The 63,896-nt window shown below is 35.3% G+C and overlaps 5 protein-coding genes, 1 long non-coding RNA gene and 1 pseudogene across 8 annotated transcripts; 4 read left to right on the forward strand and 3 right to left on the reverse strand.

Annotated features, from left to right (window-relative positions):
• The first annotated feature begins 12,117 nt into the window (after nt 1-12,117).
• On the forward strand, nt 12,118-18,209 carry LOC106417646 (annotated as a pseudogene).
• Nucleotides 18,210-24,153: 5,944 nt separating this feature from the next.
• Nucleotides 24,154-24,609, reverse strand: LOC106416890. The gene has a single exon (XM_013857774.1). It carries the CDS (start codon nt 24,607-24,609, stop codon nt 24,154-24,156), a length of 456 nt encoding a protein of 151 aa, XP_013713228.1.
• Nucleotides 24,610-28,585: 3,976 nt separating this feature from the next.
• Nucleotides 28,586-37,138, forward strand: LOC106416800 (glutathione S-transferase T3-like). Of its 2 annotated transcripts, XR_007328413.1 has the most exons (3): nt 29,114-33,071; nt 33,171-33,472; nt 34,085-37,138. XR_007328413.1 is itself a non-coding variant. In XM_048767560.1 (2 exons), the coding sequence occupies exon 1, from the start codon at nt 32,352-32,354 to the stop codon at nt 33,063-33,065; it is 714 nt and encodes a 237-aa protein (XP_048623517.1). In that variant the 5' UTR covers nt 28,586-32,351; the 3' UTR covers nt 33,066-33,472; nt 34,085-37,138. The 2 variants fall into 2 exon arrangements, 1 of the variants encoding a protein (XP_048623517.1); XM_048767560.1 differs by having other exon boundaries at nt 28,586-33,472.
• An 11,682-nt stretch (nt 37,139-48,820) lies between these two features.
• Nucleotides 48,821-51,518, forward strand: LOC111209935 (pentatricopeptide repeat-containing protein At5g44230). Its single transcript, XM_022710004.2, has 2 exons — nt 48,821-49,203; nt 49,447-51,518. Exon 2 carries the CDS (start codon nt 49,456-49,458, stop codon nt 51,448-51,450), a length of 1,995 nt encoding a protein of 664 aa, XP_022565725.2. The 5' UTR covers nt 48,821-49,203; nt 49,447-49,455; the 3' UTR covers nt 51,451-51,518.
• On the reverse strand, nt 51,491-53,468 carry LOC111209936. The gene is made up of 6 exons (XM_022710005.2): nt 53,104-53,468; nt 52,952-53,009; nt 52,754-52,834; nt 52,395-52,670; nt 52,175-52,316; nt 51,491-52,102 (listed from the first exon to the last, which is right to left on the reverse strand). The coding sequence occupies exons 1-6, from the start codon at nt 53,289-53,291 to the stop codon at nt 51,618-51,620; spliced, it is 1,230 nt and encodes a 409-aa protein (XP_022565726.1). The 5' UTR covers nt 53,292-53,468; the 3' UTR covers nt 51,491-51,617.
• Nucleotides 53,469-54,953: 1,485 nt separating this feature from the next.
• Nucleotides 54,954-57,335, forward strand: LOC106417815. 2 transcript variants are annotated; one of them, XR_007328416.1, is made up of 5 exons: nt 54,954-55,325; nt 55,451-55,671; nt 56,037-56,109; nt 56,179-56,375; nt 56,442-57,335. It is a non-coding gene; the product is annotated as an uncharacterized LOC106417815 (long non-coding RNA). The 2 variants fall into 2 exon arrangements; XR_007328415.1 differs by lacking the exon at nt 54,954-55,325 and having other exon boundaries at nt 55,342-55,671.
• Nucleotides 57,336-61,916: 4,581 nt separating this feature from the next.
• Nucleotides 61,917-63,478, reverse strand: LOC111209311 (zinc finger CCCH domain-containing protein 61-like). Its single transcript, XM_022709058.2, has one exon. It carries the CDS (start codon nt 63,374-63,376, stop codon nt 62,246-62,248), a length of 1,131 nt encoding a protein of 376 aa, XP_022564779.2. The 5' UTR covers nt 63,377-63,478; the 3' UTR covers nt 61,917-62,245.
• Nucleotides 63,479-63,896: the final 418 nt, after the last annotated feature.

Raw genomic sequence — 63,896 nt, forward strand, 5'->3', positions numbered from 1 at the left:
TTAGCCTTCAAGACCGTCCTGCACCCCTTCTTGATCTTTAGAACTCCTTCCTCGGATGAAAATGAACACCCTTCACTTTCCAATGCCCCAAGAGACATCAAATTTCTAGAAAACTGAGGAATGTACTTCACATTCTTTATCAGTACAAAGTTGCCTTCCGATGTCTTGATACAAACTGTACCAATTCCCTTTACCAACGATGTAGCATTCTTACAGATCCTACATCGCTTTCTTCAAGCTCAATGAACCAATATTTTCTTGGAGTCATATGAAAGGAGCATCCAGTTCCATTATCCAAATCTCTCTGTAGTCATGTGCTTCAGCAACATTCACTTCCGACACAGTAAGAGATTCAATGAACTGAATCCCAGTCACTGCAGATGATTCACCGTTTTCTTTCACCACTTCCTTCTCTTTACCATTGCTCCGTTTAGGACAGTTTCTCTTGAAGTGGCCTTCAGAACCACAAATCCAACAGGTAGGTTGGTTTCCTTTTCCTAGAGACTTTGATCTCCCCTTGCCTTTGAACTTGTTCTGGTTTGAGTCTCTAGCACCTGACCTTCCTCTGTTGTTAGAGTTTGAGAACAATACTTCACCATGAGGCTTATTACTCCCTTTTCCATTTCCATTCACACCAAGTTCCAGTTGCTTTGAATGAATAGAATTTATAACTTCATCAAGAGTCACAGTTGTTTTGCTATACCTCAGTGTATCCCTCAGTTGATCAAACTGTCTAGGAAGTAACATCAATAGCAAAATCGCTTGATCTTCATCAGAAATCTCCACCATGTCATTACTCAAATCTGTTATGATTCTCAGGAACTCATCAATGTTGCTCTCGATGGATAGAGACTCATTCATACGATAACCGTATAGGCACTGCTTCAAGTACATACTGTTCGGAAGCGATGTAGACATATACTGAGCATCCAGTATCTTCAGCATACCAACCGCAGTCTTTTCTTTAATGATCTTCCTCAAGATCTGATCGGTAACATACATGATGATGGTGCTTCGCACCTTCCTCTGCTTCTCAGCCAAAGATGCATCAACTTGCTTCTTCGAGTCTGATTCATCTTCGACTCCCTTCAGCTTTACATCTTCAGATCTTCCCTCTGACTTCTTCAGATCTTCTTCTTAACTTATTAGAGCATCCCTAAGTCCAAAAAGATCAAGGTTCGCCAGTAACCTTTCCTTCCACATGTTGTAATCAATCGATCTGTTGAACTTTTCCATCTCGACCTTTGCCTTCACCATCTTGACGATATCTCTTCGTCACAGCCAATCAACAAACTTTGATTCCTCCCTGAGCAGCTAGAACCTGGCTCTGATACCACATGTTGCGGAATTGAGTAAGTATGAGATGTAATTTGTTTCTAATCGAATCGCAACAATGGAAGAAGAATTTGTGTGATCGGTGTTGAGATCTACGAGAATCACGATCTAAGAACTCAAATGACACTTATCCAGTTCGAGCACATACCGCGACTCTACATCTGGCCGAGGATCTCCTCGGAATTCACTAAGCTCAGTGAATCTTAACGCCGCCTTATCACCTCACCGTAACTCTCACCGGAAAAGCCCCGAAAGAAAACGCTCACCGCCCGTAGAATCGTATTTCTCTCTCTATCGCTTTTTTCTCTCACCGTGTTTCCCAGAGACTCACACACACTACAACTTGTCACAAAAGCTAGATAATAACCGACGAACGGCCTCTAGCTGTGGACCCCACTCTGTAACAAACTTTCGAAACGAAAGTGATGACTCGATACGGCGACGTTTACAACTTAGATTGAACCGACTCCTAAACCGGAAATCAATTACAAATCTAATAACCAGATCAAAACCGATTCTGATTTCCATGGAGTCTTGCTAACCAACTCTTGACATGTTCATACAAAAATAAATTTTAATAGTCGTTTCTTGAAGTAATCACCATTTTAATGTAGAATTATGGATAAAAATGATCTAACAAACATTTATAAATCGATATAAATTAGCTTGGTAGAGTTGAATAACTCTTAAATTAGCTTAGTTATCTAGCTGATGTCAATGTGTTTGTGATAAATCTGTATTCCTAATACTTCTTGACTAGGTGATACCCGCGCCCTGCGCGGAGTGAATGGATTAAAAGAGATTATAACTTTTAATCTATAGATATTAGAATTGCAAAACTTATAGTCACAAGATTACATATTATATAATGAGTTGAGACCCACCATAAGTGTTTTGCTTGCAAGATCGAATTTGTAATGAAGGTTTGGAAAGAAGAATGTGATGAGTAGATGTGCTCAAAACAACCTATTTATATATACGATGAGGAAGGATTAGATTTCAAATGATGAAATCGAATGTGATTCGGATGAAAGCTAATCTATAAGAGTAATCAAAAACTTATATAAACTAAATTATGAAGGAAAAAAAAACACATACAATAGAATTATTGTTTTCATAAAATAAAATATACATATAAGATAAAACGACATATAAGCAATTAACTAATAAAATTCTTGAAAAACATGAGCAAGGACACCATAAGAAACACACTTAATAACGACGTTACTGTAATCATAAAACATGATATTGCAGCATATGTGATAGAAAAACATAATAAAGTGAAATCACGATGTTATCACCTAGGTAAAATGACAATGTTACCACCTAGGTAAAATCAGAAAAACCTAATGTTTTGGTAACAATGTTTTGAGATATAGACTGTGGTGAGGAGATGTTAACATCGGCTACATATTTATATACAAGAAGTTTTGGGTCTAGGGTTTGCTATCTTTATTCGAAATCGCTTTAAATATATGTAATATTCAATAATTAATACTGAATAACTTGCGCTACAATTCTATTTTGAAACTCGCCTTATTACTCCATTTGCGAATTGATCTTTCAAAATCAGAAAACATTTTATTCTTATTTTTAATATAAGGAAACAAAGATTGCAGCTTGATTGAAAAAATCAATCGATCTCAAATCAATAATCAATTCTGATTTTGAAATTTTTCATTTTTCGTCGCAATTTTTGTATAGAATTATTGATTTCAACTCCTATAACATACATTTATTCCAATAGCGTCATATTTATATTTATACATTCCTGATTTGAAATATCATGGAGATCATCGTATGTCCCATTAAGTGTTGTGTGATTGACAATCCCTTCGTTTAGGTGAAAACTTATATTATTAAGAAAGTAGAAAAATATTGTAATATGTAAGTTTTAATATATATTTCGTTTCACAAATGCCATTATTGCTGTAAGAAAATCTTTAAAATGCATAGCAAAGATATTTATAATGCATAGCAAGGATTTCATGTACACTATATCTTTAAAATGCATAGCAATGTTATTATATATGGCTTATTGAGAGTAAAAAAAAATACTCAGTAATTACATATCCCAAAAAGAAAGTCTTTTTTTGAAAACAAAATCTACATTTACATTTGAAATATTGTATCATAAATTTTATAGAAAACTCCTCTTTTCACGTCAATTGTGTTGCCATTTCCTACGCTAACATTGCCATTGACAATAATTTATTTGATCCCGTGATTGACAAATCAATTTTGATTCATATATTATCGGAACACTCGAAATGGTAATGTATTAAATTGTGTTGCCTTGAATCCAAACTATCATAAAATGATCGTCGATTACAATTGCATTGATAATTATGGAAACGATAAACGTGGTTAACATACAATGGAGGAGATTTGAAACTATTATTAGCTTTTAAAAATACTATATATTAGATTGTTTTATGTAATTTTTTTGAAAAAGTGTAGGTATATATCTATAAGATTTTGCGATTATGTAAGAATTGTTGAACATTGTGTTTGACAACACATATATAACGAATTCGTGATATAGCAACACATATATAAATAGATATGTAGATACATACGTACACAATGGATTTTATATAGTTTAACGATATAGAAAGGCATTAATATTTAAGTCAGGCTATACAAATTTCCATATTGAAATCGATAATTATGAAGAATCTCTGGTTATGGTAATAAAATCTCTGCGTATTTGAAAATGGAAACGTTTGTAATCAAAGAGTAGTAGGGCATGGGATAAATTATTTTGTTAGTCAATAAGCTTATAGTATATACGGAAGTTTTAATGTAATTAGCAATGACAAATTTTGTAATTAGTCTAGTTAAGAAAGGATGTTTGAATATAAGGTGTGAGAGAGCTTGTGGTGATGTCACATAGGAAATGACACACATGTAATAAACACATGAAGTAAAGGTTTGTTTTATATAATGCTCCTCAAATAATAAAAAAGGGATTTACTTACTATCAAAATTTCTGTAATATATGGTTTTTAATAGCATATACCTTACGTAATTTTTTTGACACAAGTTTATTTATTTAATAGTATTGATATTAATCCTTCCAAAAAGATAGGAGAGGTAGATCATGAGTTACCTTACATATATCATGTTGCCGCTTATAAATGATATTACATGAGTGGATATTATATCCCCTGCAATGAGTAATTAAGTATAATATCTTATGTGTATTAGGGAACTGCTAACGGGCAACTAAGTAGAATATCTTATGTGTATTAGGGGAAATGCTAATAGGCAAAAACAATTTCCATAGTAGTATTTGATTTTTATGGAAACTATTAATGACGGCTGTAATATATTATACGATTTGCACATTAGTTTCGGCATGGTCCATTTCTTATATAAGCCTGCTCCATTTCGTATTAATATATAAAGGAAAAATTTCATTAAAACATCTCAATTAAATTTTGTTAAGCTTTTTAATACTTAAAATTTTTTTACTTAAAATTTTTATACTCAATTTAATACTTTAACTAATTATTTTTCTCATTTTAATATATACTTTTAAATTTATACACATGTTAATAGACAAACTGTATTTATTTTAGTCAAAAATATTAATAAGTTAAAAATGAAATTAAAAAAATATCTTTAAAATTCACAAATAATCTTTTAAAATTCTAATTTTATTTATATTTTAGAAATAAAAGTAACTAAATTTTGAATAATTTTAAATGGTGTGATAAAAGTTTTAAAATTTAAATATCAAGTTAGTTTGTTGTCTGAAATAGAAAACTAATTTATTTATTTTTCCTTTATAGTTAATTGTTTTTAAAATTTAAAAATTTCTCCATAATTTTTTTACTTTATTTCCTAAAAATTCAAATAAAAGTAGATTTTAAAGTTTTTTCTTAAATTTTGTTTAAAGTTTATTAAGATTTTTGATTAAAATAATCATAGTTTAAGTATCAAAACAGACACATGTTTAAAATTTTATGTATTAAAATGGGCCAAATAATTAGTTAAGGTGTTAAACTGGATGATGAAAAAAAAATCGGTATTAAAAAATTTAACGAAATTTAGTTGGAATAATTTTATGGAATTTTCTCATATATAAACAAAAATATATAATGTTTATGTTTGTTTTTTATTAGTTTGTGGTTATATGGTCCATCAATGGCAAGCATTTTATTGGCCCAACGTTTTTTCCCATGAACATCTGTTCAAAATTAGTAAATACTCCCTCTGTTAATTGTTTAAGATTTTTGGCACGAATTAAAAAAAATTATAAAATTTTCTGTTTTATTCCTATTTACTATAACTTTTTGTTTGGTTTTATTACTTAATAAATTAAAATAAGAATTAAAAACTGGAAAACGCATTTAAATATGCATTAGAAATATAAAACAACACTTATAATGAAACAAAAATTTAAAACTAAAACAGCACAATATGAAACGAAGGAAATAAATCTATCTTATTAATACAAAATTAACCATAATTATTCAACCCGTGGCACGGATCTCAAAACCTAGTATACTATATACTCTCAAAATGTTTTCTACAAATAACAATATGATTTTGTTCACCAAAAGAAATATAGATTTCGTCTTTTAGGAACCATATTGTGGATGGCTCATAACCAAGAGATTATGATTTGTAATCTTTCCATTTATCTATGACGGTGTAATCTCCTATATTAGGAACCTCTATGTTATGAATAAAGATAGACTTTTCAATTACTTTTATAACACGTTATCAGCACGAAACTCTAAAACCCTAAGCTAAAACCAAATCGAAAAAACCCTAACCCTAGCCGCGACCCGACGAACCCTAAACCCCAATCGCGTCTCTTGTTCCCGCGTCTGTTCCAGCTCGCGTCTCCGATCAGCTTCAGCCCAAGGCGTTCCTGATCCTAGCTCAGACGTTCGCGACCCGAGAGCAGCTCCATCACGCGACCTCTTCCTCGTTCGCGACAGCATCAGACAGCTCGCGTCCGACGATCAAGGCGTTCCCGATCAAGCAACAAAGGACATCCGCGACCTGATAGAAGAGACTTGATCCATTCCAGCTCGCGTCCCGTTCGTGTCCAGCTCGCGGCTCAACTCCTTTGGTGGTCCGATTCAACAATCATCTAAGGTTAAAAGGTAATTCAAAACCTAAGAACCCATAATCGAACATGGATTGATTGATAAAGAATGAAACCGTAAAATCCTAATCTTTATGAATCAAAACCATAGGGTAATATATCAAAAATCCTAATTGAGTAAATCGAAGCTCTAAAAGTTCGATACCCCAAACCCTAAATCATGTTCCTACATGATTAAAACCCTAAATCGGTTTTTACAAGTTAAAATCCGATAAACCCTAACCCTACATCTATAAACCCTAAATAATATAAGTATCAGAATTATTTATACTATAATTATAAAATAACATATTAAAACCCTACTCGGATATTTTGAAATCAAAATTGTTTTCGGTTTTGATCATTGATGTTTTAAATCTGATTGAATCTGATGTTATGTTGCTAGAATTGTTTGACCGTTAAATTGATAGATTTATTTTCTCATCCTTCTTGGTTAATTGTTCATCTGATTTAAAATTGTTTAAACCGACCAGCATGTTAAAACATTGATTGAATCCGATAGGTTGCTAGCTTGCTTTGCTTATATAATCCGATAGGTTGATAGATTGATTGAGGTTTACTTGTTTAAAATCCGAATGATCTAATTGCATGATTCTTGAGGTTTAATATCATCTGCTAGGATTGATTGTTTTGTAATCTGATATGTTTTAAATAGAAATCTAAATAATCCGTATGATAGGTTATATTGATCTGATTTGGACGTCTTTGAGAATTGAGAATATGTATGTTAGGTTGATAGATTCATGATAAAATCTTAAGTCTTGAGGTTTAAGATTGTATGCTAAGTTCGATTAAATTGATTGATCTGATTATATGTTTTTGAGGTTTGATAAATTCGAATACTAGATAAATTATTTACACATGGTTTATGCTAAATATCAATCAGTCTTGAAACTGATTCATTGAAATTCATGCTTGAAATCTATATTCTAGTATTGCTAAAATCAGACTTGAAACTGATTGAGTGATTAATAGATCTTTTTACTAGTCTTGATAAAATCCATTGATTGTTAAACCCTAATTGCATGATTAATTGAATTCGTTTTTGCTAGTCTTGATAAACCATAATATTATGAGCACATAGAAATAGTATTGCTGAGACTTGCTAGAAATTGACTGATTGATTAAATGCCTTTAAGTTTGATAGTCTCATTCTCCTCACAAGATTGAAATCTGAATTGATTGTTTTTAAGAGTAAGGCCGCATGAAAATTATACCTAAATATTGAGTGATATATGATTTGAGATGTCGAAAATCAACATGGATTTTGCTGCCCTAAATCTCTCTGGAGATAATTATTTACGGTGGGCATTGGATACAAAGATTATTCTAAAGTCAAAAAGACTTGGTGAATGTATCATAGAAGGCAATAATGCCAATGAGAAAGATTGATACAATGCAATATTAATTATTAGCCATCATCTTATTAAGAGTCTCAAAGATCAGTATCCCGACTATAGAGATTCCTCTAGACCTTTGGACAGAGTTAAAAATCGAGATATGATCACCAAAGAACGGTGTTATTACCAAATGCCCTATTTGATTGGATGAATCCCAGAATCTAGGACTATAAGTCCGTGGATGAGTCTATTGCTAGCTGGGCAAAATAATGGATTACTGATGAGAAACAGTGAATTGAGACCTCCTGGATTAACCCCATTACCTGATACCAATAAGGGCGCAGAAGAAAAAAAAAAGGTAACCACGTCCAGAATGATAGACCACACGGTCATGGCCGTGGAGGGTGGAAAAGACGTGGCCATGGTCACTATAACACATTTGGCCATGGGAATAACTATGGCAGAGGCCGTGGGTATCAACCCAATTTGAGCCATGGTCAAGGCAGTGGCCGTGATATATCCTTTAAACCACAAAGCTCAACCAAATCAGTGTGTCATAGATGTGGAATGGGGAACCATTGGGCTAAGATATGAAGGACTCTCAAACATTTTTGTGACCTCTTTCAAAGAGAGTCTGAAAGAGAAGAATCATGAAACTCACTTGGTCTATAAAGATGGTGAAAATAATTTCGAACATGATCAAGATGATCTTATGGAATATGAGACTTATGATTGCCTAAAAAATCAAGTTGATAAACTGATTTTGACATCAAACTTGTGTGATTGCTTTGCTTGTATGATTTCTCTAATTTTTATCTCCTTGAATTTATTTCTATTACATTGTCTGCTTAGATTAAATGAATGAATGATTTTTCTATATGAGTACACTGAAAAACACCAATATAAGTACTAAAGCAGGTATCGCCAGTCTGAAAGAAGACTATGGCTAGGCTAATATATTATTGCCTAAGGGTATGCATCTAGAAATCAGTGATGCCTTATATTCACCCAGCTCTAAGAGCAAGAGCAGCCTATTGAGTTTTAAAGATATAAGAATGAATGGTTTCCATATTGAAATAATGGGCGAAGGAAACAAAGAGTCCTTCAGATATATGTATAAAATCGCCCAAGGCCATAATAAGTCCTAAAGACTATACATGCATTCTCTGCTGACCTAGACTATGCATAGATCAGTATGATAGAGGCTAAAAGCCTGCGAAAATATACATTTTATAGCACGACCGGATTGGCCATCCTGATCCAAACATGATGCGAAAATTGATATTCAAAAGGCACACATTAAAAAATAAGAAGAGTTATCCCAAAGAATCTCACGTGTGTAGCATGTACACAAGGGAAATTCATTAGGCAATCACCAATAAAACGGTTATGAGCCACTTTTTCATAAATAAAGACTATATGTCTAGATAATACAGGTGAATACATGTCCCAAGCGTTTAAATGATTATGGTATGTCCATGGGGTAAGTGTGGACAATTCTGTGATACATGTCCATACCAAGAACGGCTTAGCCGAAATCTTTTAAAACGCAAATAGCTGATTGATAGACCATAACTTATGAGGTCAAAACTCTCATTCACAGCTTGGGCCACACGAAATTTACATGCACCAAAGTTAATACGCATCAGGCCATTTAGTGAGCATAGATATCTCCTATCACAATTATTAACGGGTCAAGAGCCAGACATACCCCATCATAAGACATTTGGATGTGCTGTCTATGTACTAATTGCTCCACCACAGAGAACTAAGATGGGACCTCAAATGGAGGAAGGGGATATATGTTGGATATGATTCTCCCACAATAATAAAATACTTTGAGCCAACTATGGGTGATTATATTTGAGGCCAGGTACACGGATGATTTTAAGACCAGGAGGAGAAAAAAATAATAAAGCTGGTAAAAGAATGGTAAAAGAAATATAATGAAATCAACCATCAATGTCTTGGCAAGATCATCGGACTAAAGAATGTGAAATAGACGTCCAAAGATTATACATTTACAAAGCTAGCTAATCAAATGCCAGACACATTTGCTGACCCGAAAAAGAATGATTAAGTCATATATAAACCAGCTTGTAAAGCACCAACGAATTTGATGTCCAAGAAGAGACACAGTCAAGTTGCTACAGAGTCTAGACAACGTATAAAACGTGGTAGACCAAATAGGTTCCAAAAGATAAGAATCCTCGGAAACAAAAGAAAGGTGCAGAGAATGATAATCAAAATCCAAATCTGAGGTTACTAAGGAAACCATCCCAGACATGGAGATAAGGCCGGCCGGCTCTAAGGTACAAGTACCAAACAATGTAGCTTCGGACGCCAAGCTGCAAAGTATTAAAGGTCCTGATAATAATGAATCTCAATCGATTATATCATGTCTGGAACATAATGGAACCAATAAGGAATGTCGACATAAGATGATTTATTTGCATACAAGGTTGCACTTGAATTTATGAATATAAGCGAGGATCATGAACCCACGTCAATATAAGAGTGCACACTCGTAGAACAGATTGGATTGAATGGAAACGTGGAGTTAAATAGTTTAAAGAAGAAAGACGTATTTGGCCATATGATTAAGACGCCATATGATGTTAAAACCAGTGGATATAAATGGGTCTTGTGAGGAATAGAAATTGTGAGATATAAAGCTGATGTTGCACAAGGATTCTCACAAATACCAGTAATAGATTATGAGGAGACATACTCCCATGTGGTGGATGCAACTATTTTTAGATTTCTCATAAGTCTGGCTATATAAGAGAGAAAATTAGACTTGCAGCAAGTTGATGTAGTGACTGCATATTTATATGGTCCAGTGGTTAATGAAATTACTAGAGGGTATTGAGCTGAAAGTACAGCAAGTTCTCGAGAACAATATTGATAATCATCAAAGTATATGATCTGAATATCCTAGGAACCTCTGGATACAATTTCCCAAACAGTTGAATATCTCAAGAAAGAGTTTGAGATGAAAGATCTTGGAAAACAAAGTTTTGTTTGAGATTACAGCTTGAGTACACTAACAATGAAATCTTTGTGCATAAAATAGTATATACAGAAAAGGGTACTCAAGAGATTTAATATGGATCAGTCTCACTCATTATCTAGTACATGGGCGTGAGATCACTTGTTTTGGACACTGATCTATTCAATCCAAAGGTGAACGATAAAGAAGTCCATTTAGTCCTGAGATGGATGATGCAAAAGTCTTGTTTTAGACACTGGTCTGATTGGTCCATAAAAAGGACGATGAAGAAGCCTTTGATTTTGGTTTATTTTATACTAACCAGTCCAAAGAGGGTTTATTTGGTTTTGTTGATTTGTTTTCAGACAGGTTATGTTTTACACATGGTGGTACACGCATATCACAGCAACATGATCCAATATTTCGTGTGTGTGTATTTGAGGTCGATGACTCAATATGTTCGATCAGATTGTGGCATGGCCGATGGTAAAGAAGAACCAATTATCATGTTCGAAGACGAAGCATATTCTGTCCAAGATCTTCATCACCCACGGATTGCAGAAAATTGGAGAGGTCCAAGGGACCTTCAGTAATGTCCAAATCAAGGAGAGTAATGTGTGTTGTACTATTTTTCCTTCACCATGGTTTTGTCCCAATTGGGTTTTCCTGGTAAAGTTTTAATGAGGCAACATTAAAACACATTACAAGTTCTAAATGGTTATGGCATCCAAGGAGGATTGTTATGAACCAGATTGTGCATGGCTCATAACCAAGAAATTATAATTTGTAATCTTTCCATTTATCTATAACGGTGTAATCTCATATATAAGGAACCTTTATGTTATGAATAAAGATAAATTTTTGCTTTACTTTTATAACATTTCTGGCATTAAGTTGAGTTTTCTTTTGTTTTTAAATATCGTCAGAAATCACAAAAACTAGGTGGAGACACGAAAGCTTGTGATGTATTTTAGCAGACATCATTTATGCTGTTTTAAAAAATCATTCTTTTGATTCTACTACGAGTTATGAATAAAGATACAGAACAAAAAAAAATTGAAAACTTAAAAGATAAAATTAAAGTATATAAAATAATTAAAATAGGGAAGTGCTGATAACACATGATATAATAACTAAAAGTTCATATGGCAGTGTTTTAAAATACATAGGCGATGTTTGTTTGCAAGCCGCTGCAATATGTGATTTGCGACTATTCACAGGTTGAAGTTGAAGATCACAAGTTGTTAGTTTTGTTGTCGTGCAACTTCAACTAATGCGTAATTTGAAATAGCAAGTTGCAATTTGAAATCGCTAAAACCTAGCGATTAAAAATGAAACTTTTACGATATGCGACTAATCACTGACTAGTTGCAAAGATCTATAACAACGAAAGGAATAACAGTTGGTTACATGTTGTAGTTGCAGATCGCAGCAAAATATAGATAAACAAGATCATATATACTAGACGATCTTTAGATGATATACAAATTAATTTATATCGTCTAGCCGTATGAGTGCCACCAAACGCCCACCTATACCACTTTTTAGACTAGGCCCACAGTCTAGTGTTCTTTCATAACAAATGCTAATATAAACACGACCGAGAAGACATGAAACATTACACGAGAAACTCTACCAGTAACAGAAAGGCTGTGAGTCGTTTCCTTTGGATTAAGACGTCGTTTTGGTATTTTCTCTGAAACAGTTGACAACAGAGGGATAATGAAGAGTTGCCGAAGCATAAGATCGATTTTTATGCACGCTGACGGGGTAGATTGGATGTTGGTAGGACTGGGATTAATCGGAGCCGTCTGTGATGGCTTCATCACTCCTACCGTATTTTTCATCACCGGCTTGCTACTGAATGACCTCGGTGGTTCGTTCAGCGATCGAACCTTCATGACAGCTATCTCCAAGGTTCCTTTTGTTTCTTCTTTCTACTCTCTGTTTTTTTTTGTTTTTGGTCAGTAGACCAATATGGAGTGATATTTTAACTTTTTAGGATATTTCCAATGTATTATACTGATTTTCTTTCAAAATGAAGTGATAAAGTTGATGTTTAGTCTAATCCTACTCTATTTTGGTAGAATTATAAACACAAAAATAAATAAATTACTTTATTTTTGGAGAATTAGATTAATCAAGAAGGAAGTTGAAATTTTTATTTCAAACTCCATTTTATAGTGAGTAGTTGGAGATGCTCATAATCGTTTTCTTACTTATTATGACCATATATCTATATGTTAGGAACAACAATGTGCGTAAAACTAATATAATTTACATGAGATATGAACTATTCCACTTTGTAAATAAATGTGAATTGACGTGAAATAGGCGTTGAGATGTATATATATTAATTTCAAAAGAAAAGAATCTTAGGGGGTGTATTGAACTAATGATTTTAGAATCCTTGGGTAGATTTTACAATTATTGGGATTTAGAGTGAATTGAGGAGAACTCTGAAATTTTGTTTGGATTTTTAAAAGATATTGGTGTTTTGGCAAAGATTTTGTATTTAAGTTTCAGAGTGTTTTGGGTTATTTGGGAACACCATTATATTCTTCTGAAGGTGAAATTCTGAGAGAAGTGTTGGAGTTATGATTCAATGGAATCTCTCAATTCTACATGATGATCAAATTGTATCGTCAATTTAATACAACAGTTCGACCACTTACAGAAGGACTGAGGGAGAATTTGGGAATGATAACTATTGGCAATAGAAAGAAGAAGAAAACTGGAACCAGATTTAATGATAAGAAAAATCTGGAATATTTCTGCATTTTTTGTCAACTTTTTGCAGTTTTTCTATACGTACAAGTTTTTGTAAAATCTCTTCAGATAACATATGAGGATGTGAGATTTCACTATACCTATATTTAAGTTAAAAATGGTTCAAAGTCTTCTGAAATCTCTTTTTTTAACACTCTTGAAATATGATTTGTTTTAAATAACATAGATTTGATATAGGTTTTACAAACTACCGATTGAATAACAGAAGAATTCAAGTGACTTTTAATAATTTCTACATAAATTCTAGATTCAATAACAGATGATTTAAACTGATATTTAGAAATCATTAGTTAAATAACACGGGACTTTTAAAAAAAAAACAAAATCTCCTAAAATTCTTAGTTCAATACACCTCTCTTAATGTATTTTCCTTCTTTTTAAACATTGGCTATTTAACAGAATGCTGTAGCTCTGCTTTATGTGGCTAGTGCATCTTGGGTGATATGTTTTCTTGGTAAGTTTCTTAGACCATGTTTTTTTTATCAACAAAGAAAAACATCAAATTAAAGTATTGTTTTTATGCATTTCTATATAACTAATTGTTTATTTAACAATTTTGGATGGGTTAAAACAGATGGATATTGCTGGACAAGAACAGGGGAGAGACAAGCAGCAAGAATGAGACAGAGATACTTAAAAGCAGTGTTAAGACAGGATGTGGGTTACTTTGATCTTCATGTCACAAGCACTTCTGATGTTATCACAAGTGTTTCTAGTGACAGTCTTGTAATCCAAGACGTCCTCAGTGAAAAGGTCTCACCTTTTATATCTTTAACTTTCCATTCTAATATTCTAATAATATTTTAATTTTATGCAGTTACCCAACTTTTTGATGAATGCTTCTGCGTTTGTCGGAAGCTACGTGGTGGCATTCATCATGATGTGGAGGCTCACAATCGTAGGCTTCCCCTTCATCGTTCTCCTCGTGATCCCTGGACTGATGTACGGACGAGCCCTCATCAGCATCTCGAGGAAAATACGCGAAGAGTACAACGAAGCCGGTTCCATTGCCGAGCAAGCCATCTCGTTGGTGCGAACCGTCTACGCATTTGGGAGTGAGACGAAGCTGAAAGCTAAATTCTCAGTTGCGCTTCAAGGCTCGGTGAAACTAGGGCTTAGACAAGGGCTAGTTAAAGGAATCTCCATTGGGAGCAACGGTATCAGTTACGCCATCTGGGGGTTCATGACTTGGTACGGAACTCGGATGGTTATGTACCATGGCGCCAAAGGTGGTACTATCTTCGCAGTCATCATTTGCATTACCTTTGGCGGCACGTAAGTAACTATAACTTAAGGCTCTTTGGTTTTCTTGAGAAAGAAGAAACCACATTGTAGTTTTGATCTTTGGTATCTTCTTACACTTTTCAGATCACTTGGTCGAGGTTTGTCGAATCTCAAATACCTTTCAGAGGCTGTTGTAGCAGGCGAAAGAATTATCAAAGTGATAAAAAGAGTTCCCGATATAGACTCGGAAAACCCTGAAGGTCAAATTCTAGAGAAAATCAAAGGAGAAGTCCAGTTTAAGCACGTCAAGTTCATGTACCCGTCTAGACCCGAGACTCCAATCTTTGATGATTTCTGTCTGAGAGTTCCATCTGGAAAAACCGTGGCTCTGGTTGGTGGAAGCGGGTCGGGAAAATCAACCGTTATATCGCTTTTGCTGAGGTTTTATGATCCGGTCCATGGAGAGATTCTTCTTGATGGTGTGTCCATTAATATGCTGCAGGTTAATTGGTTGAGATTGCAGATGGGTTTAGTTAGCCAAGAGCCGGCACTCTTCGCCACATCAATAGAGGAGAACATATTATTTGGTAAAGAGGACGCATCCATGGAAGAGGTGGTGGAAGCTGCAAAGGCCTCAAATGCTCATAGTTTCATCTCTCAGTTCCCTAATCGATACAAAACTCAGGTTCTTGCATAGATTCAAATATCAATAATAGATTGATTATGTTTTTTAGTTTGATGTATATATATATATATATATTTTAAACACAAAAAGGTTGGGGAGAGAGGAGTGCAAATGTCAGGGGGACAGAAGCAGAGGATAGCAATTGCACGTGCGATAATCAAATCACCAGCAATTCTCCTTTTAGACGAGGCAACAAGCGCATTGGACTCAGAATCCGAAAAGGTTGTTCAAGAAGCCTTGGACAATGCCTCTGTTGGCCGGACAACTATCGTCATTGCCCACCACCTCTCTACTATTCGTGATGCTGATGTTATCTGTGTAGTCCATCACGGCCGCATTGTAGAATCTGGGTCACACGAAGAGCTCATGGAGAACTTGGATGGTCAATATGCTTCTCTAGTTCGTTTGCAACAAATGGATAATAGCAACAAATGGATAATAAAGACTCTGATGTTAACAATAACATCAGCGTAAGGGTGCAAGGGGGTCAATTATCGGTATTGAGCAAAGATTTGAAGTACAATCCAAAACTCTCTACTGAAAGTGGGTCAAACTTGTTAACGAATACAAGCGTGGGTCCGAATCTTCCTGCCTCAGTTCCTAAGAGTAAGCAACCGCCTCTGCCATCGTTCAAGAGATTGATGGCAATGAATAGACCAGAGTGGAAACATGCATTGTGTGGTTGTTTAAGCGCGGCTTTATATGGGGCCATACAACCGATAAGTGCATATGTTTCAGGGTCGATGGTGTCGGTGTATTTCCTAACGAGTCATGACGAGATCAAGGAGAAAACAAGGATCTACGTGTTGGTTTTTGTTGGACTAGCTATGTTTAATTTCTTGTTCAATATCGTTCAGCATTATAGTTTTGCTTACATGGGCGGATACCTAACAAAACGTATCCGAGAACAGATGCTCTCCAAGATACTGACCTTTGAAGTTAATTGGTTCGATGAAGAAGAGAACTCGACTGGTGCAATTTGCTAAGACTAGCCAAAGAAGCTAACTTGGTATATCTTCCCCTTATTAATTTTGAAAAAAATAGCTAGGAGGTGGTTAGGCATTTTATTGAAGATTATTGTCTAAGCCGACGCCTAGGCCTATTTTTTGAACGCTTAGACCGATTTTTTTGGTTTGAAAAAAATCGTTTCACTCATATCCGATTTACTGATTAGGCACTGCGTAGACCAATTTGTGTAACACTGATTTTGAACGGCTTTCCTTTTACCAATTTTTGATCTTGTTATGTTTTATTACTGTAGGTGAGATCGCTGGTTGGTGAACGGGTGTCATTGTTGGTACAAACTATATCAGCAGTGGCTATAGCTTGCACAATTGGTTTGGTCATCGCATGGCGATTAGCAGTCGTGATGATTGCAGTGCAGCCAGTTGTTGTCGTGTGCTTCTACACTCAACGCATTCTGCTCAAAAGCATGTCCAAAAAATCAATCAAAGCACAAGAAGAGAGCAGCAAGCTGGCCGCGGAAGCTGTCTCCAATATCCGAACCATCACAGCTTTCTCCTCACAGGAAAGGATCTTGAAATTACTTAAAACGGTTCAAGAAGGTCCGCGGAGAGAAAGTGTTCGCCAGTCATGGTTAGCAGGGAGTGTGCTCGCAACTTCCCGAAGCCTTGTAACGTGCACTACGGTTTTGAATTTCTGGTATGGTGGTAGACTAATAGCTGATGGAAAAATCGTGGCAAAGGCATTCTTCGAGATTTTTACGGTGTTTGTGTCTACCGGCCGGGTTATTGCAGACGCTGGGACCATGACGACTGATCTAGCCAAGGGCTCGGATGCGGTTGGGTCTGTGTTTGCAGTTTTGGATCGGTCCACAGCCATTGATCCGGAGAACCCCAATGGGTATGTCCCGGATAAAATAAAAGGCCAAATCAGATTTCACAATGTGGACTTTGCTTACCCGACACGGCCAAATGTAGTTATATTCAAGGACTTGGCCTTTGAGATAGACCAAGGAAAGTCCACAGCTATTGTCGGTCCAAGTGGTTCAGGTAAATCGACAATAATTGGCTTGATCGAGCGGTTCTATGACCCGTTAAAGGGTTCAGTAATAATCGATGGCCGCGATCTGAAGTCTTATCATTTGAGATCGCTTCGTCAGCACATAGCTTTGGTTAGCCAAGAGCCAGCTTTATTCGCCGGGACTATCCGAGAGAACATAATGTACGGAGGAGCATCTGAAAACATCGAGGAGTCGGAGATTATCGAGGCGGCAAAGGCGGCAAACGCTCACGAGTTCATCACATCACTATCCAACGGCTATGAGACGAACTGCGGAGACAGAGGTGCGCAGCTGTCGGGTGGGCAAAAACAGAGGATTGCGATAGCTCGTGCGGTTCTGAAGAACCCGTCCGTGCTGCTCCTCGACGAAGCGACGAGCGCTTTGGACAGCCAGTCAGAGCGCGTAGTACAGGAGGCGCTCGAGCGGGTGATGGTCGGGAGGACGAGCGTTGTGATCGCGCATAGGCTTAGCACGATCCAGAACTGCCACGTGATTGCGGTTTTGGACAAAGGGAAATTAGTAGAATGTGGGAACCACTCGTCCTTGTTGGCAAAGGGTCCAACCGGTGCTTATTTCTCATTTGTCAGTCTCCAAAGTAGTCTCGGTTGAAAGTCAATGTCGTTTTGGTTCTTCTCTGAAACTGGAAGGAGGAGCAGAAGAGGAGACTTAAAGCAAGAAGATAAAATGAAAGAGAAGGGAGAGCAAAAAAACCTATACTTAGCTTTTTGCCAATAAAATAACACAAAATATTGAAATACAAAAAAAAAACTATGGATGAGTTTCAGAAAAAATAAATAATATTCCCTCTGTTTCAAAAAAATATTTGTTCTTAAAAATAATTGTTTTTAAAAAATATATTTTATATTTTCACCGCATCTTTTGTCAATTAATAATAAAAATTATGAGTTTCAAAAATATTAATTGCATTTTTTGAAGTCTTGTTGATTTAGAAATGTAAGATATATACAATATTTGGTAGGATTCAAATCCGAACCGAACCTTTATTTTTGGTTTGGTTCGATTCGGTTCTTTGTTTCCGCCAAGACTTAGTATCAACAATGTGGTAAACTTAAAAGTCCCCTAATCTTCAATAAAACAAAGAAACGTGTTAACGAGCTAACCCCATGCAAACTCAAGCTTAAGAAGATATTCCTCTGAAACATGAAAATTAAGGGAAATCAGCTAGACATTCCAATAAATTGGTGGAATGTTGAAACAAGAACAAATCATATGGGGTTTACTCTATTTTTAAGAAAAAATAATACAAAGCTTTTCATTTCAACAAATATTATGTCAGAAATAAAGGGGGTTTTTGCCAAAACTAACCCACAACTTGATTTTAACCCCAAACCTATACCCAAACTTGAATCAAATGCAAAACTAACCTAAAAGCCTAGTGAAATTACAGCTCAGCCCCTTGTGACCAAACAATAAAACAGAAGCCATTTTTACGAATATAGCCCTAGTAAATCGTCTAAGTCGTCTGAGATGTTGGAAGTCGTCTGGACGACTGAAGTGTAAGTTGTCTGGTACCGGTTTATTTTAAAAATAATTTATAAATCTTGTAAAAAAATATTTTGATGTGTGAAAAATAAAAATCAATTAATTATAAACAGTTTTAAGTGATATAAATTAAGATATGATAAAATTGATTTGTTTTGAAGATAGATGAGTGGAAGTAGTGAATCATGAAATACTTTGGTTTAGGAGTTTGGCAAACATATGTTGTAGTATTGTATGTATTGTTAGGGTTAGATTTTGGAAAACTAAAATGTTTTTTTTTTAAATTAGTTTTCACCTATATGTGTTTATTTATGTGTATAGTAAACACTTTTCAAGTTTGATTTGATTTTATGAAGTCTTTAATTAGATAATTAAGTTTAGGGTTATGTTTAGGGTGTGGACGACTTATATTTCAGTCGTCTGTTGAATAATTTACTCGGACGACGTATATTTCAGTCGTCTGTTGAATAATTTACTCGGACGACTTACATTTCAGTCAACTGGTGAAGAAATTAAAACAGACGACTTACATGTAAGTCGTCCAAATATTCCCGCCTAAATTTTTTTTTAAAAATTATTTTCCCGCTTAAATAATTTAAACCAGACGACTTACTTGTAAGTCGTCTGGAAAGTCTTCTATTTTAGTTTTCCGCTAAAAATATTTAATTTCCCGCTAAAAATATTAAACTCTTCTGGACGACTTACATGTAAGTCGTCTGTTTTAATTTCTTCACCAGACGACTGAAATGTAAGTCGTCCAGGAAGTCGTCTGAGTCAAAAATATTTAACCTAATTGGATTTTTTGTCTCCCTATATAAAGAAAAATTTACACATTCTCTCTCCTCCTCTCAAATGGCTGCAACAAAAATGTAATGTTCATCATTCTAAAACTCTCCAACCTCTCTCTAATCTCTTTGACTTGAAAACACCAAACTTTATATGAATTTTTCAGTTTTGTCTCATGTATTTCTTACAAATCTATCTCTTTTGCAGGTTTTTAATCAAATGGTACTCATCTTCCACTAATTTAAAGGTAAATCTATTAATTTTAGATATGTATTTTTGTGTGTTCTATAAATGTAGATTTATCTAATCTTCCACTCATTTTCTCTATTTTTAAGTCATTTGAACGTTTCTGGATATGCAAGTATTTCAGATCTGGATTTGATATGCAGGTTTTTCAGATCTGGAAGACTTCTTGGACGACTTACCTGTTAGTCGTCTGGAAGTCGTCTGGAAGTCGTCTGGACTTCTTGGAAGTCTTCTGACAAAGTCGTCTGGACTTCCAGGAAGTCGTCTGGACTTCCAGGAAGTCGTCTGGACCTCCAGGAAGTCGTCTGGACCTCCAGGAAGTCGTCTGGACCTCCAGGAAGTCGTCTGGACTTCCAGGAAGTCGTCTGGACTTCATGAAAGTCTGGACTTCATGAAAGTCTTCTGACGAAGTCTCCCTTTCATAATAGATCTGAGCGTTTTGGTAAGTTCTTATGTCTGATTTTTCTTCATTTGGTAACTTTTTGTTGTATAAAGTTCTTACTTTTTTCCCAAACTAAAACTCTCCAAACCCACTTTAATCTCTTTGACTTGAAAACACCAAATTTTATATGAATTTTCCAGTTTTGTCTCATGTCTTTCTTACTAATCTATCTTTTTTGCAGGTTTTTAATTAGATGGTACTCATCTTCCACTAATTTAAAGGTAGATCTATTATTTTTAGATATGTATTTTTTGTGTGTTCTGTAAAGGTAGATTTATCTAATCTTTCACTCATTTTTTCTGTTTTTAAGCCATTTGAACGTTTTTGGATATGCAGGTTTTTCAGATCTGGATTTAATATGCAGGTTTTTCAGATCTGGAAGACTTCTGGGACGACTTACCTGTTAGTCGTCTGGAAGTCGTCTGGAAGTCGTTTGGAAGTCGTCTGGACTTCTTGGAAGTCTTCTGACAAAGTCGTCTGGACTTCCTGTAAAGTCGTCTGGACTTCCTGTAAAGTCGTCTGGAAGTCGTCTGAACTTCCTAAAAGTCTTCTGACAAAGTCGTCTGAACTTCCTGGAAGTCGTCTGGACTTCTTAGAAGTCGTCTGGACTTCTTAAAAGTCGTGTGGTCTTGTCTACTCAAGTGGAATCCAAGCTTGTCTTTGTAGAGGAATGATCTATAATAGTTTTGTTTGTGGTTTGTTTTGTGAATTGCATGTCTACTCTTTTAGTTGTGAATTTTTTGTAAAATCAGTAATAATGTTTTCCAAGATGTATTAAATGTGCCAACAATGTGTTTACACATTTACAAATCAATGAAATAATAGACTTCAGTAGCCTTTTTCTTATCTTTGGTTCTCTCATATGCAATAATAAACTCCAATGGCCTTTTTCTCATCTTAATAAACAAGAATGTTGGTAGGTTTATATTGATACAACATTTTAAGAAGCATTTTAACCCTTCTTCCAACTCATAACAATAGTCATCATTATTGTCTATAACAATAATACTTAAGAGATGGAAACAAACAATAGTAACTAGTCAAAGCATATCATATTTTATTATAAGTTTGCGTTGAAAACTTAGTCAAATTTAGTAAAACTAAGGGAGAGAACATATTTTGTAAATATGAGTTTTACATATCTTGAAGTTACTTATCACTTTTAAAAATACAAGTCATTCAAAGACTAACGTAGAAGACTTAAAAACTAGCGGAGAAGACGCGGACGACTTCAATCTAAGTTGTCCAGACGACTAAACTAAACGTCGTCTGGTCAACGCAGAGGTTATTTTTGCAATTGACTTTGAAATCTGTTATTTCGGACGACTGAAAAATAAGTCGTCTACTATTGTTTGGCTAAAAAAAAACTCCAAAAAAGCTAGACGACTTACATTTTAGTCGTCATAGGTTAGTTTTGCATTTGACTGGATTATTTCAGAAGTTTAACTTTTCTGGACGACTTACATTTCAGTCGTCTAGTGAAAATTAAAATAATAATATTTTTTTAAAAGTAGACGTCTTACAGTTAAGTCGTCATAGGTTAGTTTTGCAATTGAAAAAAAAACATCAAGATTTAATTATATACAGACGACTTATAATTCAGTCGTCCACGAGACGACTGAAATGTAAGTCGTCCAGGATTTACGAGGTTTGACCAGAATCTCGGAAAAAAATCCTGGACGACTTACAAGTAAGTCGTCTCGTGGACAACTGAATTATAAGTCGTCTGTGTATAATTAAATTTTGAAGTTTTTTTTTCAATTGCAAAACTAACCTATGACGACTTAACTGCAAGTCGTCTACTTTTAAAAAAATATTATTATTTTAATTTTCGCGAGACGACTGAAATGTAAGTCGTCTGGGGAAGTCAAACTTCTGAAATTATCCAGTCAAATGCAAAACTAACATATGACGACTGAAATATAAGTCGTCTAGGTTCTTTGGAATTTTTTTTGAAACCAAACAAAAACAGACGACTTAACTTTCAGTCGTCTCACGTTACAGATTTCAAAGTCAATTGCAAAAATAACCTCTGCGTTGACCAGACGACTTCCAGGTAAGTTGTCTACAGCCAGACGACTTCCCAAGTAAGTCGTCTGACGAACAGATCTGGAAAAAAATTCGATGTCATACCTTAAATTAGTGAGATAAGTTCCTTAGCATACATAAGGCTTCTCCAAGCACACAGAATCACAAACGAAAGTAACCCACCCAGAATCGTTAGCTTCTATGACTCTATGAACCATAAAAAATGTAGAATCAAAATCTTGGGTTTTTTTAGCTCATTGTGGAGAGAAAGTGAGAGATATGTTGTGTTTAGTTCACAAGAATGGAAAAGGAAGAAGGGTAAATCGATTTTGGGAGCATTAAGAGCTTCAAATTGGTTGTTCATGGTGGTTGTGGTATTGATGACAATGGCAATCTTGTAATTACTTGAAGATGATGAGGGTGAGAGAGTAAAAATGTCATTTTCGAAGAAAAAAAGAAAAAAAAAATTGATGGCATTTTCGTAAATTATATGAACTTGTGGGGTGAATAGGGCAAAACCAATTTTCAAAAAAAAAGAGGTTAGTTTTGTGTTTGACTTTAAGTTATAGGTCAATTCTGCAAAAAGCCCGAAATAAAGCAGAAAAGTTTTCTGTTGTTTTTAAGATTAAAACATGACCGCTTATTCATTGTGAATTCTACAAAACAACCATTCAATTTTTAATTAAATTAATACATAATGTTAAGAAAATTTTGAATAAAATAAATATCTATTTACAAAACAGGGTATGGTAATTTCATGAAAAACAAAAGTTAACAAACGTGAATTGCACGAAATTCATAATTTAATACATATTAATATTTAAATGTAACTTACAAAATAAACATAACTAAAGATCTTTTAGTATTTAATTAGAAAACTAGATTTTTTTGACCGCACATGCAGCCATAATAATTTTACAAATAAGTATAAGTAAATGCATTATCAATTTTAAAACTATCATAATTGTTCATTTATTTGAACTATTTAATAATAAATTAAACATCAAATTTTTATATTTGATCAATTCTTTCGTCACAACAGTGCATAAAAATATTTGTAAACACTCATACATTAAAAATATTTAGTATTAAATTAAATATCAAAAAATTATATAACAAAGTTTTTATCATAGTATAAATATTTTTATTGCGTAAAATATATTAGGAAATACACGTGTAGAATCCATATAGTATAAGATAAACTTGCATAAAATAAACTTGGAAATATTTTTTACTGCATAAAATAAACTTGCAAATGATAATATAAATAAATATAATAAATAATCAATAATCCATTAATTATAGAATAATAGACTTGAAAGTCAAAGAAATTTTTTGTTTGATAATCAAAGAGATTAAAAGGATGAATACATTATATTGATTTAACCTTGCAACTGTTCCTAGTCTTCATTTTTTTTTTGTCATTGATTATAAGAAATCAACATAAAGTTTTCCAAGACAAATGACTTGGAACCAAACAAAGAAGAACAGCAAAGACATCTTTTCAAAAAAAAAGAACAGCAAAGACACCAGTAGGTGTTAAAACAAAATCTCATGCAAGAGGCCGACGACAAGTGTTGAGGGACTTAGCCTGATGAAACACGAGAATGGGATGATAATGAGTGTCGTGTTGCCTATGATGGCACTGATGCTCCAGCTTCTTCCTGAATTATTCTTGACAGCCAACTAGGACCACCCCGTGCAACGTAAGACTGATATCTTCTGTCTCTAGTGACACTAACTGCAATCTCATTTGCCACTCCATTAGCACATTCCTTCACCACTAGAACATGACAATGGAGGTATTGATTCAACAGTTTCGATACATGAGCAATCGTATTGGAGAGATGGGGACAGGAAAGCGGATTCTGCAACGCTTCTAAAGCTTTAGCTGAAGATATTTCAATGATCACTCTGTTCCAGTGCAGAGACTGAAAATCTGCAGCAGCCCAACCAATTATTTCAAGCTCTGCTTCTAGCTTTGACTGAAAACCCGTGAAGGCCCGACGACTGTGTTCTAGCGCCTTTCCCCGGAAGTCACGTACAATCCACGCCGCTCCACTTCGCTCGTACTGTTCCCTAGTCTTCATTACGTAAGCAAAGTTACATATATAAGGTATACTACAGTTTGATCGGTGCGACTGTGAGGTTGCTATTTTTCATGTCACTATTATATATATACGTGTCATCATATAATTAATAATATTTTATATGTATCATCATATAAATAATCATATATATTATATTTTTAGAACTTAATGTGAAATATAAAAACTATAATTTAAGTTGGTGTTTGAAATTGAGCTTTGTATTGTATTTTTCTTATATATATTGAAAAAAAAATTTATAATGGTTATTAGAAAATATTTTAGTAAAAATTTATTCTTGAATATAAGTATATTTTTGAATCAGTTTTTGATATTACTCAATTTTAAATTATTATTTTGATTTAAAATATGTATATAAAGTTATAATTTTGTTATATAATTATTTTAGACAAAAGATGTTTTTAGGGAATTAGATTGAATCATATTTGTATATTTTAAAGTTGGTCCAGATAGATAGTTTTTCATAATATAATTGATTTTCAATTTTTCTTAATAATTTAAGTCTATTACTGTTTTTTTTTTAATATACTGATATATATATTTCCAAACAATACTATACTTCATGTTTTCAAATAATTTACTATTGTACTTCACTTTTAATAATATAGATATGAATAGCAATAGCTTATTATCTAATAAAATATATTTGCTAAACTATAGCTTATTATATAATCATTATCTAAAAACGTATGTTGAGACCCAAATAATTGATACTTTGATGTATTCTCGTGTATAATATCTAATACATGAATTTATGTTGTTAATATTATTTTTTAAAATTATATAGTAATAAACTATTATATAAAATAATTCATTAAGGGTAACAATGTCATTAATCAATCTAACTTTAACGTGAAAGCTCGAGTGCAAAAAGTCACTTCGTGAATAATAGCATATACAAAACTAAAGAATCTTTTAGTATTTAATTAGAAAATTTAGTCTCTCACAAGTTTCTCAAACATAACAATTTTTTACGATTTTATTTTTCAAAAATCTCTAGAATGCGCTGCCTTTACAACAAGAATTTTCTTAAAAGTTATTATCATTTATTCATACGTATATATTAAATATTTTAATAATTCTATGATATGACTAATTTTCTTCTTTTTTTGTTACTACAATTTCTTTTTTGTTACTACAGCTTCTTTTTTGTTTATCTATTGGGTTCTTTTTGGTTCGTATGGTCTACAGCTTTTCCTTGTTTACACTTTGATTTTCTTGTTTGAGCATTATTATTGTACTCGGTTAGGCTTTTAGTTTGCAATCAACATAATGTATACTTCCTAAGAAGCATCAGCTCGCTACATCTCTAATGTTTCACTGAGAAATTGCTACCTCAATAAATTTCTATTGCAGTTTAGTTTGAAAACAACAAGGATCCAGAGCCAAAAAACAATTCCTAAACTGATACTCCCCTCATGTTGTTGTAGTCACAAAAGTTGAGATTAATGAAAGTATTAATGTGATTGGCGAGAAACTAGCCAGCTCTGCCCGGGAATCATGTTTATTGTGTTATGGTGGCGAGTCTCATGTATGATTGCAAGATAATCAGATCAAAAGTCATTGGCCTTGGCCCTTGTGGTTGGTTGAGCTTCCTTGTTTGTGAGTGGTGCGTGTGTGTCTGTAGAACGTGATGTTTCTGCCTGTAAGGTTATTGCAGTGAATGTGTGAATCAATCTATACTGCTATTCAGCCTCAATATGTAATCCAAAAATAACCTATTGTTCTCTTGCAAGTGAGTTTTAGCCTTTTAGGAGCCAGTAGCTGACAGAAGTATCTGTCTCGGATTTTTGTGCTTTTTGTTGCTTTCTTTTCTTATTTTAAAATGTTTATGTAAGTTGTTTCTTTGAATTTCCTTTAATGTAATTGTATTGTAAAGCAATGGTATTGAATTAGGTAAGATCAAAACTGGTTTTGGAATGAGTTTATATAGGTTATGACTAATAATATGCCATCCTAAGTTTAGATTATGTGGTACCTTTGAGGAACGTTTCAGCTATGAAAATTGAGAGCGTAACATCTGGTCAGCGGTACCATTCGTACATCTCTAAAGGGGGTCCTTCTTGGCTTCAGCACCATCTGGCAACAGAAGCACAAGCCCTTCTACCTCCCTCGTCCTGAGATCCATGGTGTAGGTGGTCCACCGACGTGTCTCTCCTTTTAGCAAGCATTCAGGCTTGTTTTAATATCTTTATGTCCCTTTTGGGTGATACTTTATTTTATTTCTCTTGCTCCTTTTGTTTAGAGCTTTCGAGTTGTAGAAACTCCACAACCCCTTTGCCTTCATGGCCAATGATAATTCAGTGTTAAAAAAAAGTAAGATAGAGGCAGGTCTTACATCTTGCCTTAAGAGTAAGCAGTTTCAAAAAATGGGAACAATGATATCCAGTGGATAGGTCTGGGCACGGAGCGGATATCCGGAAAAATCTTATTATCCGTTATCCGCTCCGTCCTGTATAAATACTTAAGTTTTTGATTCGCTTCGATTCGTAAGATTTTAAGTATTCGTTCGTTCGAATATCCGTGACAATTTCAATTATTCGCGGACTATCCGATATCCGATCCGTTTCGTAAAAAAATTAAAAAATTAAAAAAACTAATAATTATTGCATAATAAAATATCCAAAATAATATAAAATAATATTATATAATTTAAATATTTACTTTAAAAAAATTAATAACTAAAATAATTAATTTAATAAATAAAATATTAAATAAATATATAATAATTCTATAGTTTGTATATATAATTATTTAAATATATGTATATATATGCATATAACAGATCGGATTGGATATTCGTTCCTAAATTTTTTAGTATTTGTGATTTGCTTCGTCTCTTACGGATATTGTATATTAGTATTTGCTTTGATTCGTAGAATTACGGATATTTAGATTTTTTGGTTTGAATCAAGACGAATAAAGAATCAAATCAAAATTTACTGATATTTTGCCATCCCTACCATTGGATATGAAAGGTAAAAACGGTTTTGTTACAACGTGGTACAGAAAAAAAAAAATTTCAAACTAAAAGAATAAATAATGGAATTTCTAGTACGTTATCAATCAAAGACAATTAGAAGACCTTTTTTCAAAACAATTTTTTAATAAGCAAACAAATCATATAATTATTCATTGTTTTATTTTTATCTTACAACGGAGTTTCATCTCCTAGCAAATTTGAAGCAGAATGCAGAAAAGGAAAAAGTGGTGTCCCAAAAGATAGAAACACAAATCGAGTGTGTGTTATTTGCAAAACAATAAAAGGGAAAAGGAGACTTAGTCAGGTGTGCATCTGTCACGGGACCATTTATCACATTTGGAGACATCGTAACAACGTCCTTCATAACAGTGTGCATCTTTCCCCGCAGCAGGTGTTCATGCTCATAGACCGAGATATCAAGAATGCCATCACTGCGAGACAGCAAAAGAGGAACTTCTTAGGACTAATGACCCTTTGGATTAGATGACCACCATCTCTAGTTCAAAATCAACTGACTTTCTTGTTTTTTATCTAATTTTTGCCAAGAAATAAGTGTGTAAAAGTCTTAACTTGTTTAGGACAAACATTTCATTAAGACTAATGATATTTACGGTTTAGCAAAAAAAAAAAAATATATATATATATATATATTTACCATTGCACGATAAATGCATTTCATCTGGGAATACTTGTATGCGAACATCTTGATCATAATACTTTGTATGGATAGCGTAATCTGCAACGTCATTACTCTTGCCAAGAGCATCATTAAGCATGATATTGTAATTATCGTACCTCAGTCGATATCCTTGTATATCTTCAGAATTAACTTTGTTAATCTTCGTGTACCCCTCACTAGTGATAGAAATATCAATAGGCTGAGACTCATCGTGGTCAATATCAAACGACCTACCATCAATGTTTACGTGTACATTCTTACCAGAAACATTGTAAACACTCTTTAGACATGGAGCCATCGATCTTTTTGTATAGAAATATTTCAAATATATATTTTTAAGATGTTTCAAATTGTTTGGTGTGAGAAATAATGAAGGAAACCTTGTTCTTAAATAGACTTCTCATTTTCATCTAACGGCTCAATATTTTGGAGGCTTATTAGTGTGTTAACCAAGATAAAATAATGTGTCGCTATTAGTCCTTACGTATATTAGACAATATTCTACTTCCTGTGGGCAAACTAATCTACATACCTAGGGCGGCTTTTTTTTTTTTTTTTGACGTTAAAAGACCATTCTACTATTCAAACTTGAGGTGGTCTGGATAACCAAACCGGAATAGAACAACCAATAAAATGCAACTCCCTATGGAAAGATCTATCAGTCTTAGCTAAAAAATCAGAAGTCTGATTGCGGGGCGGCTTATTTAGTTTAAAATATGTAATATTATAATAAATATATACATAATGTGTTATACACATTATGTGTATAATATTATGTTCCTTGTTCTTCAAATTTTTAAGATACAATACTTTTATGTTTAACGTTTTATCTCTATCTGAATTATAATATTTAGTAAAAAAAAAAAGAGTACTAATCTAGATTTTTGGAATATTCATTAAGGATGCCAATAATTTTTTTAATATAATTAACATAAAACATACAAATATAAGTTTTCTAAAAAAAATATACAACATTTTTGTGTATCCAAAACATGAAGTTGGGGCCGCCGGCTTCTGTGGGAATTGGCTGTTTTCCTACCCAATGCAACCATAATTTCTACACACCAATCACAGATCATAACGTTTGCCGCAGACGAATCTCTCTGTAATCTCAGTACCAGATACTCCCAAAGATACCGACCTCCAACGGGTAAAACCATATGCCGCCTTTGATCTCAGATGATACTGGTTCGCGGCGTTCGCCAAAGAAACTTATAATCTCCAAAATAAGTGCCGGCCCGGTAAGTATTAGGACCAGAAGCCCAAATAAAATTATGGTCCGATAATAAATATGTTAAAAAAATTAAAGTTGATTTGTAAGGGAGCAATTTCGAACTCATGACTTCACGGACAACATTACTAATACTCATACCACCAGAATATGAAGGACTTTTGGAAATTAAAGGCCGAATAATAACTGCTATTATTCTGGGCCGGAAGCTGAAGCTTCTAATGCTTGGTATCAGGGCCGCTACTGTCACTCCAATCCAACCTACTTTCTTCTTCTGAATCACCATGATTTGAACAAATAATCCATAGATCGCGTTGATAACAAAAAAAAAAGAAAATCTTGAAACATTGGCCTTTTGATCGCCTTAGATTTATCATAGAAGTTCCCCAAGTTCTATTTAAAAGAACCGATCCTCAAAACTCATCAGATCTTAATATCGAGGTCTCGAAATATTGGCAAGTACTAGAAAATATCAATTAGATCGAATATCGTTCTTTGAATCAGCACATTTGAACATATATATAACCCATAGGTCCCTCTAACTGCCGTAATTTTTTTTTTAAAAAACTTCATCATGTCTTCCTAATCGCCGGAGAGAGTTTACTCACCGATTTGATTTTCTCTTTTAAAACAATTTTTATTTAGCAGACCCTTTTTTGATAAAATAACAGACTCGTGCTTGAAACAAGATGATTTTCCAACTGAAAACGATACACTGGCGAACAACCTTACACTGGCTACCTATTTCGATGCGAAAGAATGGCTAGAAGCTTATCAATTCACATAACCAGACAAAGAAGAGTCAAAGAAACCAATGGGCAAGACCCCCACCTGGATATGTTACAACTTAAATGTAACTTAGAGACAATGTGTTTGACTTTTGTAGGAGGTATTGCCAACATAAGTCTTTGGATAGGAGTTATTGTTAAAAAAGACTTCATTAGAGCAACCGCAACGGCGGTTTATACTCAGTCCTTAGGTGTTAATCCTTAACTATTAACAATATAATAACATTATTTACCTTAGATAAGCTAAGGATGAGTCCTAAGCTAAGGATTAAAATTGGTTAGTCCTTGTTGACGTGGCAGGGGAATTGGTTCCGTCTCTTCACGGGTTTCGCGATTTCATCTCATTTGGAGTGAAGACGAGAAAAAAAAATCATAGAAGGCGATAAGGCGATATTGGTGTCGACGGTAAAGAAGATCAATCAAAGGGTTCTCGTCGGTGAAAGAGGATACTCGAAGGGTTCTCGACGGTATCGAAGGTAAATGGAAGGGTCCTCTTCTTGATTTATGGATTTACGGTAGGGTTCATGCTGTTTCGTCGGCAATTAGGGTTTTAGATTTTTGTTTTCAATCGATTTATAGAATTTTGGGAGAGAAGTTAGCGTTTGATAACGATTTTTGTTTGAATCGATTTAGGGATTCTTTTTTTTCTAATCAACGTTTAAAAATGATACATGTTAAAATCGATTGGAGGATATTTTTTTTCTAATAAGTGTTTGCAAAAGATTAGTCTTTCAATTAGGGAGTAATCTTCTTCTCCTATGTGCTCTGAGTCTGTTGAGCTTATACAAATGTTGGCGAAAAGTGCTTTGATTATGTGATATGTTTTAACGGCTCTGTTGCTCTTCTTTCAGGCTAAGGAAACATCGGACGATATAGCTACAGCCAGCCTTCATCATTAGAGGAGTATGATATAGATATAACATCGCTTCTTCAAGCCGAAGCCGACCTCTACGGGGAGGAAGTTGAGAGTAGCCACCATATAGTAGAGCCGGTTCAGTACCCTCCTCAACCTGAGTGTGATGATGGAATTCCGAAGACCTGCTACTGTGGTGGGGAGCCTGTTGTTGCAGCAGCTCACACAAGCAAAGATATAGGGAGAAGGTACTTCACTTGTGAGAATGCGGATGACGGAGAGAGCCATATTTGGAAATGGTGGGATGTGGCCGTCACAGAGGAGTTGCGTGACTATCAGAGACAACTGAGGGAGGTTAAGGATCAAGCTAATGACATTGATGAGAGGCTTGTTAAGTTAGAGAAGAGTGTGGGGGAGGACATTGATGAGAAGCTTGTTAAGTTAGAGAAGAGTGTGGGGGAGTTAGCTAAGAAGAAATTTGGGATTGCAAATGGCTATCCATTGGTTGTTAGTGTGTTGGTTAGTGTATTATTTATAATATGTATGGTGGTCATGATGAAGTGGGCTGAGGAGAAAGACAACGTCCTAACATCGAGCCTGGTAAGCTTCGTTCCTTCTGTTTCTGAATTATTATTCATATTTTTGTATAAACTTGTGACTCTGTTATCTCATGTGTCTTCAGGAGGAGCTTCAGGAGGAACTTCTGACCTTTAGAAGGTAATGCAGAAACAACTTCGAACTCGCTTTTCTTTGAGTAATTAAAATGTATAGTTGTTGTGATTGCATACTAGTAAATGTTTGTCTTTAGAAACAAAACGTAGAGTAGTTGTGTAAGTGTTTATCTTTATAATAAAAACGTAGACTAGTAAATGTTTTTCTTTAGAATATAAACGTAGACTAGTAAGTGTTTGTCTGTTAAATGCTACTTAAGTGGTTTCTACCTTCCTAACTCCTCTGAGTTGATAGGTTTAAATGTAAGTGCATTACTTTATACCTTCCTAACTCCTCTGAGTTGATAGGTTTTAAATGCAACTTAGATAAAAAAAGACCCTTACTTAAAGCTCTGTGATGCTAGTAGAGTGACACAGAGCAACGTAAAGGCATAGATACCCCTGGTTTTGTGAACCTTCTCAATAACCAAACTTCTTACAACCTAGATTCACCCGAACCTGTTTGGTTTAGTACCGAGCATGGATAACACCCCTGTTTCTGATCCGCCAGCTTCCAAGGAGAGGAGAAAATGGTCTCTCAAAGAGGATAGAATCCTCATAAGCGCTTGGCTTAACACGAGTATAGACGCTGTGGTCGGCAATGAGCAGAAGGCTCCTCATTTCTGGAAGAGAATTGTAGAGTACTACAACTCAAGCCCTCATCTGGTAGGGACAATACCTAGAGAGCTTGGTCAGTGCAAGCAAAGGTGGGCTCGGATTAACGAGCTAGTATGCAAGTTTGTTGGTAGCTATGAAGCAGTCCTGAGGGAGCAGAGGAGTGGGCAAAATGATGATGATGTGATGAAAGCTGCCCTCGATATCTTCTACAATGATTACTCCATCAAGTTCACACTGGAACATGCTTGGAGGGAGCTGAGGCATGACAAGAAATGGTGCTCCTCCTTTCTCGCTAAGGGCAATGCGAAGGAAAAGCGCAAGCAGGCGTTGGAGGCTGATGGAGAAGATGCGGTGGGAGCAGGAGAGAGTAGACCTATTGGTGTGAAGGCTGCTAAAGCTTCGCTAAAGAGGAAGAAAAATGGTAGAGATGAGGAGTTGGAAAAGATTCAAGGCATTATGGAGATGAAAGACAAGATATCTAAACGCAAAGTGCTTGAGCGTTTGCTTGCCAAAACTGATGATTTGTCGGAGATGGAAACATCTTTGACACTGAAACTGATGTCAGAGATGTTATGATGCAAAGTAATGTTGTTTTGTTTACTTAGTTTAAAGTTGGTTTAATGTTGTTTTAAGGTACTGAACTCCGACTTTGGCTAACACTTATATTATTTGTTGTTGCAGGTAGTACAAGGTCTCAGTCACGGGTAGAGTGAAGGAAGTCACGGAGTGTTATGTTGCAGGTGTTTGTTTTTTTTCCAGTCACGGGTGTGAAGGAAGTGTGAAGCTGTATTTTCCTGTTTGATGTTTTGTTGTTTTCCTAGTCACGGAGTGTAAAGTTTCACTTCTATAAGTGAAGCTCTTTTGCTATTTTGTAATCTCGGCCTTGATCAAAAAATTCTTATAACTAGTTGCTTCTGTTCTATGTTAATCAAAAAACAACTCTACTCTTTCCTACTTTGCATACGATCACAAGGAAGGCCAAGGTAACATTGTATCTCTTAACTAGTCTAGTATATACTCTTTTAGTTTGTATATCTTTCTGCTACGGTTTGATGGGTGCCAAGTAGTACTTACAGGTTTGTTACTTTTTTCTTGCAAGGAGCATTTCAATTCCAATACGTAATATGATTTTAATTACAAATCGGTGTTGCTAGTTTAAGTCATCCTCTCATGCTTTGTATTTTTCTTTTTATGCTTGGAACTTGGATGAGACAAAACACTTGATATGGTTTCATGTATGAATATATACCCATTTCATGAAGAACAAAGTTGCAAGAAACTAGATATTTAAAATGTTTAGCACGGTAAACCTCATGTGTGCTTGTGCGTGTATATCGGTTTTCGAAATTGGAAAGTTCAAGGAAGAAACTATATGAATGTGTAAGTTACCAAAAAATTATATGAATGTGTATTAAATTAAAAAAATTATTATATAGTTGGAAGTCACACCTTTAATTCTATTTATACAATTGACGGTTCAATTCTAATATTAGAATCTAATAATTGTAAAATTAAAATCTAATAATTGTAAAATAAAAATATAATACTTGTGCAATGAACAAATCAAAAAAGTCATAAAAAAAATTTCATTTCAGGAGGATTAGCAAAATAATTATTCAAACCGGAAGATGTCATCATCGTCATCCGATGGAGTGGAAGAAAGATTGGACGAAATTATCGACGATATCATTGACGAAACCTACATCAACATTGTGGAATCCCAACCCAAAAAGCAGAGGAAACGCGCTTACATAGAACGAGACCGGGAATTAGGACACAACCGATTATGGAATGATTACTTCAGCGAAGATGCGACATTCCCGACACATTTATTTAGACGTCGTTTCCGTATGAACAAAGACTTATTCTTGCGTATTGTCTATCGCCTCTCAGAAAACGTTCCATTCTTTCAACAAAGAAGAGATGCAACGGGGAGGTTTGGTCTTTCTCCACTACATAAATATACGGCAGCAATTCGTCTCCTTGCTTATGGTAATGCAGCAGACGCGGTTGATGAATATCTCAGAATTGGTGAAAGCACGGCAATTTCCTGTTTAGAGCATTTTAATGAAGGAATAATCCGGTTATTTGGTGATGAGTATCTACGAAGACCGACAGCAGAGGATTTTGAACGACTACTCCATATTGGAGGGATACGCGGGTTTCCTGGGATGGTAGGAAGCATCGACTGTATGCATTGGAGGTGAAAAAATTGCCCAACCGCTTGGAAAGAACAGTACACCCGGGGATCAACAAAACCGTCAATTGTCTTAGAGGCAGTAGCTTCACAAGATCTTTGGATATGGCACGCTTTCTTCGGTCTTCCAGGTACCTTAAACGATATTAATGTCCTAGATCGGTCTCCTGTCTTTGATGACATTATTCAAGGTCGAGCTCCGAGGGTAGAGTACATGGTCAACCGACACATCTATAATTTGGCGTACTACCTAACAGACGGTATTTATCCAAACTGGTCAACATTTATCCAATCTATCTCACTCCCTCAAGGTCTTAAAGCAGAGTTATTTGCTAAATATCAAGAATCAACCCGAAAAGATGTGGAGCGGGCTTTTGGAGTTTTGCAATCTCGATTTGCAATTGTGAAAAACCCGGCTCTTTCATGGGACCAGGATAAGATAGGGAAGACTATGAGGGCATGTATCATACTACATAATATGATAGTTGAAAATGAACGAGCTGGATACAACACTCGGTACGATACATCGGAATTTGAAGAAGGAGAGGTACACAGCAGTTCACGGATGCATAAGTCTCGTGCTACGGACCTCCCTCCAAGCATCACTGAAATTCGTGCCAATCGGGTTCAGGTTCGAGAGACGGATACACATTACCAATTGAAGAATGATTTAATCGAAAATATTTGGAACAAATTTGGTGATGAAAACTAATAATTGTTGTATTTCATATTTAATCATGTAATAAATAAATATTTCAATTTAATAAATAAATATTTCAATTTAACATGTTTTAATTTATTTTAAAAATGTTTATAATATTTTCAAATTTATTATTTTTTTATTCTTAAGGATTCCTAATGGATAACATCATTGGACATACTAATTTGATTAGAGTCCTTAACTATTTAAAAAAAAATACTATAATATACTTAAGGATTTCAATGGTGAGTACACCATTGGAGATGCTCTTAGGTTCTATCCGGTCTGGGGAGTCATGTTTTTTATTGAGAGAAATTTTTTATGTTTTGATAATTTGATTAGAAATTTATAATGATAGAATAATCAAATCATATTCAAAATATCCATCATTATGAGTGGAGTATTGGTGCTAACAACGTTCAAACCAACAATATTTCACAAAATTACTAGCAGGGTTAATTCAAGCGAAAAGGTTTCGTATCCTTATTTCTAGATGATAAACTTGTTTTATATGGTTACTAAGATCAGATGAAGAGGAATTTCCTAAGATAACTTTTTTTATTTTATTTTCACAAAAAGAAACCCAAAAAAAGAAAATAAAGAGAAAAGTTTTATTAAAAGGTAAATACACATATACCTCTAGTGTTAAATAATCATAAATTTTAGGTTTAGAATTAAGATGTAGGATTTTGGGGATGGAGTTTAAAATTAAAATAAAAAATAAAAAATATTAAAAACATAAAAATAAATTGATTTTTTAAAAAAATTAGAAAATGTTCGAATTTGAAAAAAATATAATTCGAAATTATTTAAAAAAATTAAATTTTTAAATTTTTATTATTATTTATATATCTATAAAGCAATGGGTACAACGATATTTTGTCTCTTCAATGAAACTTAGTTTGGTCATTTTCTTCGTTGATAGTTTTTTTTTTGCATCATATTTTTTTAGCGTGTAAAATCTACTATCTCGGCAAGATAAATTAATGCTACATCAATACAATAATGTTGATGATTTGTCAACAAAAAAGTGACATTGCTTCTATTGAATTAATCTATTCCCAGAGGACTGACCTTTCTGATCTCTAAACCGTATGAGCGGCCTCAGACTCCTTTTGAGGAGTATTTCTGTTTTACGAATCATTCTTATCTCAGGACAAATTTTGGTTTTGTCTGCCACATTTATCAGTGTCTTATTGTGGTCAGCGCCATATGCATTCTCGCAGTTAATATTGGCATCTACAAAGAACTATGTGGGTCTTTTAGTTTTGGACGGTAAATGCACCATTTAATTTTAATGAGCGTCCGCATTTCTGAAGAGGTGACTATGTTCGGGGTTGCAATGAAGATCCCTGGTTTCTACTACAATAGGATGAAGATGCATCCCAACAAAATTCCAACAACGAGTCCGCCTACCGTATGTGAATTAGGATTATATATAGGGGATGGTGGAACACAAGCAATGGTAATTTGTGATATTCGAACTGATTTTGCGGAAATCATGTTTTAATGCTAACCTATTTTCTTATCTTTTTCACTATTACATCCTTTTCTTTTTCACTATTACATCCTTTAAAAAAAAACTTCTTCGGAAGTGTCAAGATTAGCAGATCTCAAAGTCACAGTAATAAGCAAGGCACAAGAAAATAATTGACCGAGAGAAGTCTTAGGTGCATTAAAGAATGTAAGTTATGTGTCATGTTGACAATCTATGTAGCCTGTTTACATTTATGTTAACCGTGTTTTCTGCAATTGGCTGGGTTACCACTCTTGTTAGTTCTCAACCTCAAGGACAAGGTAAACGGAATAAAAAGATTGGCAAAATTTAAGAAGGAAATATCAAACTTTGCCGAAAAAGTTGGATAGACCAGCAATCTTGTCTTAGTCGACATATGGTTCTTATCGTATGCATCCTCCAGCTCCTTCATATAAAAATGAAACCGCGACGGAAACATGTTCAGGATTGAAGTGTCGAGAAAAAACCACGGCTGCTCCAACGGCATCTTATGTTCCTCCTGCCTTTGCTGAGAAAGAGACAGTTGCTAATAATGATGGGGAAGACGTCTCTTTTTCATCCACAGCTCAAATAGCACCATATGTGTCCCCATCTGGGCCTTTCAGTAAGCTTGCAAGGAAGCAAGATCGGCCTGAGGCTGCAATGAAAAGAAGGCATGATCCTTCTGGCCAAGGAAATCATTGTGGAGGTGGAACCAAGATTATCTCAAGCGTAATATGCTTAGTTTATTCAAGGCAGTGGAATAGTTAAATTAAAGCATTTCACATCAAGTCTCGCAACCAAAGCCGGATGTACAACCACAACAATATTAATGAAACATGTGACCTATAAATGGACATATTTATTAATTAGCCATCAACGACATTACTACAACAACCAGCAATACTAGAAAATTACAAGTTGTTGGTTGTTGCTGTAATGTCGTTGATGGCTAATTAATAAATTTGTCAATTTATACGTCAAATGTTTCATTAATATTGTTGTGGTTGTACATAGTACATCCGGCTTTCGTTTCAAGACTTGATGTGAAATGCTTTAGTTTAACTATCCCACTGCCTTGAATCAACTAAGCAGTTGGCCAGAAAGTAGACTGATTAGTTTTTAAAGCGACATACACAATACCTAAAACTTTAGAAAATTGATTCCAATATTTTTGTACGATGGATTGTCGATTGTGCAGTTCTCGAGTCATATGTGAAGTTGTGAGACTGGTGCCATACATTTTTGGTCTTAAGACTTTTGAAGACTGCAAAATCATAGCTTTACTATATTTGTATCGGAACCTCAGTAGGTGGACTAATCGGCTGACTTTGCATCAATCTTTGAATGCAGCGAGACTGGCAACCCAGAAAAAAAAGTAAACATAGATGAAACCGTAAGGACAGCCTAGATACCTCCGCAAGAATGATCAAGACATTTGCAGTTTTTGGCGTCAGTGTCGTCTTCATTCGAAGTAGTGCTTGAGGCCCATTGTATTGACTCGTTGGATGTTTTGAGTCTGTAGACTCTAGGTTTGAAGAATTAGATGATTTTGTAAATTCATTTACAGTTTGCGCGGGTTTACCTGCAGACCATTCTTTGTATTTTGTACTTTTCATCTGACAACCGTGAGATTTTTTTCATTGTTTTGTTATATTAGCTAGATGCAAGATTTTGAAACGTTCGGATTCGAAGGAGTGATTTTTTTTATTTACTTTTGAGGGTAGCTCTGCATCCATGTGAACAATGAACAATGGTTGCTTTCTGGCACTGCGTGCAAAACTATCCGCCCTTAAATTCTTCGTCCGGGGTACATGAATGATCTCTGAGCTGAGGAAACAGTCCTTCAAAGTTTTGATATCTTGTAGACAACATCCAAATGCTGGTCATTCTTCTGGTTCCAAAACCATCTTCACCAATTAAAAACAATCCGTTGCAAGTGTGACTTGAAACTGTCGCAAATTTTTCATACACTCCATTGTCCATACTAACGCCTCCATCTCCGAGTGAAAAGATGATAGACTTGCCCTAACATTTTTTGCCTCCATCAGTCCGTCGAAACCTTTCAGAATGCTATACCAGCCTTGTCTGGAATAAGGTTCATTATCTTTCCACGAACCATCAGTAAAGCACCAACGCCCCGTAATTGATGGTATACTCTGAACCTCAACCTGTCCTGGTCCCCAATTCAAAGGAGTGATTGATGTCGTTTTTCCTCTGGTATGTCCAAATAATCTAGCAGAATCTGATTATCAAGCTTGACATATTGAGGCATTTTAAAGCGGTGAAGACTATAACGTTCACTTAGGTCGGTACCATTGCCTCAAGTCCATAGGCTAGCGAGAAGGGTGTTTTCGTGTAGTCATCATGGAGTAGTATGAGGAGACCACAATACTATGTCAAGTTAGTTAAGCCAAAATTTGTAAAATGGGTTACTAGAGATTTGAAAAATGTCAAAAATTCTAAAATGGGTTGGCGGATACAAGTCAAGGTTCTTAATTCATAGAAACAAATAAACTCCACAATTCAATAAAATATTAGATATGATTTTACTATAAGTATGCTTATATAAAGAATTACAGTGAATACATTTGTCATTGAAAGATAAACATATTTAAAATCAAAAATAATTATACTATTTTTAAAGAGCGGATCAAACTCCAATAACAATTATATTGCGAGTAAATACTAGATCCGTGCCGTTGACATCTTTCACATCTTGCAGCGTATTTTCACAGTCGGCTAATATGCCCTTGTTTTTATCTTCAAAGCAAAGACACTCTCACCGATGTTGTTTTCTCTGACTCCTTCGTGTGTTTCTTCGATCACACACTGAACTTTGATCTCGTGCAGAAAATCTAGGAAAACTCTGGTTGTGCTCCAATGGTAGTGTCTTCCATTAGGATATAGTGGGAAATTCTTACCCATAATCGTTGAGCTGCCCGTTTTTGGTTGGAACTTCCCCATCGAGGAAGAGAAGGTTTTGGTCAGGAGTGGGCATTCGGGTATCCGTTTTGGTTTAGATAGAATAGTTTGGATTTTTGAATATTTTGGTAGAAGGGGTTCATAATTTTACAAATTAGGATTGGGTTTGGATATTTTTACTTTGGATTCGGTTTTTTCGGGTATAACCAAAAAAATCTGAACTATGAAATCTCCTATATATTAAAAGAGAAACATTACAACATTTGATGTAGCCATGTGTCATCGACACAATGATTATTAGAATCTCCAGAGAAATAGGTTGATCCATCTAAATATATAATAAGCTTTTTATTAAACTAACCATAAATTAAATATCAATGTTATTCATTTTTTCCATAAATAAAAATTACGGAATTGCCTAATGTGGCTAAGGTATATATGACAATTAATGATATTAAATAATAAAGATTTGATAAAAATTAGTGTATCCTCTATCATTTTTTCAGTTTTAACTTATTAAAATAAATTAAACAACCACATTAACCATATAATAAAAGTTTAGATTTTTCTGTATATGTTATATTTTGAATTTTGGAAAACAACTATAAATTACTAAAACAGTTAAAAGTCTCACATTAAAAAATTTTGTGAATCATGGTTTAAATTTTTTATCATGACAAGATACAAATTATTACAAAATCATATAAGTATGAAATCTCATTTAATACATATTAAGATTATATATATATATATATATATATATATATATATATATATATATATATATATATTAAATTAAACTATATACCATATAAGAATATATAAATATTTTAATTTTAAAATTTGCTTTTTGAACAAATATTGACAACCTAATATTTAAATTTTAAACTTTGCCTTGAATTTTTTTAAAAAATTATAAATTACTAAAACTATTAAACATCACACAATAATTTTTTGTCATCAATGAATTTTTTGTTATAAAAAAGTACAATGATCAAAAAACAATATGAGTAAAACTATTAGACAAAATAATTTAATAAATATGAATATTAAAAATACACTACATATATATGTTAATCTAATTTGAATTTATTTATAGACCCTGTAAAATAGAAAAAGCATTTGTTCGGATTACTTAAATTTATTTATGTGTTCGCATCAATTTAATAATATACGTAATAGTTACTGTTTTTTTTAATATTTAATATTTATTATTTTATAATATGTAAAAAGATATATATAATACGTAAAAATAATTTTTATATAATGTTCATCCCGCACAAGTCTTAATCTAGTTATTTCTTTAAAAAACATCCTTGTCATTGTAGGTCATCGTGTCTGCAATCAAAAATTCCTTGATTTAATTTCACAAACCAAAAATGTCAAGAGACCACACGTGATTTCATTGCACAACGAGTACGAGAACACAAAATCTTTCATTATACATATCAAAGTGAGACATGCAATCCGTCTCTCACTCAAACTACGTTTATATCGAAGAGATCAATCGGAGCTGATTCACTCGAAATCTGAAGAGGATAAAAAGTAAAGAGGAGAGATTTTCAATACTGAGCCATATTTTTACAGATTAAACGGGAGAAAGGGTGTATGTAACGACCCGTTCCCCGAGCATTTTTATTTATAAAAGAAGGGATCCGCAAAAGAGGTTTCTTTGTAAGGAAGTGAAAATTATTCTAAGTGTTGGAGCTTTTGTTTCGTTATGAATGAAATAAGAACTGCATTTTTCTCTAAGGATAAACTGAACATAAAACGATCAAAGTTTAGGGAAGTAGCCGACGAACCGCAGAGCCAACTAAGGAAAGTTTGGACGTACGGGAATGCGGGTTTCAAGTAAGGCAAGTTCGATTCGTCATCCTTGACGGGCCGCACCTAAAGGAAGGTTGGGTCTGCGGGAGCCGTTTAAAGAAAAAATTGTAGAGCCTCAGTCAAGACTTTGTGGGCAAGGTTTGGCGAAGCCAAATAAGAAAACATCATTAAATTTCCGGCTTGGTGAACAAGTCCAAAAGTAGTATAAAAAGGGACTTCTAGCTCTCATTCTAGACACAACTCAAAAAGCAAGTCTTAGAGAGAGGCTAGAGCAAGAACGCAGTCCTGGAGAGAGAGTTTGGGAGGTGAGGATTGAGCAAGGAGGATCGCAGGATTCTTCGCCGGAAAACACAGCTAAGTTCAGAGTCTTTGATCTATTAAGATCAATCCAGGCGAGGATGTGATTCGTGGCAATCCAATAAGAATTGTTTTCTCTGGTTTGATTCAGTATGATTAAATTTATGCTTGGATATAATTCGTTTATGGAAAGTTCGTTCATCGTGTTCTTAAGAAATGTATGATAGCAATTTTTTATGAAAAGTTCGTTCATTGCGTTCTTAGGAAATGCATGCTAGATTTAATGGATGGATAATTGGGTTATGTTATGTTTATGTGAGAAATGAACTTTTGATCTGAGAGCCTAAGACATAAAATTATAATGTGTTTAAGGAAAAGATAATCAAATTGAGTTAATTAAGGAAACTGGTTAAGGAGAATGTTATGGACCTTCGGGTCGAAGGTTTAACTACGGGCTGTAATCGACCGACGGATCATCGGTTGGCTACGGCTGCAGGAACGGCAACGGCCACGGGTTGGCTACGGCTGCGGATTTATGGGCTTTCGAGTCGAAAGGTACACGATATCTTTACTGATACATGAGAAATGTCGGAACTAGCTAGGTACATGATATCTCATGATTTTTATGAGTTTTAGATTCATATTTTAGCTTATTATGATCATTTTAGATTGCATTTAGGTCTTTATGTTGCATTTGCATACTCATTTGCGTAACACATGGGCTAAAGTGCACATTTGAGAAGTTTGGGCTGAAATCGTGAGGTTAATCGTGCAATTTAAAAAGTTTGTGGCCGGATTGAGAACTATCAAGAGGCGGGATCATTCTGCAAATATGAGGGGTCTGAAATGTTCAATTGGAAGTTTTGGGTCAATTCGTAAGGATGTTTCTGCAATTTACAAAGGCTTTGGCTGCTTTGTAATGAACGAGAAGTTCAGGGACCTGTTTTGCAAAATTGAAGAAGCCACCATCGGAGAGGATCGAGAGCTGTCGGACGAAGCTTGATTCCGACGACGTAGCTCACCGGAGTTCGAAGAGAGGAGATGAGCACGGGAACAGAGGAGATGATTTAGACCAGAGATTCCGTGGTGGAGAATTGCGACGAGGGTTGGAGCTTGTGCGGCTATGGGCTACGTGCTTCGACAGAAGAAGTGCCACGGCGGCTAGGTGAGTACGAAGAACAGTCAGCGGCGGAGCAGAGCACGACTGGTTGACGACACGGGCTAGGCTTGGATGTAGTGGAGAGGATAGACGCCGCGGACTCACACAGCGGGTTGGTTGCGACCGCGGAAACGAAGAAGGTGGAATCGCGGAGACCCGACGCGGAAGAGAGAGGCCGCGAAACGGAGAAGGTGATTCATTAATTTAAATACGGTTTAATCCGGTTTGGTTTGGTTTGTAAAGTCAGACCATGACGAATTTAGCATCTAATAAATAGATTTAGACCTAAAAACTTTATCTGTATCTCATTTTTCTTAAGACTTTGTCTCTTTTTGTAAAAGATAGAATCTTTGGATAATTTGAGTAAGTACTTCATCTTATATTTGTGTTTCTCTTGTTCATTAACATGATTAGCTTTGATCCTTACATGAGTTTAAGGTTTCTCGTAGAGATTAGTGAATAGTGACCTTGTGATTCAAGGGTTAGATAGATTATGGTGATTAAGTGGCTATTTAGGATGTTTATTGCTTGATTAACAATTTTATATGTTTGCTAAGTGTTTTTAATGCTAGATTAGACTTGATCACTCTCATCTAGACTTTAAGCTATTTTACGTCCGGAAGGTGTTTGTTAAAATGTTTGAATGAACTTAGTATTGTCATTTACATATTTGGCCAACGACAGTTGATGTCTGAAATGTTTAGTGGTTAGTAGACTTGTGATTCATGCATGATTGATTGCGTTAGCCAACGACAGTTGATGTTTAATTCATGATTAATATAGGGGTTTTTTCCACGACAATGGATTAATCTATATTGAATGAGATCTAGACCTATAGACTTGTTGATTGTTTTGTTTGAACATCCTAAATTGAACCTTGATCACCTTATATCAATTATCATTGCCCATGAATCCATCTTTAGCATTTGATTGAATTCTTGCACTTATTTCTAGATTGAATTTGAGATCACCTTGTTTATATTTCTAGGATATTAGCTTGTTACAAATCATCCATCTTCTTGTTTTCTTAGATTAAGGAAGCTTATGTATTCTTGGTGTTATAGATCCTTAGTTTCTTGTGGATTCGATCCTAAAGTGTTACAATGACATGTCATTCGATTGTGGTATTGTTGGCACATTAGGTTAATTGGTGTGTGCTTAAACGCTTAATCAGTACTTGAATTTTAGAACCGAATGCTAAGATGTTAGTATTGATTGAGTATTTGATTATTGGACTGTAGTAGGCGGTATTGAACGTCCTTACTGAGTATTTGTGTATGTTCATGTTTCCTTTTGTGATGCAGGTGATGAGTAGTTGGTTGGACCGGAGCGCGGGACGATGAAGAGCATCAGGCGGGTTATTCATAAACTTGGGATTTTAGTTGGGTGTTTTATGAATCTTATTCTATCATTCTACATTATTTTCTCGGATTTATTAATAAAGTTGCACTATTTGCTTGAATTTATTTGGTGGAAACTTTTCTGAGTTTTATTTAGAAATTTTCAAGGCTTTTCAAAAAAATTTAGGTTGGGATGTTTCAGTTTACTCTTCGGATCTAGCTCATGTTATGTATCAATGGATTTAGGGTTAAGTTCGGCTATGCTCAGGTCGTGGTTCGGATTTTGGATATACCGGATCGGGTTTAAATATCCAAACTTATTCAATACAAAAATCGATCAGATATTTTATTACTTCGGTATAGATTTCAGTTAGAATTTTTAGGTCAAATTCGAATTTGGGTATCAGTAAAAATACTCATGCCTAGTTTTGGCCATACCAAGCAGGCATGTCTCATGCTTTTGTGGTTTTGTGCACTAATTATATTATAGCCAATAATTAAAAGAATTTTGTAAAAAGGGGCACTAATATTTTTGGAAAAAGGTTCAAATACTAGCTAAAATTTTGTAAAAAAAGTTTGGGTCTAGTGCAAATACACTATTCCCTTAACTAAAAGAGAAGTTCCTTGAAATAAAATAAGTTAGCTAATACTTTTGAAAAATAAGTTCAGTAAAAATAATTTAGTTTTAAATATTTATATTTAAAAGATTAATTTCAGTATTTTTCATTACAAACTTAAAGATATTTATGAAATTGATGTAATTTTGAAAAGTGATATCATGTAAAATAAGAATTCCTTTTGAGGTAATTTGCTCAAAAACATTGAAAGATAGCGAAATTAGGGATATGCCAAAAATAGTAAGAGTTCAAGCGCGTGAGCTTCCTAGCTAGCGTTTAAATACGAAAGTGTCCTTTTCCAAAACTAGGTGACGTACAATTATGTTCTGCCAAAGAGATTTATTTAGATTTGGAAAGATTACGAAAGGATTTGCAAAATTTACCTCGATAAATGATATGTACCGTGCCGTGTGTAGTTCTCTGCAGCCACTCATTCTCTGACATGAACGTGTCAAATGTTTAGTATAGCTACTTCTACTTGCGTTATCGAATTATTTATTGCAAGTGGCACAAGTTGAGTTAGCTCACTTTTAGCTTAGTACAAATAAAATTAGTCTCTTTACATTTTTGTTAACCGGGTTCACATTAAATTGAACGCCATTTCAAATTCAATTCTGGTTAAACGTTTTGTGATATATAAATAAAAAGTTCGCGTCTGTTTTATGTCGTTTCAAATTCATAATTCATGTTCATTATATCGTCAACTACCTTCTTCTCATTTAGTCACTTGTTGCAACACGCAAGTTACTGCATGCACAATGTATAAATTAAGTGTAAACTATCAGAAAATGTGGCTTGCTAACATTCAAATTGTACGGCTAAATTAAAAAATATGTCTACTATCGTTATAATTTACCGTCCAGTAAAATTGTTGGTTAGCTATCTAAAATAATTTATGCTCGAAGTCATAAAACTAAACTCTAAACCCAATATCATAACCCTAAACCCAAACAAAATCATAAACCTTAAACCCTAAACCAAAAATCGTAAACCCTAAACCCTAACCACATCGTAAACCCTAAACCCTAAATCCTAATAAAATCATAAACCTAAAACCTTAAAACCTAAACTTTAAACTCAGCATAAACACCTTAGACCCTAACAATTGATCATAAACCCTTGACTGTATAATACAATACAATATACTGTATAGACAATTTCATTAAGCATAAGGTCTGGTAGATGGAGAAGAAATAAAAATCAATTATCAAATGTCCAATTTTCCTTGTGGATAGTTATCATATTTTTTGGACGGCTAACATAATCAATGAACAGGTCAATAAGAAGATTAGCTATAAATTATCATACGTTTACACTCTATAGTTTTAACCGTAAATCGAAATTCCTAAACCGCGAACAGTCTATAATATAAAATTGCTTGTTAATTTTGTAGTTGGATGTGTAACTTGTTTGATAGCTTGTTAACAGTTATTTGATAGCTTGTTAGCTTATGAGAAACCTAAATTTCAATTATGCGGAATTCACTGTTATGGTCCAATAATTTTTATGGCTATCCATTGAATAAAGTTGCAGCTAACAATTTTGTGAATCTATCTATATATATAAAGTATATATTTTCCCTTCTTCTGACAAGTGGCATGGAGGTTTGCTGCCACGTGTCCTCTTTTATTTTTTCATTAAAATTCATGTGTTTGTTATATTAAAAAATTACCGATGGAACTTGAATAATGCAAAAACTAAGAAAATTAGAATAAATAAAAAAATAACAAAAGAAAGCGAAATTTTTGATTCTGATAGAATTTCTGAGAATTTTAGTTATCTAATCGTTCTCGCACAAAGAATCATTATATGAAATTTGATAATTATTTTATTGGTCAGTAAAATTCAAGATAAATAAAGAAATAAGTAAAATAATATAAATAATTTTAAATATTTAATTTATGAAAAACTAAAAATAATATTAACTTTCACTATTTATTAATTTTTACGATTTTCTATTTTTTTAATTTACAAATTAAATATTTATTTCACTATTAAAAATCATAAAATAACTAAACTAAGAAGAAGAAACTAGAGCACAACATATGGTCTAAACCTAAAACCTCCGCAACCACAAAAAAGGTAAAATTCCATAATAATACTAACTCAATAAAGGTCCGAAACTGAAAAGAGATTAAGAATGAAGACTAAATTACCTCATCTTACTACGAAGTGTTTTAGCTAAAATAATCAGAAGTCAGAAAAAAGCAAAAGAATAAAATCTGAGACAAAACAATCCTCCGAACACAAATGTGTGTGATAGAGTACCAACGCAAAGAACCAAAAAGCAAGTCAGAAGAAAAATAATGACCAAAATGCCAAAGTCAGCACGAAGTAGGAAGGCACATGCCTAAAGCCCCAAAAGCCCAGCCACCAGCTAAGAGGTAAGAAGCACCTCACAAACTAAAGCAAGACGTCCATGCCAGCGAAGAACCACAAAACTCTAGATAAAAAGGACCAAATCTCCATGAGATTAACTCCGTACGCCTATACCAAGGGAAACATGGAAAGAAAAGAAACAACCTGAGGGAGCGAGAATGGAAGCCAACCACCGAGAAACCAGAGCTCAAGCTTGATACCATAAACAACCTTCCAAGCCCACCGAACATACATGGAGGAAAACACTATCCAAACCTAGAGTGGCAAACATGGCAGAAATGAGAGCTACTAGAGATGCGAGCAGCAATGAAAACTGCAACGAGATGAGAGAACAGCGAGGGAATGGAAAACAAAATGAAATTAGCAAACCGTAGAGTCGTACTCAAGCTATGAAGGAGATAAAAGAAGTTAGATCACGAAAAAAAACAAAATTTTAAAACCAAGACGAGCAGGGACCATCGACGTCAAGCCAACGACAAGGAAAAAACATCAACGACGCCTAAACTCTGACTCAACCCAAAAAGATGCAGTCTCCAACATCAGCCAAAATTTAAGGAAGAAGAGGAGCAATCAATATTGATCGAAACAAGCTACAATGCAGTGAGAAACAACCGCACAACTTGGAACTCTTAGACCCGAGCCACAACAAATATGAGATAATCTCACAGGACAAGAAGGACAATAAGAACTCTACTCCAAAACATAACAATCATTCCTGGGAGAAGCACCAGTGAGCTAAACGAAATACAAAGATGGTGATAGGTAAGGTCAAAATATAGAGATATGGCTAAAAACATCTCAAAAAAATAATGTTCAAAATTTTGAAAATACAATAAAATATAATTTTGACTCTGAAATCGTTAATCTTAGAATCAACAAATATATAAATGCATAGTTATTGAAACTAAATATGCTTTATATGAGAGGTTCACGTCACCACTAACAAATACTATTATATACACGACAACATATTATTGAAAAAACAAACACAAAATATATTAACATATCACTTACTACTACATAATACAGTAAAAATACAAATAATACTTTTAACAAATAATAAGAGCTATATAATTATATCATCCAGAAAATTCTTACTTATTAACAATAAAATAATATTCCGCGCGAACACCCCTAGTTGGTAATAAATTTAAGTATCCAAATACTGCATAGACAATAATTATTGCCTTTAATTACAACTTGAAAACCCACTCCCTGCTGTTGTTTTTGATCAAGATTATCCTTTGTATTGAGTTGAATATTGTGCACAGATATTTGGTGTTTACTTTCCGGGCTAATTCATTAGACATATTCATGAAACAGACAAAGATGCGGGTGTCTTGTGTATGAAAATATAAATACAAGAGCGTGTTAGACTACAAACAAGCACACCAACAAAAGTTACGTCAAACCAAAGAATAACATATGGCTTAAATAAGACTCTGGCTTAACATGTAGTTACCATGTATATACAACATAAATATACAATTTATATATATATCAGACAGAGACGCAATGATGGAGAGTTTCACCGGAGATGCAGCGGCGGATAGCTTCAATGGAACTGCAGAGGCGGAGAGCTTCACCCGAGTTGCAGCGGCGGAGAGCTTCACCGAAGATGCAGCGGCGGAGAGATTCACTGGAGATGGAGATGCAGAGGGGGAAAGCTTGACCTGAGATGCAGAGGCCGAGAGGCCCTAGCTTGTATCATCAACTTGAACAATCCTTCGAGTCTTTCTTCAAGCTCTTTCATAGCTGCCTCTACTCTTCCATGACAGGTGAGTGAAGACGGGGAGAAAACAATTTTGAATTTCAAAAGAAGTAAAAGATATGAATGCAGAGGATAAGATTTCATCAAATCTTTGGCAAGATATCGTCTATAAAATCGTAGAGTCCAAAAAAAAAAGCCAACAGTGTCAAAACATTAGAGTTTGGTATATTTTTTGGTAGGAGCACTAGTTTCTCGTTCCTTTTTAACTAAATAGTAAATACACTAATTACAAAAAGTTACAATTCATAAGGCTTCTTTAATGGCGAGGCACGGCGCCAGCTCCGGGATCTCGTCTCATTCTCGCCGATTCTCCACGGCGGTGAACCCCATCAACATAAGCTTACTTTCGAAACAACTAATTCAGCTCGGACGCATCAACAATCCCGATACCTTTCCAGAGATCACTCATCAGAAAGAACTCCAAGCGTCATCGCTCACCTCGAAGCTCGACGACTGCACCGGCCTCCACCAAATCAAACAAGTCCACGCTCACGTTATCCGACAAGGACACGACCAAAGCTGCTACATCATCACCAAGCTAATCCGCACGCTCACCAGGCTCGGCGTCCCCATGGATCCCTACCCTCGCCGCGTGATGGAGCTTGTTCAGTTCCGCAACCCCTTCCTCTGGACCGCCGTGATTCGCGGCTACGCGGTTCAAGGTAACCTGTCGGAAGCCGTTTCTATGTATGGATGCATGAGGAAAGAAGGGATCACTCCTGCTTCTTTCACTTTCTCTGCTCTTTTGAAAGCTTGCGGTTCGGTCGGAGATTTGAGTTTAGGTCGGCAGTTTCACGCGCAGACCTTTCGACTCAGTGGGTTCTGTTCTGTATACGTTGGCAACACAATGATCGATCTGTATGTGAAATGCGGGTCTATGGAATGTGCACGTAAGGTGTTCGATGAAATGCCTGAACGGGACGTGATATCGTGGACTGAGCTTATAGCAGCGTATGCGAAAGCTTGGGATATGGACTCCGCAGCGGAGCTGTTTGAAAACTTGCCGAAGAAGGATATTGTGGCTTGGACAGCTATGGTTACGGGGTTTGTGCAGAACGCTAAACCTCAGGAAGCGTTAGAGTATTTCCATAGAATGGAGATGTCAGGAGTTTTACCTGATGAAGTCGCTGTCGCCGGGTTTATATCTGCTTGTGCGCAGCTTGGAGCAAGCAAATACGCGGACCGGGCTGTCGAAATCGCTTTAAAATCTGGTTATTCTCCTAGTGGTCACGTTGTTATAGGCTCTGCGTTGATAGATATGTACTCAAAATGCGGAGATGTAGAAGAAGCAGTAAATGTGTTTGAGTCGATGAACAACAAGAATGTTTTTTCTTACAGTTCTATGATCCTTGGTCTTGCTATGCACGGGCGTGCTCGCGAGGCTTTGGATCTGTTCCATTACATGGTAAAGCAGACCACGATAAAACCAAACACAGTTACTTTCGTTGGTGTGCTTACGGCTTGTAGCCACGCAGGACTTGTAGACCAAGGGCGTCAAATATTCGCGTCTATGCATCAAACATTCGGCGTTGAACCAACGTGTGACCTCTATACCTGTATGGTCGATCTTCTAGGCCGTGCAGGAAGGTTGCAAGAAGCTCTTGAAGTGATTAAAACAATGTCCGTGGAGCCACACGGAGGTGTGTGGGGTGCGTTGCTCGGCGCCTGCAGGATCCACAAGGATCCTGACGTTGCGGAGATCGCTGCAAAACATTTGTTTGAGATTGAACCAGATGTTATCGGAAACTATATCTTGCTATGTAATGTATACGCTTCAGCTGGTGACTGGGAAGGTGTTTTAAGCGTGCGGAAACTGATTAAAGAAAAGGGTTTGAAGAAGACACCAGCGGTTAGCTGGGTTGTGGATGAGAATGGTCAGACGCACAAGTTTTTCCCGGGAAATATGAACCATCCGATGTCGGATAAGATTCAAGAGACGTTAGAAGAGCTTGTACAGAGATTAACTGTTCTAGGTTATGAACCGGATTTGAGGTCCGTTCCCTACAATGCGAGTGATGATGAGAAGAGGTCGATACTGATTTGTCACACTGAGAAGCTGGCTTTAGCGTTCTCCTTGCTCACTACGAGCAGAGATAGTGAGATAAAGATAATGAAGAATTTGAGGATGTGTCAAGATTGTCACACGTTTATGCGTTTGGCGTCGGAGGTCACAGGGAGGGTTATTATAATGAGGGATAATATGAGATTCCATCACTTTAGGAATGGAGCTTGTTCCTGTGGTGATTTTTGGTGAGAGTCGAGGTTATACTAGACCAAATTCGATCTCTGACAAGTTATACAAAATGGATCGTATTTTATTGATTTTATTTAGGATCTCTGCGAGGGCAAAAAACAAATACAATTCCACTGCAAAAGTATGTGAAGAACACAGTTACACAAATGGTAAACACAACTCAGATGCTACAATCTCGATCTACGTATAAACCTCTTCCCCGGTCTCCTCCTAGACCGCCCTGTTTCAGACAACTTCACATCCCAATCCTCGACGTTCTTGGGGATATAAACATCAAACAAGATTTGACCAAGAACACCATTGGGCTTAACCGCATCCTCGTCGTTTTGAGCACTGGACAGACGTATCAAATCTTGCTTGTGTTCATCTTGCACAGACCCACCGTTGCCGACGTAATAACCAACGGTGCTTCGAGGCACGAAGAAATGATCAGTTGTGACAAGTGGAGTTCCGTTGAAGCTTCGGTTAAGACCAGAGGTTGATGCCCCAAAGCTTTGAGTTGTTGGCTCTGTTATATCATCATCACATTGAGTCTCTTCTTTCATTGCTTCTCTGTCAAGACTTCTTGTCTTCTGCAAATAAACTGACGCTGCTTTTGACAAGAAGTCGGATACAGCTGCTTTATAGTCCACTTGATTGTACCGATAATGACCTGAAAAATATGTAAGTTAAAGAAACTGATTGGGAGAAAATATATTTGACAAAGTTTTAGTAATATACTAACCAACGTGAGGAGAATCATTCCATTTAACGAGTTTTACATTTCCTCCTAGCTCTTGGAGACGGGTGGCGAAATTGTGTATGGTTTGGTAAGGAGCGAGGTCATCGTTTTCAGAGCATAGAATGAGATAAGGAACTCTCAATGTCTGCAACATTCAAGAATGCAAATGAGATAAAGAGGTAGAAACCGAGATCAGAGCCGACATATGTAAAAAACTGCTTACTATGGTAGAGTAAAGAGTCTGCCAGAACTCGGCTCGCTGTGATTCAAACCTGTTGAGGAAAACATAATCGAGACTCGACGCGATACCATTGGCTGCCCATACAAATGGTTTAGGTGGTTTAGACATTTTGAGGGTAGTTGGATGAACTGCCAATCGAGCTCCCAAGTCGCTGGTGAAATCCACAGGACATGAGTCACAGATAAACCCTGAGATGCAGTTTCTAACCATTCTACAATCGTCCTGGTTCAGTCCTGTGTCGCATATCCCTTCAAGTATCTGCAAAGATATATACAAAAGTAAGCTCAATCTTGTTCCTTTTCTAAATATACATAATCAGAAATTCGTTAAAAGACACTTACTTGAAGAACCTTATACATACAAGCATTAGGACCACCTGAGAAAGAAGCAAACACTAGAGGAACTGGCTTTGCCTTGAGCTCCTACAAGTTCCCAATTCAAAACACTTATTATTTACTCTTCTCTGTTTAGGGATTTGAGTATCTAAAATAAAATAAAATAAAAATAATAAAAATGTAATAAGACAAAACATCAATCACCTTTACAAGTTCAGACACAAGACCAGAAGCTAGATCCGCAGCTTTGTCCGGTAAGAACCTATACATGTAATAAAAACCCCCAAACAAATTTTATTGAATAATGAAATTAGAGAAATCGAGAAAACAGAGAAAGTAGAAGAGAGAAGACAAACATGTTGAGGAATTGAGAATGGCAAACGAGTGAGTCCCAGAGAAGAGAATCATAGAGATCGACATGGTTCTTGAGATTGCGTTCTTCGCTAGACATCCAAGCGAATACCACAACGATCGCTTCGCAACTTCCTCCTCCTCCTTGGTTATTCCTCTTTCGCCAATAGTACTTTCCTCCATATCCCCACATCTCCTCTTTATCTGAATTAGGGTTTTCTCTTTGTCAATTGACTTTGAACATGATGAGAGGAGGGCACAAGCATCGAGCAGAGAGACGTAAAAAGACGAACAAGATAGAACGACCAGATCACCTTGGCTTATCACTTGCCTTTATTAAAAATAATATTTAAATTGATAAATCTAATTGTTAATAGGAAGGATATCTTGTGGCCTCTTATAGTAATTTCGCAGTATTTTGAAATAAACAAAATGAGTAAACAAACTCTTGCATTTGTCAAATACATTTAATAAATTCAAAAATCTCATTGAATAATTGGACACACGATTGATTCGGTTGCCTTCACCATATTATGTAGGATTACATAAACAATTGTTTAACATTGAAAAAGTATAACTATCATGCATGTTTAGATAATATATTCAATTTTATTATAATTTGAAAAGAACCTGGCAAAAGTCACTCTTCAAAACGTAAAATTTAGTAGTGGGCAAAAAAAAGATATGCTTCTTATCAGCTATCAAACGGCCCGGGTGGATAGTAGAGATCAAATACACAACATTCTATCTTTTTATAATAACATCTCCTGTCACTAACAGTTCTACAACTGTTTTTGTGTTCCACGCAATTCTTTTAGCTCACCCTCAGGGCCGGTCCTGAGATTTAGGGGGCTGTAAGCAATTTTTAAAAAATTTCAGCGAAATTTTGTTTTTGGTAAATTTGGAGGCTTAAAAAAATTTTCTGAGAGCTTTTTTCTATGTAATTTTTTCCAAAATTTTTGGAGACCTAAAACCAATGTTTCGTTAGGCTTTGCCCAGGACCGGCTCTGCTCACACTAACACATGATATAGTACATGTTGTTTTCATTTTTGACATGGTTGACATTGCACAGTCGGTTGACAACATGAGATCAAATGTAAAGTTGTAACTGGAGACAGAAAACAGATTGTTGTCTTTGTAGTCAGTCACTCGGAAGAAACCAGAAATAATCCTCTCTTTTTTGTTTGCCAGTATTCATCAGAGTTTGCTAGCTTTTTGGATAATCCAGTGTAGCTTCTATCAGGCCAGCTCAACATCTATTTGGGCACTGGGCAAAAATATTTTTAAACTTTTATTGTTTATATTTATTTATAATTTAATTATATTTATTTTTTAATCATCAACATATTTATAAATTTGTGATAAAAACAACTTATGAACATATGAAATATTTTAGGGCCTCTTTTCAACTAAATTTAGAGAATATTTTTTTAAAAAAAATCTATATAGAAACATGTATATATAAAAACATATTGGGCCCTTTAACTATCAAATACGGGAGGCACGAATTTGTATCCAGGGCGATCGCATCCTTTGTCCCATGTTAGTCTGACCTGACTTCTATAAACATCAAGTTAAAAAAAACTAATTGTCTTTTCTCTTCAAGTATCTTTATATATAAAAGAGACTTTCAATCCCTCTTGGTGATGCTAACAAGGACGACACGTCCGAAATTCTGAAGTCGAGGCGACACGTGTCCCACTTCCAAAAATGCATCACTTCATTTAAGTAAGAATCAATTGGTGCGGGTTTTTAATGTATTGTGGGCTTTATGTTTGAATGATTAAACCAGCTGGCCGGCCCGATTGAACCAACCCTATTCTCTTACGCGAAGAGTAAAACTTTACGGCTCTTTGTTTGATAACGACGTCTGAGCTTCATCTTCATCGCCGAAACGCTTCCAGTTACAAAATCTTTGCATTAAACCCCTTCTTAAATCCACAACTATGGTGCAGGCTTCCATGCAAATTTTCTGTGTGACGGTGTATCTGCGATTATAAAAAGATTAGCCTTTCTCCTCTGAAACCCATCTTCTCAGTCCGTCAAAAAAAAAACGAAGTCATCCATCTTTCTCTCTGATTCGAAGATCGCACGCTGCTCCTCCACCGATTGAGATGCTGAAGTCGATGACAAAGAGTGGAACTTGAATTGAGATTTGTCGATTTTCTCAAATAATTGCAAAGAATCACCTTCAGGAAGCGATCAGACTACTCCGTCTCCTCCATGGTATCCTCGCCGATTTTGAAGACATAAAAGATTCTTCTATGAATTTCCCATATTTCTTAAGGTCGGTTTTGGATTATTTGAGAAAATTTCACTTTCTGGTTTTTTTTTTTTGGAACCCGTTGAAGAACACACTGGTTGGAGCTGAGGCTAACCACAACTTGAATAGCCAAGTGAACTCCATAACCGTGGGATGCTGGGAGCTCAACACGCTCTTGACCCATTGACCACAGTGAAGGCATGCGTGAACAATGCAGGTATAGCACTGATCCAACACGGGTGGCATCCAATGTCGTTCATCACCATCTCTGGAGAGATTGACTCTAGGGCGATTGAGAAGAGTTCTATGGTAGGATTTGCTCTCGCTCTCAAGCCTTGAGAGAAGAACTTCAAATGTCTTCTAATCTCTTGGACTAATCTCTGTCTATTTTTTTTCTTTAGAAATTGTTCCTTTGTTTTCATTTTGTTCTACAAAATAAGATTTAAAAAAAATACTATGAAAGGATGTCTTTAATGATGAACCATACAAGTCTCTTTCTTGATTATATAATTTTAAACTTTTTGTGATGGAAGTGGTTTCCCGGTTGTATTGTATAGTTCAGGTTATGTCCTCCTGTCCACAAAGCTTCATACTCCAAATCTGCTATTAAATTTTTTTAAGAATTTGATATGACCTTAAGGTTTTTTAAAAATTCTTTGCTAATGATTTGCTAGATCACTGGTTCTTGGTGGTCTCTCTGAGAAATATCATGGCTTATAAAACTTCTGGGTGGTTGATGGAATCAACGTAAGGCGTTATCTTTAGTTTTGTTTAACTTTTCAAAAATCATCTTCTCATGCTTGGATTGATTTGCAGGATATCGATGTGGAGACATTGCGGATATTGATGGTTTGAAGATGCATTAGTGTGAGCTTTGATATGGAGCTTTTTGGATCAAACTCTTCTGATGAGCAGCTTACCGGAGTTAGGATTCTTAGACAATTTGCAGTCAATGAATGGTATTCGGGTGAGACACTTGAGAAGATCATTATCAACGTCCCTGTTGTTGAAAGGTTTTACAACTCAAACTTTACAGATAAGTGATGACACAGTTGCTAACTTTTTTTTGTTGTTACTAGGTCGGTGGAGATGCTGAAGTGAAAAGATCTGCAAAAAGAAGAGATTAGGAGATCAGCTGCTGATATACTATCAAAACTCGCTAGCAAACAGCAGAACTCTTTAAGAGTCGCTGGGATATCTGGTGCAATGGAAACTATTTTTTCGTTATTAGAGAGCACGAGATCATCAGGTGAAGCGCCTGATGAGATTGGAGAGAAAAGTGTTCCGTGACTCTAATCTACACTATGACTTCTGTAGATTCAACAGTTTGGGACTCTTGATCCTGAAGAAGCTAGCGAAAGATCATGATAACTGTGGAAACCTCGGCAACACAAGGGGTTTTCTCCCGAGGATTATTGATTTCACGCACGTGGACCAAGTTCAATTGTGGGATGAGAACGCAGACGTTACCAGGTCACAGGTCCTAGAAACGGTCGTGCAGCTGGTGAAAATGTTAGTCAGCACGACTGAGAACACATGGAAGTGTCTCAGGAGGGAGATCTCAGAGATTGTTTTTACGGTGAGCAACGGGAGGGATGTGCTGAGACACGGAAGCTCGAGAGAGAATTGATGGAACGGTGGTGTTTTGAAAGAGCTGTTCAACATTTTCTAACATATGGAGACGATGGGAATCAGGGATCTGTGAGGATCGCTGCAGGAAGACTCGTGGAAGCACTTGAAGTTCCATCGATCTGTGTCAATGTTGCAAGTTTATAATAGAGTGGCTATTCTCAGATGTTCCAGATAAAAGATGGTCATATCAGTAAGAAGAAGAAGAAAAAAGACAACTGACAAATATTTTACAAACTACATATGTAGCTTCGTGTAAATGTAATTGAAGGTTAATATCATCATGTAAGTGCTAATCCTTTATCAACCATAGTTGAGAAATAAGTATAAGTTCATTGATTGCAGTACCAACAAGCTTGACTTGCAAGTAATTGAATTTTTTTTATTTCACTGAACCCAGACTTACGAAAGAAAATAAAAACGGCGAATATCAGGAATTTTATGAAAATTTGTATAAATACATACATAACTCCATTACAGGAAAACTAAAATAATCCATAAGATATCAAAAATATAACAACAAAATTATTTAAATACATAAATAATCCATAATACATAATTTCAAGAATAAGTATGAAAAATTCATAAGAACAACAAATAGAAGAATTCATTTATGATTTTGCTATTACGTTGTATATCAAACCAAGTTGAAAGAAAATTAAAAAGAAAAATAATGTATCAGAATAAGATAACGAGGTTGTATTTTTGTTAATCAAATAAACACAATTAATACTAATAAATTAGACCAAATAAAATGAGAAAATATGAAAACATTTGGTTGGTAGAATTTTAAACAAACCACATTAATATAAAAACAATTGTTAAGCTGTAAAATTAAAAAAAGAAAGAAATAGAATATTGCATCCAAAGATATCACTAATACTAGATATAAAACTAGATGATCTAAATAAAATAAACATATCAAAATATCCACATTGCCAAAATAAAAATAGCCCATTAAATTTTAATATTATATTATGAACTATAGTTAATCGTGGATAATGTAAGGTTGAATATTATAACATCAAACAATTTTAACCATAGTAATTGATATACATAAAATAATAATTTCTAAAATGAATTTTAAAATATATAGATAAAATGGTTGTAAAACAATTATGAACATGGAATTTTTTATTAAAATAGATTAAAGATTTTAAATAAATTTGTATTATTATTTTGTTTATTCGCGCGTCCGTTGGGCGGGTTTGCCCTAGTGTGTTATATAATCAATGCTATACCACATCTGCGGATAGAGTAACACGTGTATATATGGGGAGAAACCACTTTCAGCTACAAAAATCGTTCTTCTCGACTAATAAATTACTACACTTTGAAGAATGAGGGATGGCTTATAGCAAAGGTTGGTGTCTTGGTGAAGTGGTTCGAGTTCACATCTCCAACACCATAAAAGAAGAAAATAATCTAAGATTGATTACACATGCAAATCGGTTTACGCGTCCGATCAGTTGAGAATATAGTTTTTTTATAACCCGGGGTAGCTGAACTCGAAAGTCCGACTAATCCTTTGGTAGCCGCCCACCGGCAAAATGTAAGCTTGACTGTTCTACGTGGGAGTACATAGATGGATACATAGTTAGGTTCAACTAATTAAAATTGCATATATGGAGCTGATGGAAAGGGGTACATAGTTGATGGATCAATTAACCTAACTATCTACGCCGTCTGTAGTTGATGGATCAATAATTTCGATCGAGTAGTACCTTCAGTACTTGTTTTACGGTGGAGGTATACATCTTAGACAGATATGGAATATCTATGGGCTAATAAGGTTTTGAAAATAGGATCACAGTCAAAAGCTATTGGAACTAGTTAAGATTTCCTGAAGGGCTGGATGAAGTCTACCTACTCAACTCCGTTCGGAGAATTTAAATGTTTTGTTATATAAGTAAAAGAAATTTGAAAATCACTCTTGATACTGATTTTACTTTTGAAGATCATATATTGAATATGTTCTCTCCAAACGCAGCTCCGGCAATATCTTTGATTCTCAAAGGTTTCATTTATTTGCCAACCAAATCAGCTAATTCTTTGGTTACAGTATATTATTATTATTATTATTATTATTATTATTATTATTATTATATAACAATGAGAACTGAGTTTTGTTTTCTTCTAGCCAGGCAGCTCGGGGAGCGGTTTGGTTAGTTGTTTGATAAGCCTGCGTAGTATTTGTAATACTCATGTAGGCATATACAACAACTGTAGCGTGGATAAGATTATCAATGTATATACTGCGACAAAAAGTTATATAAAGCTTTCAAAATATGTTACTAATTAATGACAATGAATTTGTACATTTGTGCAATACTTTAAGATTTATTCACTTCATGTATCCGACTTTAACGTTCAGAAATTTATTTGTATAATTGAATATATATTTTTCTTGTGTATATAATTATTTGAATGCTTTTAGTATCATGCATGTTTATTTGTTATAGAAATTCATTTTTCCGAATTATTATAAAACTATATTCTCAACTAACCACGCGGTTTGGTGGTACGATAATTTCGAAAAGGTAAACAATTCGGGTTCGAAACTTACCATCTAGATTTATCCATCTGTGTTGCCAGACGGCGTAGATAGTTAGGTTAATTGATCCATCAACTATGATTAGTCGAACTAATTAAAAGGGGTACATAGTTGATGGATCAATTAACCTAATTATATATAAGCTTAACATATATATGAATGAAAAGGGGTACATAGTTAGGTTCAACTAATTAAAATTGCATATATGGAGCGACAAAAGATATGTGATATGATGCACTTTAACAGGTTGAAAATATCAATGGCGCAGCACTCAATTTTGGATCTAGGTTAGATTAATTGATCCATCAACTATGAACTGTGTTAGTCTTTTTCTAACCAGTGTTGAACGCTTTATATAGCACTTTATATAGCAAGATAAACTACTTTTTTTATAAATCCTGGAAATTATTCTGCCTGAATTCATCTCTACGACCCTATATAAGAAAATGTGGTTTTACTAAATATCATGCATGTATATACGATGTAGCCAAGCCAATTAAACATTATTTCATTCACCGACTAAAACCTAATGATGCAAACATGAAGAGGTTTCCTCGCATAACTTTCAACGGTTTGATCTCCCCTCATTGTATTATTCATCTACCATGGTGCTCTCACCTCAAAGGGTACACTCCATCAGAAAAGTCAAGAAAAAGATAAGAAGTGAAGTACATACATGATACAATGCACCAAGAAGAAGTAAATAGTTCGAGGTTCCATGTACCACAATATTTAAATCCAAGCTTTCTTAGGGCCCGTTTTATGGTGTTATTGGCCCACTGTCCTTTCCTCAGCATATAAATGTATATACATATATGTAAATCATTCATGATATTGATTTATATATATATGTCTCCGAGGAGACATCTAAAGGACTAATCGACCCATTGAGATGAGAATGGGAACTCAGTATTGGTGGGTCATGCGGTCCGCGTGACACCTTCACACCCCGACACCATCCACTTTTGTATACTTGCTATTATGTTTATCTATTTATGTATATACAGTGCACCTCTTCACCAACATGGATCATCTATTTTGGAGAGTCCTTCCACAGATGAAAGACCATCAGTTTACTTGGATACTTTGGTATATCTGGAAAGCAGGAATAATAAAGTTTTCAGTAATTTGGACATGGATTTCATAGTTACATTTCAACTGGCAGAAACGAAATCGACACTGTGAGCGGAGACGCAAGTATTAAATGATCAGAGAATGGCTCCACCAATAAATACGACATTACCATCAATTCCAGGAAGATGGTGTTTTACGAATGGCTCGTGGAAAAAGGGTTCTAATTTTTCAGGTCAAGGTTGGTTCAGTACTTTAGTAGGTTTTGATGGATTACTTGGGGGCAAGGAATGTTAGAGCCAGTCTCTCGCCTTTACATGTGGAGATGGAAGCATTACTATGGGCAATGGAATGTATGAGGAATTTACGTCAATTTCAGGTTACGTTTGCAACAGATTGTTCTCAATTGGTGAAGATGGTTTCGAAACAAGAGGAGTGGCCAACTTTTGCAAGTTATTTGGAAGATATCAAGACCCTGAAAGAGTGTTTCATCCGATCAGAGCTTATCTATGTACCACAGACGCAAAATCCAAAGGCGGATAGTCTAGCACGCAGTGCTAGGAAGCAACCGTCTTTTGTCGTTCACATGGATGCAGATCATCCCGTTTGGTTTACAGAGTCAATATGAGTCTGTATAGTTGATGACAAAAAAAAAAATAGTATATACAATGCACATGATCACATGTACGTAGAGATGTACATACACATGTATATATATTCGTATGTATACGTGTAATGAACATTTCTTTGCATGTACAGCTGTCATTTGGATAAGTATTTCTCCTAGGAAACAAAGTGCTCTCGGAGTGGGGAAATTTGGATTTTTAATTGTACGTACGTAGTGTCATAAGATTGAAGATTTCTTTTGGTGTAAACGATAGAAATAGTAAATTTGCTCCACGGTCAACAAAAGGGGTGGCTGTTCGGATATCCGTTCGAGTATTTCGGACTTTCGGATATTTTGGTATAGGGATAGAGAACTCGTTCGGGTATTTATGTACTTCGGGTCGGGTTTGGATACTTTTAGTTCGGGTTCAGTTATTTTTTATAGGGTTCAGATATTTAGATTTAAAAAAAAATTAAATTTTTCATTTTCTAAGTTTATATTTATCCGAAGCCGATCCGAAAAACCCCTAAGCAACAAGCAAGACCTAGCAATAACTTTATCCTCCACTAAATATAGTTATACTCCACTAAATATAGTCGACCAATGTTAAATCTTTTTTTTTTTTGTCAACGACCAATGTTAAATCACAATGCTCTAACAATTCACTTTGCTTAAACTAGCACAAACAAAAAAGAAATTGTACACATATTTTGTATTGCACACTAATGAAAAGAAATAGACAAATAATTACAACAGGTCTTCTTTTTAGTAAAGAGAATATTTTGAAGTAAACATTACATAGGAATTCGATCCCAATATAGAAGATATTACAAGTTCCAAGATTACAATATCACAATAGAAGTTATGGACTTAATTTAAAAATAACAAAAAAACGAAAAAAAGAGAAAAAAAAATTAAAGCACGAAAAATTAACAATTTTCAATTAATAATGGCTCACGCCGGAACTCCGCCGCCGTACCTTCCTTACAGTCGGAAAAACGTCTCCGATTATGATCACATTATCATGTCAAGAGATCGTTCACCCATCCAAGATCAAGATCGCCACTATGACCCACCTCAAAGCTATTCTTATCCCTAGCTTCCGCTGCCGCAGTTGCAGCCACCGTGAAATCGCTTAACCGGCCGCCGCGTGGTGTGAATTCATCTCTTAAGAAGCTCGGCGGCGGCAGCTGACCATTGAGGTAACTTGGAGTAGAAGAAGGTGAAAAGGCATATTTAAAGGAACTCTGTTGTAACTGGAGATCTCTATCTCCGACATCAATCCACGGCGGAAGACGGTGGTGGTTGCTTATATTTGATGAGGCAAGCATGGTCTCGCCCGTGGTAACCGGCATGATGACAGGAGATGACGAGGAAGCCGCGAGTGCTTCCTTGAAACTAAATGAATCTAAAGAATTGATCAGCTCGTGTAGAACTTGCTTGTGTGCCACGGCGGAGTGCCGGCGGCTCATCCGTGAAAAAACGGCAGATTTATTAGCCGGAGATAACGGTGGAGATGACGTCGGTGATCGTGATAAATCCAAGAGAGTGCTCGTCGGAGAATGGGAACAAAACATACAACACCGATTATTCTTATTACTCAACACCGACGCCGGAGATGAAGCCGCCGATCCACCTCCGCCGGAGACAAAGTTTTCTGACGGCGGAAGAACTCTAAACTGACGTGGAGAGTGAGCAAAGAAACATATTTTTCTCTTACAATGCTTACCATCTTTACAAGCTTCCGTACGGTAACGACTCGGATGGAGCCAACACTCGAAAACGCCGTGCGCAAAACCGCACATATCACCACGGCTACAATCGCAACCGTTTCGAAACTCGGGACAAACTTCGCCCGTGTAGTGATACCGGCGAGGGTCACGACGACGAGCCTTTTCGCCGGGATGAGCGAAAGGACAGTCGGTCCAGTCGTGGCTACGGCTACGCGTGCACCGTCGGATCTTGAACTCGTACATCCGGAAATGGTCGCCGGCGTAAGGATCGTCGGAGTCCGAGTCGTAACAACACTCTTTCTGAACCTTGTCTTCAGGACAGGGACTTGAAGGAGATATGGCGGAGGAAAGAAGCTTTCTCGGTGGAATATCCACCGTTGGTCTACCGATGTGGCCGGAGTTGTGATGTTCGACGTCCATGTTTACGTGGCCGAAGACGAGAGAGAAAAGTTTTGTTTTGTTTTATGTTTTTTTTTTGGTTTCGGAGAGAGATTGGAAGAGATAAGTGTAAGATAAAATGAGTAGATGCTTTATTGTGTATCTAATCTATTAATCTATATTAAAATAAAATCATTGTAATAAATGTATTTACACTATAATAGACACTAGACCCTGATCTGTGCGCTAGTGTGGATATGAATTTTCAGTTTTTAATTATTTGTTTTATTAAATGATGTATTTGTAATATTCGTTCATATTATATTCATTAGTTAAATATTTTTTTTGCATCTTAAACTATCTATATTTTTTACAAATGTGTGATATCATATAAAAATATATAAAAAAATGAGTATATAGAGTTAATTAAATAATTGTAAAAACAAAAATTTTTCTTTTGTGTGCGATATCATATAAATAATGATCCGCCTAGTTAACAAAAATCATGATTTTTTTTATGTGTAATTTTTTTTATTTTGACCATTTCCTTAAAATTGGATTA

The sequence above is a fragment of the Brassica napus genome, chromosome C9 (assembly GCF_020379485.1).
Source record: "Brassica napus cultivar Da-Ae chromosome C9, Da-Ae, whole genome shotgun sequence".
Classification (NCBI taxonomy): Eukaryota; Viridiplantae; Streptophyta; class Magnoliopsida; order Brassicales; family Brassicaceae; genus Brassica; species Brassica napus.

What these genes read in the sequence shown, in the direction of transcription:
- LOC106416890 (XM_013857774.1), bottom strand. Translation starts at nt 24,609, where the DNA reads ATGAAGACTAGGGAACAGTACGAGCGAAGTGGAGCGGCGTGGATTGTA.
- LOC111209935 (XM_022710004.2), top strand. Translation starts at nt 49,456, where the DNA reads ATGGCGAGGCACGGCGCCAGCTCCGGGATCTCGTCTCATTCTCGCCGA.
- LOC111209311 (XM_022709058.2), bottom strand. Translation starts at nt 63,376, where the DNA reads ATGGACGTCGAACATCACAACTCCGGCCACATCGGTAGACCAACGGTG.
- LOC106416800 (XM_048767560.1), top strand. Translation starts at nt 32,352, where the DNA reads ATGGATAACACCCCTGTTTCTGATCCGCCAGCTTCCAAGGAGAGGAGA.
- LOC111209936 (XM_022710005.2), bottom strand. Translation starts at nt 53,291, where the DNA reads ATGTGGGGATATGGAGGAAAGTACTATTGGCGAAAGAGGAATAACCAA. An exon ending in TTGTGTCTGAACTTGTAAAG is followed by an intron (nt 52,835 to 52,951) that starts GTGATTGATGTT and finishes GGGAACTTGTAG; the next exon opens with GAGCTCAAGGCAAAGCCAGT. An exon ending in AGACTCTTTACTCTACCATA is followed by an intron (nt 52,317 to 52,394) that starts GTAAGCAGTTTT and finishes TGAATGTTGCAG; the next exon opens with ACATTGAGAGTTCCTTATCT.